Genomic DNA, 72,089 nt, shown 5'->3' with positions numbered 1-72,089 from the left:
TAGGTATAGATAACTAACAAGAACAAATTTGACAATTTGTACAGTTTTAGACTTTCAACTCTTTAAATACGACAGTTCTTAAAAAATGTTGCCTAATTGAATTTTTTTGTACACTTTCATGCCTTTAATTCTTTGTGAAAGTAGTGTGAAGTGTAATCACCGTCAATTCCTTTCCAAGTATTTTCTCCTTGCTTAGAAAATTCTGATACAATCTCCTTGAACCTCCTCTTCTTTTGAATTCACGTTTCAAGACAAAAGTAATTTTAAGATAAAAAAAAAATAAAAATAAACTTAGCACATAATAAAACAACTAAGAAATAAAATTCAAATTCAAATATACTCAAAACAATATTTTTGGATTTTTTTATTTTTCTGAAGAAGAAATAAAAACAGAAATAAACATATTTTTTGTATTTTTATATTTTTGATTTTTATGAAAATTTGTTTTTTTTTTTTTAATTCTCCCCCTAAATTTATACATAGAGGAAAAATATGAACAAATTTAACAAAATCAAAAATAAAATACAAAATGTACAAAACAAAAACGCTTGGGATCAAAACTTGTCAAACAATTTAATATCTTTTATCAGCACACACCTGCATGAGTAGCTCTGGTCAATCACCAATATTTTGGTTCATTTAAACACAAATGATATGTGCAAGTTGGACAGATTATAAGTGAGAAGACATTGCAACTTAATTCCTAAATAGACCATTTAGCTGACGAAGACCAAGGATATTGTTATCCACTTAAATTCAAGATCTACAATCAACCTTTAGTCATGAACCAATTTAATTTTAAGCGCATTAGAATCTGTTCCCCACTTCACAACATACCCTAGCAATCAAGGAATTCCAAAGAACTCTTTATTTTAGGTGAGTGTTCAATTATTTGAGAGAAGATTGATATAAATATGCATATGTTGTATACCAGGTTGGATCTCTTCCCATCACGCAGAGGGACAACATATGACTAACATAGATAGACGCTTAGAGAGATATAAATGTGCATATTTTGTTTCCCAGGTCGTATCTCTTCCAATCACGCAGAGGGGACAACATATGACTGACATATATGGATGGAGAGATGCATAGAAATAGAGATGCATCTGTTGGGTCCCAGTTCGAATCTTCCAATCATACACAGGGGGAAACATATGACTGACATAGATGATAAGAAAGAAAAACAATTTCACATAGACCTACTTTATTAGAACCCTCAGTCGCCCTATTAGCACCAAAATTAATGACATAAGTCCGTTCTTCAAAGAAGTGTTGAGGCACAGTTCTAGATGATAAGTAACTTTAATGTATCTCGCAAGCTCCCTTATTTATCACACTTCTCAATCTACCCAAGTGTCATATTATCATTCTAAATGTAACTATCTAAGTCCATGTGAGTTAACACTGTCAAGTCCTTTCATTGTCAACAGTGTCTAGTCCTTTCATTTAGAATCCTTCATGCCTACTAGCACATTGAGCACATAGTCTAAAAAATTTAGCTTCAGTGAATTATAGGTATTTCATTTTCCCTTTATCACTAACTCATATCACTTCTGAAGAGCACTTACAAAAGAAGACGTATTTTTAATTTTAATTTTATAATAATATATTTTTTATTTTTGCTTTCTCCCTCTTAATTTGTGCATGGGGAAGAAAGGAAATAAAATAAATGCACAAATTTAAACAAAACTAAATAAAAAGTTAGTCTTTGAAACAAATTATTTTAAGAAAAACTCAGGAGTATAGAGAAAATTCAAATCGTAATTTAATAGTTGAAGTTGCATCCAGATGACCTGAGAACAGCAGGCAGATGCAGCAGCGTATTCGACCTCGGATGTGTTTCAATTCCGGAACGAAGCTAATAATTTCAAGATTCAACACACCATTCAATACGATCCCCATTTGTGATCATTTATTTCTTCCTTCTCGAAAAGAACACATACCCTCACTTAAAGTTATGAATGTCGTGTAGTTGAGAGATGTCTCCTATAGTGTGTCTAGAATAGGCACTATAGACCTACCGAAGTATGATGATATTCCTCCATAGCTTCTCCAGCACATAGTGCGGGATTAGTTGGTCTTTGGAACCGAGTCCATTTTGAAGCGAGGTCTACCATTACTATCTACACAAGATAGTCTTTCCCATGACGTATTGTGTTTATTAGACACAGAAGATAATGAAATGTTAGAATTATTAGATGATTTAGGATTGTGAACTTTTCGTACCCATCTGTAGTCTGTTTGAACCCATTTCTTGTTTGATTGGGTGAATGCCTCAACACTCATTTTAGAACTTGAAACCGATCACCGAGATAACTTTGACCTAACTGATCTTTGTTTAATCGAACCATCTCTTGAATTTGGCCTTTTGTCCGACATTTCCTTCTTGTCCTTGGGAGTTTGATTCTTGGCCTTTTAGCATTCCAGTCACCATTGCATGAACGTGACCTTGAATGATTTCTTTTGGAAGTTTTCCCCCTTGATGCGTTCTACCTACCTTGTTTGTAGTAGGGAATGTACGAACGATGTGGGCAATTTCTAGCAATGTGCCTAGGTGTTCCACAGTGGAAAACGTTTTTTTCTTCACGTGAAAGTTGTAACTTCCTGTCCCTGGTTGCGTGCCCATGCCTTGTCTCAGATTGTTTCCACAAGCACACTTATAGCAAGCAGTCTATTTCACTTGTTTTGGTGGCGTATACTTACTAATAGCAGGTTCACTAGTAGAATTAACAGAATTAGAAGCACCAGATTCAGAGTTAACAAAACTAGAAGTGTCATTTTTGCCTTTAAGTTTCTGGTCTTCCACTACTGTTGTATCTGCACTCGAGGTAGAAACATCAGCATCGTTCACCCTATCATTGTTTACTAATTCGACTACAGTAGGTTTGCCATACTGTACAAGTGTCTCTATCTCTTCAGTTTCAAGAGGCGGAGTATAGTTATCATTGAAGGGAGGTGGAACACTATGGTACCCTAGACCCTTATTCTGATTATCCTTAAATTTTAACTGTTTTTCTATCATGGACACAACTACCTCACTTGACATGACAAATTTCTTAAATTTAAATTCAACATCTTTATATTAAGCTTTTAATGCATCAAGTTCAGCCGTTAATTTGGCAATTTCCTCATTGGCATAACAATGATGGACACATTTTGTGTTATATTCTTCCCTCATTCTAATTAAATATTTCTTTTGAGCATCTAATTTTTCTTTAAGAGGCTTGTTGACTTTCTTAATTTCATAAATTTTATTATGAAGGACAAAAACCTCTCTAACTAATAACTCATTATGCTCACGATATTTATTAACTTTATCTTTACAGGACTGAGAGCATGGAGTTTCACTTACCTTGTTGGTATTGTCGTAGGAACTCATTATTTAGCACCCAAAGAAATCTGATTGTGTAAATGAATTTTGACCAAAAACCTAGAAAATAAATGCCCTTTGACTGAAAACACCAATAGTTTGTTGAATTAATGCTGATTGAGAACCTTGGAACTGTATCGACCCAATTTTTACAAAGAAAATTTTCTTTTTTATCTAGTTAACCATTTTTCATAAAACATAAAGATTCCAATAATCGTTTTGAAAACCATCAACATTACAACATTATTATTTTAAAAACATCAGAGTGTCCCCTGCACCAGATCAGAAAGAGAGATAGAGTGCATGCCTCATCATCATGCCTTGCCTTTGCCCTTGGGCTCCGAACTACATGAAACAAATTCACAGACAGTAAGCTGAAAGCTTAGTGAGTCCCCCAGAGCATACTCCACACAAACCACATATCACATTAGCTATAAAGTTACCTCTACCACATATCACATGTTAATTAGTCATGAAGCTATCTCTACTATTAGCCACAAAGGCGATCTCTACCATCAGCCATAAAGGCTATCTCTACCATTAGCCCTAAGGCCATCTCTACCATTAGCCATAAGGCTATCTCTACCATTAGCCACAAAGGCTATCTCTACCACATATCATGCACACATACATATTACACCTATACGTAACAAGTAAACCAACTATCACAAGATGGGTAGACCTTGGTGCCTTAGACCCATTGGTATGGTGAGAAAACCCACCTCTCCAAGGCTGAACTCGCAAACTAGATTAAGATATGTCCTGTGCTGCTCTTCCCAAACTATATATAATCAATGAGTATATATCTCAACATAGTCCCATAAATACCCCCAGGGTCAACCCTGGTTAAAGTCAAAGTCTATAGTCAAGGTCAATAGTCCATATTGAACTTGACTCCCCGAGTACAATCATTCACTCGTCGGGTTCCCTGCTTAACTCATCGACTTGCCGAGTCATCCGAGGGTCTCGTTGAGTTCCTTGGTGTTTACGACCATAAACTACCAACCATACACCTTTGACTGTAAACCCTTGGATGTAAATGAGAAAACCCTCTCAACTCACCGAGTCACTTGAACGACTCGTCGAGTCCCCCAAAGTTCATCGTGATTACGGTCCTTTCCAGTGGGACTTAAGGTCCCAAACTGTCACACCCTAAAACTGAGAACCGTGGAAACGTATTGGGGCGGAGGACGTCATGTAATGTATCACAACAATGTAAAGTAGTAAACAAGCAACATCATCATCCATTGCATTAATAGTATACTTTTAATTACAAGTGTGTTCTTTCATAGTATAAGACAACATAATATATAATCAAAATAAAAGAGGAGTCTTGATTTCTATGTCTTCATAAAACCTGGTTGTCGTACCTGTCTATTTGTGACCTGAGAATACAAGTTATTGTGAAAGCGAGTATCAACAATAAAGTTGATGAATTCATAAGTATTAATGTGTCTTTGATTTGTAAATCTGGAAAGTAAGGACTTGTAAACATTTGGAGAAAATTTTGTATAAGTATGAAAATGTTTGTAAGAAGTTGAAAACGTTTGAAAACCCTAGAAAATCCATATGATTCCTACTAGTAAAAGAAGTAGACTTCTACCAAGACCTAACTGTTTTGAAAGTAGCCTTCTACCAAGACCAGACTGTACACCTATTATTATTATTTTATGCCTCATCGATTATGTGAATATGGCACATGGTAAAGGTATTAATAATATATTAACCGAATTTTTAATTCGTTTGCAATTGTCGTATGCAAAGTGTAAATACTATAGTATTTGTAATATGTGACTACTTTGTACTAATTTGCCTTAATTGAGGGTTAAGGCATAATGTGATGGCTAGAATGTAACATCCCGAAATAGCAAGAGTTGTGTGGAAGGACTAAAAGTGTAATTTGGGAAGGAGTGACTCGTCGAGTCCATGGATGGACTCGGCGAGTAGAGTCGCGACTTGGTCGCATGTTAAATAGCCGACTCAGCGAGTCATTGAGATGGTTTCAGCGAGTAGGCGCTGAGTGGAGAAAACCCTAATTTTCGGGGTTGAGCCCTATATAAAGAGCATTATGTTTCCTCCCCAACCTCTTTATCACCCTTTGAGTCCCTGAAACGCTAAAAATCATGGAGAAGCACCATTGTGAGTGAATTCGAGCTTGGAGAAGTAATTGTTGGAGAAAGTTTGGAAGTTTGACGGTGTGGAGCAAGGGGTTTTGCTTGGATTCGAGTTTTCTTGCAGTTTAGGGCACTCTTTGAAGGTAAAATCTCGTTCTTGAGCTGCTATTGTCTTGTCTCTACATTTTGGGGTTTGGGGGGAAACTTATCTTGGGTTATTTTGGAGTCTAAAGGTTGGATCTGAGGTCGCTACCTCAGATCTGGAATGGGGGAGGGTTAGAATGCAGGAAAGTCCCTGTGTTGAGTGTTGGATGAAGCTATCTTGTCCCAAACCTTAGCCCTAATGTGCAAAATGCATAGATCTCTTTCAATTCACGTAAAGATTGCCACTTTACGTGATGGATGAGTTGTAGGAGGCTAGATCTATGTTTTGGATCAATTGCTTGGTCTGGAACGCTTCTGTTTGGATTCAGACCGATGGTACTCGGCGAGTCACATGGGTGGACTCGACGAGTTGCTTGAAGATGAGCTGAGACTCGACGAGTTGGAAGAACAACTCGGCGAGTTGGATGAAGATGGCCTGGAACTCGACGAGTTGGATGAACAACTCGGCGAGTAGGTTGAAGATAGCCTTCGACTCGACGAGTCCATTTAGACTCGGCGAGTCTTGTCGAAGAGTCCCAATATTTTCTGGTTGAGTCGAAGAATCGGCGAGTCAAGGGATGACTCGGTGAGTTATGTGCGAATGGACTCAGAGTTGTTGGACTCGGCGAGTTAGGTCGCGGATTGAGTGAAGATTTGAGTTGGGAACTCGGCGAGTCATAGGGTTGTCAGTCAGGTGTTGACTTTGACCGAGTCTTTGACCAAGGGTTGACCAGAGGTTTCCAGGGGTATTTTGGTAATTGTTGGTTATGGTTTTGAGTTCAGTGCATTGGTGGCTGTCCAGTGGTGGAGATCGTATTAGGGATCGGAGCAGTTCGGGTTATCTGTTCAGTCGGCAGTTTCAAGGTGAGTTATCCTCACTATATCTATAAGGTTTAAGGCACCAAGGCCGACCCTTTTATCGGATGGAAATCCGGGTAATTGTCTGTTGTATGATATTGCGAGATATGGGTTGGAAGGCATTACATGCTGCGGGCCGGAAGGCAATGCGATGTGGACTGGAAGGTCATGGCCTGGAAAGGCGTATGTGCATAATTATTTTGTTGGCTGAGTCGTACGGTGATGTTATGCTAGTGATCTGCCAGGCTGGTATCTTGGTTAGGGTAATGATATGCTATGTGATCTGTTGATCGATTTGATAACTGTGAACTGCTATATGATTACATGTTATGTGTATGGTCGTCTGGTCTGGAGTGTAACCCGGTATGCACGGTTGTTCTATGTTCTGTCATGATATATATATATATATATATATATATATATATATATATATATATATATATATATATATATATATATATATATATATGCTTTTACGTTGTGGGCTGGAAGGCGATATGTTATGGGCCGGAAGGGATTATGTTATGGGCTGGAAGGCAATGTGTTATGGGCCGGAAGGCATTACGCAATGGGCCGGAAGGCGATATGTTTGGACCGGAAGGTTGTGGCCTGGAAGGGCGTATATGTGGTTGGTATTTTGGGGGTATCTCACTAAGCTTTCGGGCTTACGGTTGTGGTTTTTATGTTTTCAGGTTCTCAGGAGTCTGTTGCAAGGCAAAGGCGTGATCGTACCATTCCTCGCGTTGTTGTTTTATGAAATGGACCTGGGAAAATACACTGTTAAATAATGTATTGAAAACCTTTTTGTAACAACGTTATTAAAATGGATTGTTTTGAAAAGTTTTAATTGTTTCGAAATTTTGGTCGTTACAAGTTGGTATCAGAGCCTTGGTTTGAGCGAATTGGAGGAACACTCGTGTGACTCCAGTCTTAAATCGAGGAGGATTTTAAAAAGAGGAAATAAAATGGTTTTTAATAAAAGAGGATGCGGAGGTACGATCAGTCGGAGCCAGTAAGTAACCCCGAATTACCATTCATGACATTTGTTTTATTGAGCTTTGATAGAACAGCATGCTAGAGTTAGGCTAGGGATCTTCAGGAATTCATGTTAATGTTGCCTGATTGTGATGCCTGTAGCCTAGGGTTCCTTATGGGAGATTCTCAGTGTTCCCTTAGTGGTGAGGGTTGAGCGTTGTTATGCATGTTTCTCTAGGGTGTTGTGGTAGTACTTCATACAAATATGGGTAGGTGTGGAAGGTAGTATGGGCCCGTACTACTGAAAGCACAGGACCCATACGCGTATCAGGGAAACCATGACCTCTAGGGTTGGGTTGAGAGTTGGTTCCCGGGATAGTGGGAAGAGTCTGAGGTTTTCTAGTATATTTTCAGTATGGAGATTTTGAGGCATGCTGAAAGCGGATCCGGGTCAGGATCGGGTGCAGGAGGAGGAGTGGCGGACAGGTCAGTATCGCCCAAGATTATTGGTCAGATGAGCTCGCACGAGTTGGATGCGAGGATTCGTAAGAGCCTGCATGATGAGGTTGCTGCATTATTCCGGGCTGAGTTGCCGGAGTTGTTTGGGTCGATCAAGACCGCCATGGTTGAGTATTTTGATGAGCGCTATGCGGCTATCGCGGAGACGGCTGCCGCGGCGGCTACAGTGGCTGTAGCAGCAGTAGGGGGAGGAGCTGATAGGGATTTTCAGTATCGGGACTTCGATAATGCGGAGCCTCCCACTTTTGATGGAGTTCAGGATCCGATCGTTGCTATGAGATGGTTATCAGATGTGGAGGGATGTTTCTTCATGTGTTCATGCTCTGCTGATTTGAGGGTGAGGTGTGCTCTGAGCCTGTTGAGGCTCGGGGCAAAGGATTGGTGGAGGTTGACCACGGAGTCATATTCGGAGGTGCAGAGGGCTGCGATTTCATGGGATCAGTTCAGAGAGATGTTCAGTACTCGTTATGTTTCGCAGGTAGAGAGGGAGAGGTTGGCTCGGGAGTTCCTCGAGCTGAAGCAGGTTTCGGAGTCAGTGACGGAAATCACCAGAATGTTCACTGAAAGGCGATGTTCTGCCCTGAGTTCGCTTCGGAGCAGGCTCAGATGTCCCGATATCTGAGTATGCTAAAGAGAGAAATCAGACAGTTTGTGTCCGCACAGAGGTGCGGGACATTGTTGGAGTTGCAGGAGGCCGCCCGACGGCGTGAGTTAGAGATTGAGTTGCAGTTGCGTGAGCTGAGGTAAGCTCCGGTTCAGTCGGAGCCGACAACAAAACGGTCTAAGACCGTTGATTCCAGGATGGGGGATCGGAGCAGCCGCACTTGTGGAAAGTGTGGGAGGAGTCGCACCGGAATTTGCAGGTCCGGTGGTGCATGCCGCAAGTGCGGAAAGGAGGGACACTATGCGAGGGATTGTCGGCGGTCAGCGCCGGTTCGGGATTTGAGGATTTGCTATCATTGTCGTCAGATTGGACGTATGAGGGTCAACTGTCCACAGTTTTCCGCGGGGCTGGTGCAGGCTCTAGCACCGGCCACTTTGAGGATTTCAGGAGAAGGTCAGGGTGGAGTGGAGCCCCCAAGGGCTCAGGGTCGTGCTTATTAGCTTGCGGCAGAGGAGGTCAGAGCAGTGCCGGATGCAGCTGCGGGTATGTTTCTTTATGCATATCATGTTATCTTGCGATTATTGTGGTGTATTGCTTGTGCTGGTATCTTTGTGTGGTTTTTGATGCGGTATTCGTCGTTTTGCGGGTTGAGGTTCTGGTTATGGATTTGTGATTCGGGTTTTCGTCTTGGTATCGGTTGTTCCTTGAGGGTTTGGCATGGGTATGGATTTGTGATTCGGGTTTTCGTCTTGGTATCTGTTGATCCTTGAGGGTTTGGCATGGTTATGGGATTGTGTTTCAGGTTTTCATCTTGGTATCCGTTGTTCCCTGAGGTTTGGGTATGGTTATAGTTGGTGTTTTGTGCTTTCGTTGGTTATCATTCATGAGGGTTATTAGTGGATATGCGACATTGGGTTGAAGGTCGGGTAGCATCGGCTTTCCGAGGAGTGGTTAGATACAGTTTGAGTTTCTTTCGAGCGGGTTAATCAGTGTTGATGTAAGATCTCGTTAAGGTTGTTTATGCTTATGGGAAGCAGTCCGCGGGTAAGTGTTTCTTTGTACAGGGTTGTTCTGGAAGGTCGGTGATGGCGACCGGTGGTTGTTAATCAGTTCTATAAGTGGGGGAGAGTTGGAGAACTCTCTGGGAGATCGATAAGTATTTTAGAGTGCTTAGTTGTTGGGATTCAACAGTGTTCTGTCAGCCCAGAGTATAGGATGATAGGAGCGAGTGTCGGGCATGCGGGGCGGGACACCGACCTAGGGCATTTGATTGTGGAGGCCTGGGAGCAGGCCGGGATCGAGTATGTATGATGGAATTAGAGTTCGGAAACCCCTAGAGGGCTAGAACGGTATGTATGGGAGGATTTCCGGGGGCGATAGCTCGGAATGATGAATGCTTGTTGAGCGGTCCAGAATGGACTGAAGGCCTGGTAAGACGGTCTAGTCATGCTGAACACTCTGCAGGTATTGTTGGATCAGTTTGAGGATATGGATTGGGTATGTCGCAGTGTGTTTGCATTAGAAGGTCTGGCCCCGGGTAGTGATCTTTGTGAGTTGAGATAGTGCATGGGCTTGAGAGTCCCTGCGATGAGAGTCAGAGTATGTGTGTTGGATGGATAGCGGATACGCTATGAAAGGGTGGTGTAGCGTTGGGCGAGCACCGTGGCACTTATCGAAGTGACATTGTGGTCGAGTGGCTTCCTTGGTAAAGGAAGAGAGAGTGAGGTGTAACTTCGAGAGGGGGTGCAAGTTCACGGAAGTGAAAGCGGCAGAGCAGAGTTGTGATTAGAGTGATTCGAATATGGTTTTTGAGCCGCATGTTTGTGGCAGTGGAATCGGAGCTCATCCGGTTTGGGATGCCTGCTGAGGTTGCGAAGGAAATTCCGCAGGTGTAGAGCCAAGAGGCTCAGAAAGGATGCAGGGAGAGAGTCTTGAACTCTCAGTGTGATTTTGATTAGGGTATGGGGTATGTATTAGTGGCTTATCCCGGGGGATGTTTGAGGATATTATCAGTGTATCAGGTTTTCCCAACCTGAGGGTGTTAGGACTAGTTCTGCATGTGTATGCGGTTGCAAGTGGAGAACTCATGGGAGTTGTTCTGAGATTGAGAATGGGTCTCTCAGTCGTCCCGGATTGGATAAAGTGGGATTCGGATCGGGGATCCGACGGTTCAAAGTTTTCTAACTCTTATGGGTCGAGTGATTATTGAGTTTGGGGTAGTAATGCATCTTGGGTAATTTTCGGGTATTGAGTGTGATTATCAGAGGGTACAGTCAGTGCCCGGCTCGAGACGGTGGTCAGGACACCGTAAAGGAAGGGAAAGTGTGTTCAAGTTTTGACGGGTATGCCTTGCGGGACCTGGTCCGGTTAAGGCCAGATGGCGTGTTGTGGGAACATCTTTGGAGTTGTATTGCTGTAGGCATCGGGGGTGTAGCCTAATTTAAGTGGGGGAGAATTGTAACATCCCGAAATAGCAAGAGTTGTGTGGAAGGACTAAAAGTGTAATTTGGGAAGGAGTGACTCGTCGAGTCCATGGATGGACTCGGCGAGTAGAGTCGCGACTTGGTCGCGTGTTAAATAGCCAACTCGGCGAGTCATTGAGATGGTTTCAGCAAGTAGGCGCTGAGTGGAGAAAACCCTAATTTTCGGGGTTGAGCCCTATATAAAGAGCATTATGTTTCCTCCCCAGCCTCTTTATCACCCTTTGAGTCCCTGAAACCCTAAAAATCGTGGAGAAGCACCATTGTGAGTGGGTTGGAGCTTGGAGAAGTAATTGTTGGAGAAAGTTTGGAAGTTTGACGGTGTGGAGCAAGGGTATTTGCTTGGATTCGAGTTTCCTTGCAGTTTAGGGCACTCTTTGAAGGTAAAATCTCGTTCTTGAGCTGCTATTATCTTGTCTCTACATTTTGGGGTTTGGGGGGAAACTTATCTTGGGTTATTTTGGAGTCTAAAGGTTGGATCTGAGGTCGCTACCTCAGATCTGGAATGGGGGAGGGTTAGAATGCAGGAAAGTCCCTGTGTTGAGTGTTGGATGAAGCTATCTTGTCCCAAACCTTAGCCCTAATGTGCAAAATGCATAGATCTCTTTCGATCCACGTAAAGATTGCCACTTTACGTGATGGATGAGTTGTAGGAGGCTAGATCTATGTTTTGGATCAATTGCATGGTCTGGAACACTTCTGTTTGGATTCAGACCGGTGGTACTCGGCGAGTCACATGGGTGGACTCGACGAGTTGCTTGAAGATGAGCTGAGACTCGACGAGTTGGAAGAACAACTCGGCGAGTTGGATGAAGATGGCCTGGAACTCGACGAGTTGGATGAACAACTCGGCGAGTAGGTTGAAGATAGCCTTGGACTCGACGAGTCCATTTGGACTCGACGAGTCTTGTCGAAGAGTCCCAATATTTTCTGGTTGAGTCAAAGAATCGGCGAGTCAAGGGATGACTCGGTGAGTTATGTGCGAATGGACTCAGAGTTGTTGGACTCGGCGAGTCTCGGGGTGACTCGGCGAGTTAGGTCGCGGATTGAGTGAAGATTTGAGTTGGGAACTCGGCGAGTCATAGGGTTGACTCGGCGAGTAGGGTCAGTCAGGGGTTGACTTTGACCGAGTCTTTGACCAAGGGTTGACCAGTGGTTTCCAGGGGTATTTTGGTAATTGGTTGTTATGGTTTTGAGTTCAGTGCATTGGTGGCTGTCCAGTGGTGGAGATCGTATCAGGGATCGGAGCAGTTCGGGTTATCTGTTCAGTCGGCAGTTTCAAGGTGAGTTATCCTCACTATATCTATAGGGTTTAAGGCACCAAGGCTGACCCTTTTATCGGATGGAAATCCGGGTAATTGTCTGTTGTATGATATTGCGGGATATGGGCTGGAAGGCATTACATGCTGTGGGCCGGAAGGCAATGCGATGTGGACCGGAAGGTCATGGCCTGGAAAGGCGTATGTGCATAATTATTTGGTTGGCTGAGTCGTAGGGTGATGTTATGCTAGTGATCGGCTAGGCTGGTATCTTGGTTAGGGTAATGATATGCTATGTGACCTGTTGATCGATTTGCTAACTGTGAACTACTATATGATTACATGTTATGTGTATGGTCGTCTGGTTTGGAGTGTAACCCGGTATGCACGGTTGTTCTATGTTCTATCATGATATATATATATATATATATATATATATATATATATATATATATATATATATATATATATATATATATATATATATATATATATATATATATATATATGCTTTTACCTTGTGGGCCGAAAGGCGATATGTTATGGGCCGGAAGGCATTATGTTATGGGCCGGAAGGCATTACGCAATGGGCCGGAAGGCGATATGTTTGGACCGGAAGGTTGTGGCCTGGAAGGGCGTATATGTGGTTGGTATTTTGGGGGTATCTCACTAAGCTTTCGGGCTTACGGTTGTGGTTTTTATGTTTTCAGGTTCTCAGGAGTCTGTGGCAAGGCAAAGGCGTGATCGTACCATTCCTCGCGTTGGTGTTTTATGAAATGGACCTGGGAAAATACTCTGTTAAATAATGTATTGAAAACATTTTTGTAACAACGTTATTAAAATGGATTGTTTTGAAAAGTTTTAATTGTTTCGAAATTTTGGATGTTACATAGAACCAATACTATACGCTCTCTATCATCAGATTTTGTGAACCAAACACGAACCTGCATTTCTAAAAGTCATGAACATCCACATTACTATGATCATGTATAACCAATATAATAATCACAATGCAGTAGTGATTCATTGGTATAGTTAGATCCTGAACTTGTTCCATGCTATAGCACCTTGTTATGTTAGTTCTTTTATCTTATTGTAAGCGTATTCGTGTAAGCGTATCTATGTAAGCGTATCTATGTAAACGTATTCATGTAAGCATATCTATGTAAACGTATTCATGTAAGCGTATCTATGTAAACATATTCATGTAAGCGTATTTTATGTAAACGTATTCATGTAAGCGTATCTATGTAAACGTATTTATATAACATGTAATGTATTAGTATAGACTCATGAATGAACTGATTCTTGTGTGATTCCTTGTACTTGGAATGGTAAGTAATATCTCCTAACTACACCAGTTATAGTTACTAGTGACGAATGAGTATAATCGAAAGTATACCTTTGCTACCCAAAGGTACTGAATTGACTAAGGGAACCTTTATACCTATATATGTATACATGATATATAATTAATATTTAGACGACATTCGGATGAGCAACCGATGCCCTAAGGCCACATCCCAACGAGGAAAAGGAAATAAAGTGAGCTAGCCGTCCTAAGTCCTTTAAACATTATTTATATAACTATACATATCTAGGCATGCATTTTACAATATAAAAGAATAAAAGAAGTTTTGTAACACCTTTGAAAAGTTTAATACTAAGAAACGATGACTTGATGTTAGTTTATAAAACAATTTGAAAGTATTTTGTTTGATAAGACAGTTTAAGTACAAGGAAAATCTATATTTGAAAACATATTTGTAACAGAGTTTGAAAGGAAACTTACAGTATGTAAGATAGTTTGATAAAGAGTTTTAAACATGTAAAAACATTTAAGAAAGTCACTTGAAGAAATCTGTTTGGTAAAACAGTTAACGTATAGTAAATCCATTTGCATGCTAGTTATTAATCACATGTGGTTGATATAATAACTAAACATGATTTAACTTGTTTTCCCCCCATGAAGCATTTATAAACATTTAAAAACATTTAAAAGGTTAATTAAGGGGTATGAACTCACCTACAGTGAGCGGATCAGATGGAAGTGCCGGACAAGTGCTTGGTGTCAAGTGAAGACTTAGACACACACAATCATCCTAATAACATAGGAAGACATATGTATATATATATATATATATATATATATATATATATATATATATATATATATAATTAGTGATTATAACACTAATTAAACATGTATAAACATCCTAATGTGAGGAAAACACTTTGGTCAAAGTGTTAGAAGGCTATCGGGTTGCAACAAAGGAGTGCAAGGCCTTATACGGGAGTTTATGGTCAATGGACCATGTTTGTTGGAGTTTACGGCCTAGGGGAGTTTACTCTTGGCCGTAAACTCTCAATTGGGTCACACAATGAGGCTTTAAACTATTATAACTTAAGTGGTTAAGTGTTTCAAGGCTTAAACAAGAGGTTGGGTGGGTTTAAGGTCCAAGAATGACCTTGTATGGTGTTTACGGTCTGGGGACCACTTCCCCATGAGTTTACAGCCACAAAATCATGGTACCAAGCACCATTTCGTGTATTGAAGTCCTTAGTTCCATGGTGTAAAGTTCTATGCTAATATCCAACGCTTACTAAGATGTTAGGGTGTCATTTGCACCCTTAAAAGGGGTTTACGGCTCAAGAACATGTCTTGGCCATAAAATCCTTGAATCATGTGTTTCCTTATGTTTTCGAATCCCTAAACATGTTAAACCTAGTGTACAATAAGTTGGAACAAGAGTAATTACGATCTAGGAGCTTGAATGGTCGGTTTTGCCAAGAACACTAGTGTGTGTTGTTGGTGAAACTTGAAGATCTACAAAATGGAATGATTTCATGGATGAAATCATGTAAGATTACTATTTCATGCAAGATATCAACTAGTTAAGACAATAAACTTACAAGATTTGAAAATCGGGGACGAAGATCGGGATGATAGTTGAGAGGATTTGGGACAAAGGGAAGGGAGGAATGAACAAATGACCAACATATCATCTTATAAGCAAGAGTTTACGGCCCACATGGAGTTTACGGCCGTCAACTCCCATGTGTTGGCCGTGAACTCCTTACAGGGGTGTTTAAGGTCATTTCTTTGAGCTATAACTTCAGTCAATAAACCCCGACACTTATTCCTTAAGTGTACAAGGCTCAGAACGCTCAAATAAACTCCTAATTGTGCTAAAAGATAACAAAAATGAGTTTGACTTTTAATGAAGTGTTTGGTTGAACTGGATCAAAAATTTCGGGTTGTCACACAAACTATAGATCCATCATCTCCTATTGTATATTTAACGTAAAGTTACAATCTTTACGTGCATGCATCCCTTTCATAACCGTAAACACCAAAGCTAATCCTCCAATAAGGTTTTCATTAATTGTGAGGAAATAAGCTTATAAAACATGCAACTTTATGATATTTGGGACCTAGTGAGGTTTAGATCTGGAACCATACCCTTGTGATAGGTCCAGATATAGGCTTGCTTCCATCTCCTAATATAGTTATTTGATCCACATGCTAGATTTAGGGCTAAGGATCTGAGAGGATGCCTTATGTTCATTTTATATACGCTTATTGAACTATATGCTAGCATTGGTTGGACAGTGGTAGGATAGCCTGTTTAGGTTATGCTTGATTATGTGAGCTTATATTGCATGCTCGTACAGATTCTTGTACTTTAGAACTACTTAATTATGTTATGGTTAAATTTCCCTTTGGTATGAATGTTGCTTGCTTTGTGCTTCATGGGATTCTGAGTGATGGGAATTAGCTATTAGATGAATATGTTAAGTCACATGTGATCAGGGTTGAATAATCTCAGAGTTCTGGATTTGACCCTACTACGCAGCTCTCGTTTGAGTCTAACCATTGTAGGGACGAGTCCTTTACTTGAAGGATTATCTGAGCCTCGTCACATGTGATGGTATTCAAGTAATGGCTGATTGGAGTTACGAGGAAACCTTTAGCAACTGAGGACTGGTTGGATCGAAGGTTTCCCTAAGATAGGCCTAGGATGAGTTTAGTGGTGGGAGCTGTGGTAGTCGTGCAAGGGACTTGTTGGAGTCGAGGAAACTCTTAAGGAAATTACGGATAGATGTGCAAGGTAGTGTGGGCCCGTACTACTGAAAGCAGAAGACCCGTACTCGATTCAAGAGGGGTCGAGACAAAACCAGGGAACTTGCAGTGTGTATGTGAGGTCCCTCAGCAGTGATATGTATTTTGGTGATTGTTCTGGCATGTTTTCAGCATGATGAAATTGCAAGATGGACCAGTGGATGGATCAGGTATCAGAGAGGGGTCAGGCTCAGGTTCAGGGATCGAGCAACTCGAGGAGCGGATGAGAGAGTTTGTATCAGCTAATATTATGCACTGTCTTCTTGACCAGACTCCTATGATCTTTGGTACGGTCAAGGAGGGAATCCTGGATATTTTTGATGAGAGGCTTGGAGCCTTTCGCACAGAGCTGATGGCTATGTTAGGAGCGCGTACTTTGACTTTTCAGGAGTTCAGGTCTTGTGGAGCTCCAGATTATCATGGGTCTAGGGACCCCATTGCTAGTGGCATATGGTTGGCTTATGTCGCAAACGTTTTTTGTTCTAGCTGGTGTCCCGAGGAGGACAAGGTTTGACTCGCATCCTGTCTTCTGAAGGATAGGGCACGGGATTGGTGGGAGGAGGTTGGTCATGCTATCGGGAATGATTTCACGTTGGACGCGATGACATGGAGTGATTTCTCGGCCAGGTTCAAGGCCGAGTTTGCACCGATTATTGAGGTGCAACAGTTAGCCCGGGAGTTTTAGGATCTACAGAAGACGACCGAGACGGTGGTGGAGATCACCACAAAGTTCAGGGAGAGGGCTCTTCTTGTTCCGTAGTATGTCGCGGATAAAGACATGAAGAAGGCTCGATATCATGATATGCTGAGAGATGACATCAGATAGTTTGTGAGTCGGTCTAGCTGCAAGACGCTGGAGGATATGATTGCTCGGGCTAGGGAATAGGAGATCGATCTGGAACACCTCGGAAAGAGGAAGCCGGAGGAGGTTCAGGTATCTACGGGATCGGGTAGGAGGCCCAAGACATCAGACTCTAGATCGAGAGGTCCTCAGGACCGGGGCCGCTGTGGCAAGTGCAGCAGGACGCACGAGGGTGCATGTAGGAGTGGCAGTGGTGGTGATTCTGGTTGCTTCAAGTGTGGTCAGATTGGTCATTTCAGCAGAGATTGTACTGCTACCACCACACAGTGATCAGAATTGTTATCTTTCCATTATAGTCAGAGGGGCCATAAGAAGACCCAATGTTCGAGTTTGCATTCAGCAGGACAGGTGATGGCACTTACCCCTACAACCATGAGGATCACCGATAGCCGTCAAGGTCGGGCAGAGATGCCTGCAGCGATGAGCAAGGCGTATCAGTTGGTTTCAGATGAGGTGTGAGCAGCCCGATGTGTCATGTACATATCTTCTTTCATTTCTCTATCAACTTATGATATGGTCTTATTATTATGGTTTTGCATCAGTATTGATAATGATACTTCAGGATTTTGCGGTCTGCTGGCGATTGATTTATATGCCATCTGCATACCTTGGATGCTAGAATGATAGTTGGAGGTTGTCTCCTTTAGAGTGGGTTACTTAGGATGCATTATCTGTAGCATGCCTATGAGGGGCTTGGTAGTGCCTCACTAGTTCGGGAAGGTGTCAATTGGAAATGGATCGGTTAGATCTCCAATTGTGGTAAGTCGGGTTTTCAGCAAAGTGACCAGGGGATGGTAGGAAAAATTGGAAATTCTTCTAAGCTGTGAGTTGTGACGAGCTAGTCAAGTCGAAGTGGGGGAGAGCCATCTGTGTGGCCAAGGATAGAAGTAAGTACAAGACTGGGGTAGTTTTGCAGTATTGATAAGGAAGGAAGCAGCTCAAGTGGCTGTTTGGATGGAGGATTAGGTTAGTTAGGAGTTGGAGAAACTTTCCAACCTTGAGTTTGTGTACTCATCTCTAGCGGGTGACTGGTTCAACCAAGTCGCAGAGCCTTCGCTAGGTGCGAGTTTAGGCGGGATATAAGACTGTGGGGTAGCCGCAGCATCCCAGCAGCAAGTTGTGAGGAAAGTGTCGTAAGACTACGGGTAAGTCGTAGCATTCATTAGCAGTTTAGTTTGCGGAGTGTGGCCAGAGGCCCATATCTCCTAGTTCACGGAGTGTGGGCGGAGGCCAATATCTCCTAGACAGCATGATGGGGATATGGAAAGGCTAAGTCGTTGAAGTTTAGTATGGAGTTGGCCTGCATAGCCCTGGTTAGGTGAGGCCACTTGAGTATTGAAACGTCCCAAAATACGAACCAAAAATTTTTGTTTAAATAATACTAAAACCATAATATCGAATACCATAAAATAAAAATCATACATCAATAGCTCAAACCATAATAAAGTGTCGTGATAAAAACTATATCAAATTGTGTCAAGTCGTATCTAAGAAAAACTAAACCAACACCCAGGATAAATTGAAGCTTTGGTGTGTGCGATGCCATCATCCCGAGCTCTTCCCCTTACTTGCGGAAGTACCTGAAACCAAAACTGAAACTGTAAGCACAAAGCTTAGTGAGCTCCCACAAACTACCACATACCATACAATCATATAAAGCATATTGGGTCTTGCCCAATCCATCGGACCAAAGTCTGGAACTAACCAGGGCCTTGCCTTCTGCATCGGACCAAAGTCCGGAAACTGCATCGGACCAAAGTCTGGAACTGTCTGGGACCGTATCCCCTACATCAGACCGAAGTCCGGAACTAACTACATCGGATTAAAATTCGGAACTAACTGGGACCTTGTCCCCTACATTGGACCGAAGCCCAGAAACTGACTGAGCATAACATAGCATAGCATAAACACATATACTGCATACTGCATCGGACCGATGTCCGGAACACATAACACAAAACATGCTTGAATCACAAAGACATCAAGCACACTGAACTACTACATCGGACCAAAGTCCGGAACTACTGCTAACTAGACACGTCAGCATTGTGGCCGTAGACCCGTTCCTACTGAAAGGAGACTCACCTTGTAGTGTTGGCTACTATGATGCTAACTCTAAAAGTGGTCGATCGCTGCTCCGGAACTATCCGGATATAATTTCCAAAAATACTAGATCAGTTACTGGTAAATGCTCTTGGGGTCAAATGACTATATTACCCCTGGTTAAAGTCAACTTCCAGTTGACCGGACTCGCTGAGTCAGGGCGCAGACTCACCGAGTCCCTCCTTTAGTAACTCTGACTTTAACTCACTAAGCCCCTTTCTCACTCACTGATTCACGCTGAACTCACAACTCGAAGGGAAAACGGGGACTCGCGACTCGACTCGTCGAGTCCGAAGAACAGCTCGCCGAGTCCTAATGTAACTTTCATGCAAACGAATTCTAATCCGTTCCAGGACCTCTAACTCGTAGATCTGAACCCTTGGGACCATCTGAAAACGTAAAGTTGTTGACCTTACGTGTAAATACGAGGGAATGAAGTCATTTGACTCAAACACTACTTTTCTTCAGGAAAACTCATCTAACTCGCCGAGTTGTAGAACAACCCGTCGAGCCTAAGGAAATCTTCCTCGGACTCGCCGAGTTGCTCATCCAACTCGTCAAGTCCAAGGCTATCTTCATATGACTCGCCGAGTCATGCTTGTGACTCGTCGAGTCTATTTAGTCCCTTTTCCACACAATCCTGATTTGAGCCATGCAGCGGCTCTAAGTCACAGATCCATGCTTCTAGGGCATGCTTATCACGTAAAGTTGCAAACTTTACGTGCATGCATGGATTTAAATGCTTCAATTGCCAACCCTAAACTCTTAATGGGTTTCCAAGCTCAAGAGGAACTTCAATCACGACCTTAACTGAAACTTTATACTTCTAGAATGCAATAAGAGTCCATATCTGAAGTTTTCATCCAAGGAGAGTCCATATCTCAAGTTTTGAATCATTAAAGGCTCCAAAGAAGGCATAAAAAGCATAAAGGAAGTTATAATGGAGGAATGCACAAGGTCATAACTTCATTACCTGAATGAAGAACAGATGTAAGCTAACTCCTAGATCTTCCTTCCCTCCAATGGACCTTCTTTCCTTCCTAAAGCTTCCAAGCTATCACAAACACACTCAAACTCAACAATGGGGCTAGGGTTTATAGGGGAAATGTTTTAAGAGTGATAGAGGTGAGGTTGGGGCACATAAGTGTGTTTAAATAAGATGCAAACCCTTAAAATTACGGCTCCATCCAGACAGGCGGACTCGCCGAGTCCAGCGTATGGACTCATTGAGCAGCCAGCTCAAAACGCGTGATCGTCCCATCTCTACTTGAGAGTCGGGCTACAGACTCATCAAGTACCCCTTCAGAAAAGAAAATACTTATTTGAATTGCATACCAGAAATGGGGCGTTACAAGTATGCAGTTGGGTGAGACCCATGGGCAAGGCCCGTATGTTAGCAACAGTATAAGTGAGACCTGGGAGCAGGGTTGCTCAGTAGTATGGGTTGGGTGAGACCCTTGGGAGAGGCCCGTGCAATAGTAGCTTGGCAGGTGAGACTAAAGGGGAGGACCGCTCTAGGATATAGTCGGGTGAGACCCATGGGCAAGGCCCGTGAGATTATAGTAGCACAGGTGGGACCTGGTAGGGACCTTAAGGTCAAGATAGGGGATCGAGGATCCCAAGACTTGTAGTCCCAGAGTGACAGGATAGATAGAGTAGTTTAGATAGCCGAGGTTTCTTCAGAAGTTGCTGGGAGAAACTAAGAGATTGTGCTAGTTGTAGTGGCCGGTGGGTATCCGGTAACCCAGTTATCAACATAATCTTTAGAGGGACCTGGGTGGTCTCAGTCCATTGGGAAGGTGAATGAGAAGTGGTAGGACTTAAAGGCAGGGAATTGAAAATAGAGAAGTGTGGTGCGGGACAGCTAGTTGACCGGGGAGTGCTACACCTCTCGCAGCAGGGTTGCATAATCTTAGAGGGAAGGGTTTGACCCTGTTGTGCAGCTCTTTTATGAGTCTAACAATTGAAAGAATGAATCTTTTACTTGAAGGATTATCTAATCCAATCGTTGGGATGGGTACTCAGCACTAGGTTATAGTGGTAAGAAGTATTTAGTATGTATCATCAGTAGTGACCAGCATCGGGAGTGATTGGAGTAATGGGTACCGTGAAGGATGTGTCCTTCACAATGATGGAGGAAGTGATTACTTATGGAACGTTTCCTTGGGAAGGCCAGTAAATGCATAAGGAATAAGGGGGTGAACCCCTAGGGTGTCCAACATAAGTACTCGGGGAGTACCAGAAGGATTGTCAGTTGAGTGAGTTGTGCACTTAGGGTTGGCGGGATTAGAGTGCACTTGAGGATTACTATCTACAAGGACTAGTTTTATTCTAAGTTACCAGACGGAAGGTCCATGGGATTGGTTGGCTGGAGTTATTTTCATAAGTCATGGGTGATGCGAGCGGATTGAAGATAAGATGGTTGTAGCGGACTTCGAGGAGAAAGTCTACTTTAACTGGGGGAGAGTTGTAACACCCAGAATCAGAAAGACCAAGAAAAGAAAGGAAAAACTCTAAGTCAAGAGTCAACTCATCGAGTCCAGGGAGGAACTCGACAAGTCGGAGCGGGATCTGGGGCATAGAGTAAGTGACCGACTCGGCGAGTCGGCTATTGGACTTGGCGAGTCTGGTCTGGACGAGAAAAACCCTAATCCCCGGGGTTGTGCCCTATTTAAAGAACATTACATCCCTTACCCAGCCTCTTTACCACCCTTTTGAGTTCCAGAAACCCTAAATCGTGAGTGAGAGTCCTTGGAAGCAATTTGGAGCTTAGATAAGTGGTTTTTGTGAAGAGATCTTGAGGATCAAGAAGCTTGGAGCAAGGGGCTTTGTAGAGAGTTGGATTATTCTTCAGTGGGAAGTCATCCTTGAGGTAATTAGTTGTTGCTTTGGCTTTATTGCAATTAGATTTATTCTTGAATGAGATTTTGGGGCTATTTTGGTAAGATTGAGATATGTTTCGGGTTTGGGGCTTAGATCTGAGATTGCTACTTCAGATCTAGGGTTGTGATGGTCCAGAATGTCTTAAAGCAACAGTCAATGAGTTAGTGGTGAAGCCCCTTTATCTTAAACTCTAACCCTAGAGTGTTTTGGGCCTTTAGCTCTTTGGTTTCACATAAAGTTTGCAACTTTACATGGGGGTTAGACTTTAGAAGAGTGGATCTATGGGTTGGACCCATGCATGGCTCGAAAAGCCACTGTATAGATTGAGAGCTGAATAGACACGGCGAGTCACATGGGTGTACTCGGCGAGTTGTATGGACATGAGCATGGACTCAGTGAGTTGAAGTACAACTCAGCGAGTCTGTTGAAGATCGCCTTGGACTCAGTGAGTCTATTCTTGGACTCGGTGAGTCTGGTCGCAGAACATCAACCTTTACTAGTTAAGACGCAGATCAGTGAGTTGAGTCGTGACTCAGTGAGATGGTTAGGATGGGACTCAGAGATCGTTGAACTCGACGAGTCTTGGGGTGACTCGGCAAGTTGAGTCGTATTTTGAGAGTTTATGAGTTTAATAAATCGGCGAGTCTATGCGTTGACTCAGCGAGTCAAGTCAACTGGAAGGTTGACTTTGACTTTGACCAGAGTTGACTTAGTTTGACTTCTAGAGTTCAGTTTGGAGCTAAGTGTTATATTGATATTAGTAGCTTGGGGAGCTAGTGGAGCAGCGGTTCAGAGAGTTGTCGGACAACAGCCAGAGGGTTATCAGCAAAGTTCAGCAGTGCAAGTGAGTTTCCCTTTGTGTGTATGGGTCTACGGCCACAATCCCGACCCATGTAGTTATGAGTAGGAAGACCCGAGGGTTAGCCCTAGGCACAGTATGCTAGTATGACATTCAAGACTAAGGTCCAATATTAGCGGGCAGGTGCCCAAGGAATGGTTTGTATGATAGTTATACTTGTTGTCATTGTGGTACATGTATGTGCCTGGTAGGGAGGTAAGTGTGGGTAAGGTCCCATATCTCACCAATAGCAGAGTGTGGATGGTGTTCCATACCTCATTAGCAGTAGAGCAGGGGCGAGGCCCAAGTAAGGAAAAGAGTGAGTGTGGGATGGGTCGTATCTCATTGTTAGTAGGAGCGTAGATAGGGTTCCATGATTCATCAGTAGTAGGACAGGGGTAAGGCCCAAGATAGGCGAGGCCTTAGTACAGTAATCCAGTAGAGCATGTTAGTTATGTGTTGTGATATGATTATATGCTAGTATATGTTAGCGGGCGGGTCCCGAAGACAGGCGGGGCCTAAGGAAAACATATTTGTACGCCGAGCGGGACTCGAAGCCAGGTGGGGCCTGGTGGCCGACGGGGGTCCGATAGCAGGCGAGGCTCAATGTAGCTAGCGGGAGCCCAGTATGTGGTTATGTGCTTAGTATTATGTAAATCTTGTTTGGATCAATAGATATGTATGGTATGCAGTAGGTTGGGGAACTCACTAAGCTCCGTACTTACGATTTTCAGTTTTCGTTTCAGGTATTCAGTTTTCAGAAGAGGAGCTCGGGAGGGTTGCAGTGCACAGACCAAGGCAAGTTAGACTGGGATGTTTACTCTGATAATTAAACAAATGTTTTGGAATTGAAACTATGATTTGTTATATAAACCCTTTCTGTATGTTTGAATGAATTAACGCTATGAATTAGTAATGTTTTTTAAAAGAAAATTTTGGACTCGAAATTTGGGATGTTACAGAAAAAGAAAAAAATATCAGTCGGGAAATTTTTCTCAAGAGAAAATTAAATGTGCTTACAAGAAATACTTGAATGATTCGATGTGTGGAAGTACTTCATCTCAAGAATCTACTCCTGCAGTGTGAAAGCGGAAAGAAATTCCAAAGATGAAAGTTGATGGATTTCAGAAAAATGATGAAGGAGTGAAGGTCAATGTTGAACCTTTCCCATTGAATGATTACATTTCTATTCCCAAAGCCAATGAAATTGAATTAATTAACAGTTTCAAGCCAAAAGTTCGTAGTTGGGTTATTGGTTCTTCATTACATAATGTGTTCTAAGCTAATGTCCAAGGACCCAATATTCTTTTAACTGATTGTAGGTACTATGTGACGAGCAATACAATGAGAATTGATATATTGATAGTGGATGATCGCGTCACATGAGTGTAAGGAAGGAGAATTTGAGAGATTTTCGAGAGGTGGATAATGTTAGAGTTTTAAAGTTTGGCAATAATAACAATGTAAATTCAAAGGTTACAACAAAGTAACGAATGGGAAATTCATAGTGAATCGTGTTGCGTATCTCCAAGGACTAAAGCATAATCTGATTAGTGTTTCACAACTTGTTGTGGGCATTGGAAATCATGTTCTTTTTGATGATTAAGGTAGCATTATCTCTAACAAGAAAACAAAAGATATTATTGTAAAGCCAAAACAAAAAGAAGATATGTTCTCTCTTGACATCAAACCTATTCTTCGAGTTCCCTCCATGTGTTTGTTGTCGAAAGCTTCCTCAGACCTCAGTTGGTTATGGCATAGATATATTTCCCATCTTAACTTCAAAAATCTTAACAAAATTGTGTTAAATGATCTTCTTTGAGGTTTACCTATTTTAAAATTTTATAACCATTCGTTGTGTTCAACATGTGAACAGGGAAAACAACATCAACAAGGTCATCCAATTGTCATAGATTCAAAAATCATTGAACCGTTGGAACTTCTTCACATTGACTTATGTGGACCATCGACTGTTGAAAGTCTCAAGAAGAAGTAAATATTAGTCATTGTTAATGAGTTTTCAAGGTTTACTTGGGTTTTATTTCTTCAACAGAAGTCTGAAATTGCTCAAGTGATGATTGATTTTATCAAGAACATCGAGTTGAGTTTAAAGAAGAAATTTTGAAGGATTAAGAGTGATAATGGATTAGAAATCAAGAATCGAATTATTGATTCATTATTGAATGATTTGGGAATATCACAAAAATTTTCATCTCCTTACACACCGCAACAAAATGGTGTTGTCGAAAGGAGGAATTGCTGGTTATGTGAAGCTACTCGATCAATGCTTACTTATGTGAACAGGCTTCAATCTCTTTAGGCAGAGGCTGTTTCGACTGCTTCTTTCACACAAAATGGTTCTTACATTCATCATTGTTTCAATATTACACCTTATGAAATAATAAACAATAGGAAACCTAATGTCAAATTCTTTCATGTTTTTGGGTGTAGATGTTTCATCGTGAATCTTAAGGACAATCTTTCTAAATTTCAATTGAAAGCTGATGAAGGAATCTTCTTGGGATATCCACACAACTTTATTGCCTACAAGGTGTAAAACAAATGAAAGAGAAAGATCTAAGAAACTTTCAATATTACATTCGACGACTATTATGTTAAAAGAATCGAATAGTATTTTGTTCAAAAGACTATAATTGCTAAAACAAATGATGAATCTTAAATCATAAATTAATATGATATTGATTTTGATTTCATTTTTGGAATTCTAGATAGGCACGTTGATTTTCAAAATCATGCTGATGATAATCATATTCATAAAGCATCGAAACACTTGATGATTCAACTAATACAAGGGAAGAAAATGACACATATTCTTCATCAACTTCAAGGGTGAGTGTCAAAAGAGTATCAGTCTCGACTAGTGATCAACTGGAGGGGGAGCACTTGAGTTCGACATTACAAGATAACAATCATGATTCGACTATTGAAGGGGAGCATATGCCAATTGCAGCTCAAGTCGAGGGGGAGCATGTGGTGAACCATGTTAATGATGAGGGAGAGCATCACTTCACAAATCCATTGGTCAAGGGGGATCAAATTGGATCGAATCTTGGTGATAAAAATGTTCAAACTAATGATTTTCATGATAAAACTGATAACATATTGATTGCAGAAGAAATTTCAGAAGCAAATGATATTTTTGAAGATGCGCCTTTAGATTTTGATCATGCATATCCAACGATGTATAAGTGGAAAAAAGATCATCCAAAGGAACAAGTTCTCGGTTGTAACATCCCAGAATAGCAAGGATAGAGTTGAAGGGCTAAGAGTGTGAATCTTGAAGGGCGACTCGCCGAGTCCATGGATGGACTCGGCGAGTAGAGTCGCGACTGTGGTCGTGTGTCAAGCGACCTACTCGGCGAGTCCAAAGATGGACTCGGCGAGTAGGTGCTGGGCGAAGAAAACCCTAAATCCGAGGAATGAGCCCTATATAAAGACCATTATGTTTCCTCCACATCCTCCTTGATCCCCCTTGAGTCCCAGAAACCCTAATTTCATGGAGGAACCCCATTGTTGAGCAAATTGGAGCTTGGAGAGGTGCTTGTTGAAGAAATCTTGAAGGAGAAGAGGCTTGGATCAAAGGGATTTTCTTGGATTCGAGTTTCATTGTTGTTGGGGCATTCTTTGGAGGTAATACTTTTGTTCTTGGGCTGTGTTCTCCTAGATTCTCATTTTGGGGTTGTGTGGGAAGCTTAGTTGTGTGACATCTTGAGTTTGAAGGATGGATCTGAGGTTGCTACCACAGATCTGGAGTGGAGAAGATCTTAAGAGCATTAAAGCCCCTGTTCTTGTGTTGTTAATGGAGTTATCATGTCCCAAACCTTAGTTCTAAGGTGAATAAGGCCTAGATCTTTTTAGATTCACGTAAAGTTTGCCACTTTACGTGATGGATGGATTGTAGGAGGTTGGATCTATGTTTTGGATCAATTGCATGGTCTGGAGTGCTTCTGAATTGATTCAGATCGGGTTGACTCGACGAGTCACATGGGTGGACTCGACGAGTTGCTTGAAGATGGCCTAGAACTCGGCGAGTTGGAAGAACAACTCGGCGAGTCGGTTGAAGATAGCCTTAGACTCGGCGAGTCTTGTCGAAGAGTCCCAATATTTCCTGGTTGAGTCGAGAATCGGTGAGTCAAGGGATGACTCGGTGAGTTGGGTGCGAGTGGACTCAGAGTTGTTGGACTCGACGAGTCTTGGGGTGACTCGTCGATTTGGGTCGCTGATTGAGAGAAGTTCTGAGCATAGGGACTCGGCGAGTCATCGGGTTGACTCGGCGAGTAGGGTTAGTCAGGGGTTGACTTTGACTTTGTCCAAGGTTGACCAGTTGTCTTCCAGGGATATTTTGGTAATTAAGGGTATTTATTGACTTGAATGTTTCGGTGTTCAGTGGAGGAGTTCGTGTCAGAGTTGGAGCAACGGGATCTTATCCTTTCAGCCAGCAGTTTCGAGGTGAGTTATCCTCACTATATCAACAAGGTCTAAGGCACCAAGGCCGGCCCTTATCGGATTGAACCCCGGGTAGTTGTTATTATTTTGTTGATGTGATATGCTTGCATCCTGAGAGTTAGGACGGTATATGTTAGAGACCTGATCGATATCAGTATCCTGAGAGATAGGGAGATGCTATGCTAATGACCTGTTAGGTTGGTATCCTGCTTAGAGTATGTTATGCTATGTGATCTGCTAGATCGGCTTGTTTGAATGTGAACTGTTATATGATTATATGTTTATGTGTACATGGTTGCTTCGACTGGAGATGGGTTGAGGTGGTCCTGCTTTGTGCTGTAGGCCAAGATACTCAGGGCGGACCGGTTGTTCTGAAGGCCCAATGAGCGGTCCGGATATGCTGTAGGCCCCACGCGGGCGGACCAGACATGCCGAGGCTCGAAGAGTGGACCAGGCCGACTGAAGGCCCGATGCGGGTGGACGAGTCATACTGTAGACTCAGAGAGTGGACCAGGTGAGTTGAAGGCCCAGTGCGGGCGGACCAACCACACTGTAGACTCGAAGGACATGACTAGACTCGGAGGATGGATCTGGTGGACTGAAGGTCGATACGACGGACCAGTCACACAGTAGACCCGATATGCATGGCTGTTCTATGTTCTGTTCTTTTATGTATGTTTCATATGTTTTGGACCGGAAGGTCGTAGCCTGGAAGGGCGTATATGTGGTTGGTATTTTGGGGGTAACTCACTAAGCTTTCGGGCTTACAGTTGTGGTTTAATGTTTTTCAGGTTCTTCAGGAGACTGTGGCAAGGCGAAGGCGTGATCGTACCGCTCCTCATGATTTTGTAGCAATGTGATTCTGGGAATACTCTGAATGATTTGTATTGAAAACCTTTTTGTAAACAATTTAATGAAATCGGGTTGGTTTTGAAAAATTTAAATTGGTTGTATTTTTCGGTCGTTACAAGTTGGTATCAGAGCCTTGGTTTGAGTGAATTGGAGGAACACTTGTGTGACTTCAGTCTCAAATTGAGGAGGGTTTTCAAAAGAGAATTTAAAATGGTTTTCAAAATAAGTAAAGGAGGACGCGGAGGTACGATCAGCCGGAGCCAGTAAGTAACCCCAAATTACCATACATGATATTTGTTTTATTGAGCTCTGATAGAACAGCATGCTAGAGTTAGGCTAGGGATCTTCAGGATTTCTTGATGTGTTGCTTGATTTATGATGCCTGCTAGCCTAGGGTTTCCTTGTGAGAGATTTCTAGTGTTCTCTAGGGTGTTGTGGGAGTACTTCATACAAATATGGGTAGGTGTGGAAGGTAGTATGGGCCCGTACTACTGAAAACACATGACCCATACGCGTATCAGGGAAACCATGACCTCTAGGGTTGGGTTGGGAGTTGGTTCCGGGGAAAGTGGGAGGTGTCTGAGATTTTTGGTGGTTTATTTTCAGTATGGAGATTTCAGGGCACGCTGGGAGTGGATCCTAGTCAGGATCAGGAGCAGGAGAGGGAGTTTCGGGTGGGTCTGTATAGCCCGAGGTTGTCAGTCAGATGAGTACGCACGAGTTGGATGCGAGGATTCGTGAGATCCTGCATGATGAGGTTGCTGCATTGTTTCGGGCTGAGCTGCCGGAGTTGTTTGGGTCGATCAAAACTGCCATGGTGGAGTATTTTGATGAGCGATATGCGGCTCTCACGGAGACGGCTGCCGCGGCGGCTACAGCAGCTGTAGCAGCAGCAGGGGGAGGAGCTAGTAGAGGTTTTCAGTATCGGCACTTCGATAATACGAAGCCTCCCACCTTTGATGGAGTTCAGGATCCGATCGTTGCTATGAGATGGTTATCGGGTGTGGAGGGATGTTTCTTCACATGTTCATGCCCTGCTGATCAGAGGGTGAGGTGCGCTCTGAACCTGTTAAGGCTCGGGGCTAAGGATTGTTGGAGATTGACCACGGGGTCATACACGGATGCGTAGAGGGCTGCGATTTCATGGGATCAGTTCAGAGGGATGTTCAGTACTGGTTATGTTCCACAGGTCGAGAGGGAGAGGTTGGCTCAGGAGTTCCTCGAGCTGAAGCAGGATTCGGAGTCGGTGACGGAAATCACCAGGATGTTTACTGAGAGGGCGATGTTTTGCCCTGAGTTCGCTTTGGAGCAGGCTCAGATGTCCCGATATCTGAGTATGCTAAAGAGAGACATCAAGCAGTTTGTGTCTGCGCAGAGGTGCGAAACCTTGTTAGAGTTGCTGGAGGCCACCAAGCGGCATGAGTTAGAGATTGAGTTGCAGATGCGTGAGCTGAGGCAAGCTCCAGTTCAGTCGCAGCCGGCGACGAAACGGTCTAAGACCGTTGATTCCAGGATGGGAGATCAAGGTAGCCACGTCTGTGGAAAGTGTGGAAGGGGTCATGCCGGGGTTTGTCGGTCCGGTGGAGCATGCCGCAAGTGCGGAAAGGAGGGACATTATGCGAGGGATTGTCGGCAGTCAGTGCCGGTTCAGGATTTGAGGATATGTTATTATTGTCATCAGGTTGGACATTTGAGGGTCAACTGTCCCCAGCTTGCTGCAGGACCGGTGCAGGCTCCAGCACCGGCCACGTTGAGGATCACAGGTGGAGGTCAGCCCCCAAGGGCTTAGGGTCGTGCCTTTCAGCTTGCTGCTACGGGTATGTTTCTTTCCTATTGTCTTAATTATTTATGATTATTGTGGAGTATCGCCTATTTGCTAGTCTCATTGGATGGTTATAAAATCGCGTTTCGGGTTTCGTGTGGCATCTGTTGTTCCTTAGGGGTTGGTGAGTGGTGTTCGGGATTTTGTTTTGGTATCCTTTGTTCCTTGAAGGATCGATATGGTTAGGGATCAGTGCTTAGAGCTATTGTTGATTATCTTTGTGAGGATTAGTGGCGGATGCGGCGTTGGTTGAAGGCCGGGTAGCTTCTGCAGTCTGAGGAATGGAAAGTTAAAGATTGAGTTCCTTTCGAGCGGGTTGTTCAGTGTGGAAATATGTTTTTATGAAAGTTGTTAGTGCTGGTGAGGAACTAAGTGCGTGTAAGTGTTGTTTTTCTCTGCATTGTTGTTTTGGGAGATCGGTGATGGCGACCGGTGGTTAGTTGTCAGTGTTTTAAGTGGGGGAGAATTGGAAATTCTCCTGATGGTCGTTAGGCTTGAGAGGTTGGTTAACTGCTTGGGAATTCAGCGGTGTTTCGATTAGTCGAGAGCAGGCTCGTATGGGTGAGTAGTGGGCGTGCGGGGCGGAATACAGACCTAGGGCATTTGATTATGGAAGGCCTGGGAGCAGGCCGGGATCAAGTATGTATGATGGAGTTAGAGTTCGGAACCCTTAGAGGGCTAGAACGGTATGCACGAGAGGACTCCCCGAAGAGATAGCTCGGAATGATGAATTCTAGTTGAGCGGTCCGGATAGACTGAAGGCCGGTAGGCGTACCAATCAGGCCGAAGGCTCGGAGGACGGTCCAGCCAGACTGAAGGCACTGAGATCGGTCCAGATTGGCTGAAGGTTCTGAGAGTGGTCCAGATTGGCTAAAGGCCTGGTGAGGCGGTCCAGTCATGCTGAAGACTCTGTGAGTACTGTTGGATCGGTTCGAGGTTATGGGTTGCGTATGTTGCAGTGTGATTACATTGGGAGGTCTGGCCCCGGGTAGCGATCTTGAGCAGTGAAGGTAGTGCATGGGCTTGAGAGTCCCCACGATGATAGTCAGTGTAGTGGTGATGTATGGATGTCGGGTACGCTTTAAAGAGGTAGTGTAGCGTGGGGTGAGCACCATAGTACCTGTCATGGTGACAGGGTGGACGAGTGGTTTCCTTGGTAAGGAAAGAGGGAGGAATGAAATTCCGAAAGGGAGTGCGAATTCACGAAAGTGAAAGTAGCAGTGTAGAGTTATGATTGGAGTGGTCCGTCGATGGTTTTTGAGTAGCGTGTTCGCGGCAGTGGAATAAAAGCTCTTCCGACTTGAGATGTCTGCTCAGGGCACGGAGGGAACTCTGCAGGTGTAGAGCCAAGGGGGGAGGTTCGGAAGGGATGCAGGGAGAGGGTCTTGGACTCTCAGTGAGATTCTGATCAGGGTTTTGAGTAAGAATTAGTGGTGCTAGAGCTAGTTCAGCATGCGGTGTGATTGCAAGAGGAGAACTCGTGGGAGTTGCTCCAAGATTAAAGGATGGGACTTTCTGTCGTCATGGAGTGGATAGAGTGGGATTCGGATCGTGGATCCGATGGTTCATGATTTTCTAGCCATATGAGTCAAGTGAATGATGAGAATTGGAGCATTAAGGCATCATGGGTAATTCTCGGTTGTGAGTGCGACTATCAGAGGGTACAGCCGGTGCCCGGTTTGAGACGGTGGTCAGGACACCGTAAGGAAAGAGAGAATGAGTTGAGTTTCATGGGGTATGCCTTGAGGGACCTGGTCCGGTTAAAGCCAGGTGGCGCGTCGTGGGAGTATTTTGGAGTTGAGTTGCCGTAAGCTTCGAGGATGAAGCCTAATTTAAGTGGGGGAGAATTGTAACATCCCGGAATAGCAAGGATAGAGTTGAAGGGCTAAGAGTGTGAATCTTGAAGGGCGACTCGGCGAGTCCATGGATGGACTCGCCGAGTAGAGTCGCGACTGTGGTCGTGTGTCAAGCGACCTACTCGGCGAGTCCAAAGATGGACTCGGCGAGTAGGTGCTGGGCGAAGAAAACCCTAAATCCGGGGAATGAGCCCTATATAAAGACCATTATGTTTCCTCCACAGCCTCCTTGATCCCCCTTGAGTCCCAGAAACCCTAACTTCGTGGAGGAACCCCATTGTTGAGCAAATTGGAGCTTGGAGAGGTGCTTGTTGAAGAAATCTTGAAGGAGAAGAGGCTTGGATCAAAGGGCTTTGCTTAAATTCGAGTTTCATTGTTGTTGGGGCATTCTTTGGAGGTAATACTTTCATTCTTGGGCTGTGTTCTCCTATATTCTCATTTTGGGGTTGTGTGGGAAGCTTAGTTGTGTGACATCTTGAGTTTGAAGGATGGATCTGAGGTTGCTACCTCAGATCTGGAGTGGAGAAGATCTTAAGAGCATTAAAGCCCTTGTTCTTGTGTTGTTAATGGAGCTATCATGTCCCAAACCTTAGTTCTAAGGTGAATAAGGCCTAGATCTCTTTAGATTCACGTAAAGTTTGCCACTTTACGTGATGGATGGATTGCAGGAGGTTGGATCTATGTTTTGGATCAATTGCATGGTCTGGAGTGCTTCTGAATTGAATCAGATCGGGTTGACTCGGTGAGTCACATGGGTGGACTCGACGAGTTGCTTGAAGATGGCCTGGAACTCAGCGAGTTGGAAGAACAACTCGGCGAGTAGGTTGAAGATAGCCTTAGACTCGGCAAGTCTGTTCTTGGACTCGGCGAGTCTTGTCGAAGAGTCCCAATATTTCCTGGTTGAGTCGAGAATCGGTGAGTCAAGGGATGACTCAGTGAGTTGGGTGCGAGTGGACTCAGAGTTGTTGGACGCGACGAGTCTTGGGGTGACTCGACGAGTTGGGTCGCTGATTGAGGGAAGTTCTGAGCATAGGGACTCGGCGAGTCATCGGGTTGACTCGGCGAGTAGGGTCAGTCAGGGGTTGACTTTGACTTTGTCCAAGGTTGACCAGTTGTCTTCCAGGGATATTTTGGTAATTAAGGGTATTTATTGAATTGAATGTTTCGATGTTCAGTGGAGGAGTTCGTGTCAGAGTTGGAGCAGCGGGATCTTATCCTTTCAGCCGGCAGTTTCGAGGTGAGTTATCCTCACTATATCAACAGGGTCTAAGGCACCAAGGCCGGCCCTTATCGGATTGAAATCCGGGTAGTTGTTATTATTTTGTTGATGTGATATGCTTGCATCCTGAGAGTTAGGACGGTATATGTTAGAGACCTGATCGATATCGGTATCCTGAGAGATAGGGAGATGCTATGCTAATGACCTGTTAGGTCGGTATCCTGCTTAGAGTATGTTATGCTATGTGATCTGCTAGATCGGCTTGTTTGAATGTGAACTGTTATATGATTATATGTTTATGTGTACATGGTTGCTTGGACTGGAGATGGGTTGAGGCGGTCCTGCTTTGTGCTGTAGGCCAAGATACTCAGGGCGGACCGGTTGTTCTGAAGGCCCAATGGGCGGTCCGGATATGCTATAGGCCCCACGCGGGCGGACCAGACGTGCCGAGGCTCGGAGAGTGGACCAGGCCGACTGAAGGCCCGATGCGGGTGGACGAGTCATACTGTATACTCAAAGAGTGGACCAGGTGAGTTGAATGCCCAGTGCGGGCGGACCAACCACACTGTAGACTCGAAGGACACGACTAGAGTCAGAGGATGGATCTGGTGGACTGAAGGCCGATACGGCAGACCAGTCACACAGTAGACCCGATATGCATGGGTGTTCTATGTTCTGTTATGTTATGTATGTTTCATATGTTTTGGACCGGAAGGTCGTAGCCTGGAAGGGCGTATATGTGGTTGGTATTTTGGGGGTAACTCACTAAGCTTTCGGGCTTACAGTTGTGGTTTAATGTTTTTCAGGTTCTTCAGGAGACTGTGGCAAGGCGAAGGCATGATCGTACCGCTCCTCATGATTTTGTAGCAATGTGATTCTGGGAATACTCTAAATGATTTGTATTGAAAACCTTTTTGTAAACAATTTTATGAAATCGGGTTGTTTTTGAAAAATTTAAATTGGTTGTATTTTTCGGTCGTTACATCGGTGATCCAAATTCTGGCTTCTTGACACAATCCCATATTCGATCCACAAATGAAGTGTTGAATGTTCATCAGGAATATTGTGTGTTTAATGTGTTCATTTCAAAACTAGAAGCAAAAACAGTAAAGGTTTCATTAGAACACTCTGATTAGGTTGTTGCAATGCAATATGAACTTGTTGAATTCGAACGAAATAAAGTTTGGAGGTTAGTTCCTAAACCAAAAGATTTTTGGTTACTTGGTCTAAAATGGATTTTTAAATATAAAATTAATAAAAAAGACAATGTTGTTCGAAATAAAGCAAGACTGGTCGTAAAAGGTTATTATCAACAAGATGGTATATATTATGAGGAAACCTTTATCCCTGTTGCAAGACTCGAGGCGGTACAAAATTTTCTTGCTTATGCAGCTCATAAAGATTTTGATATATATCAAATGGATGTCAAATGTGAATTCCTCAATGGAGTTCTAGAGGAAACGTTATATGTCGAACAGCCACCTAGTTTCGTTAATGATAAGTATCTTGATCATTGTTACATTCTAGATAAGGCAGTCAATGGGTTGAAACAAGCACCTCGAGCCTGGTATGCAACTCTTACCAATTGTCTGAAAATAAATAAATTTAAACAAGGATCAGTTGATCCTATTTTATTTTGAAAGAAAGTAGGGGATCACCTGATGATTGTTCAAATTTATGTCGATGACATTATTTTTGGTTCGAATGACCCTTTGTTATCTAAGGAATTTAAGGAACTCATGAGAAGTCAACTCGAAATGAGTATGATGGGGAAAATTAATAACTTTTTAGGTTTGCATATTCATCAAAGCAAGAAGGCATTTCTATTAATCAAGAAAAATATACGTGCAATCTGCTTGAAAGTTTTGGCATGATGAATAATACTAAAGTTAAAGTACCTATGGTTGTGGGAAAATGCTTGAATCCTTCGTTGGATAAGCCAGCTGTGAACTTAACGACGTATGAAAGCATGATTAGATTGCTTTTTTATATAAATGCAAGTCGACTTGATATTATGTTTGTTGTATGTAATTGTGCCAGGTATCAATCGAACCCAAGACAACCTCATCTCAATGCTGTTAAGAATATATTACCCTACCTCAAAGGAGCAGTTTCGTTGGGAGTATGGTATCCATCTAAGAGATGATTCTTTATCCAAGCACTCTCAGATACGGATCTAGGTGGATGTCAACTTGATTGAAAGATCACAACTGGCGGATTTCAATTACTGGATGGAAAAATTGTGAGCTAGTAATCAAAAAATCAAACTTGTGTTTTGATTTCGACTGCATAAGCAGAGTATGTGGTTGCTGCTATATACACATCAAAAGTAATTTGGATCAAATCCAAATGAGAGACTGTGCAATCAATATGAAGAAAATTACTATGTATTATGATTCACAAAGTGTCTTCACATCTACCACAATCCAGTCCAAGATTCGAAAACAAAACACATTGTTCTTCGATATCACTTCATAAAGGACCATGTAGAATACAAGAACATTGAGGTCTATTTGTCAAAACAAAGGATCAACTTGCATACATTTTCACAAAACCTTTCAGTGACAAGTCATTCTTAAGGATTTTGAATGGATTGGGAATGATAGAAGCAAGTTTTGTTCCCTTCTCTTCTTAATCGAATTGTTGTCGATTTGTTGGTGATTTTCTGAACTGTTTAGAAGTTATTGTTCATGTTCAGCGTTCGACTGCATTCGCATTTGAATATCGTTGTGAACTTAATTCACTTTTGATAATAGTTGTTCGATGTGCAACATATCTTGGTAACATTTTAAAGTTCATTTTTTTGTTCTTTTTCTAATATCAAAAATCCAAAAAGATTTTCTTATTTTTGTATTTGATTTCTAAAAATTACAAATCCAAAAAGATTTTCTTATTTTTGTATTTGATTTCTAAAAACAAAAAATTCAAAAAGATTTTCTTATTTTTATACTTGATGTTTTTGTCTAATGATTCATGCTCAAAGAACATATCCATCAAAGGGACAGGTACTCATTCGAACCAATGTAGTAGTTAATTGTCCCTAGAAGCAAGTTGTTGCATGTTGTCCTTAAGCCTCATAGACTCTATCTGTTCGAAGCCTTAATGGAGCTCTCACTATGAAAGTTTCTTCCCAATTAGGTTATATTCACATTAGTTGATGGGATACCTTTCTCATCTCATATTAAGTAAAGAGATTTATGTAATCTCCATATATTTCGCAGAGGTACAAGGATTTCTAGTATCCAATCATTTTCATCAAAATTTCTTTCATGATCACACACTTCACTGCATATCCTCAACATATCTGGTCGAAACCAACCATAATGTAGATATGACAACAAAAGGTGTTTATCATCCTGCATCATTCTTCCATAATGATGGTGAAACCTAGTGAACCCAACTATCAAGAATTGACGGTGAACATTTTTTTTCTGGATTTTAACGAAACCCTTGTTTCAGTACCTTTTTGATATTCAAAATCATATTCCATTCGAATTGTGCGATCATGATGAAATGTTCTACAACGAATACATTTTTTCCCAACAAGATCCAGTACTTCAATTTTTTTAGGAGTGTGATTTTCATCTAAATATCTTTCTGACTTCTTGTCATCTAAAATCATATCTAACCATACTTGTTCTTGACTAGACTTGTCATCCAAGTAACTTTGATCACTTGAATCACACTTATGTTAAGTTGTGGTGTTGAGCAAAATTGAACCTATCTTTCGAAACCAACGAAAAAGAAGCCCTTCGATGCTCATCAATGAGTATTCAATTGTAAATCACGGGATACCATACAAGCAATTCGTCATCACTCTTGATGTCGAATGAAGAGATCTTTTCCTAGGATCGTTCTGCTTTCGTATCAAAAATACTTTGATATCACAATCTCCACATTTTTTTGAACTTGCTTCTCTCTTGTTCTTTGGCACACAAATGCACTAAAATCATTGAGGTTTTCGGTACTACTAATTCGAAATTTAGATTTTACAAAGACTGGCATATGACTTCGCTTTCAAATCCCAAAAGGGAATGAGCCTTGCCTCCAAGCCAAAGTAATGATGTTCTCTTGGTGCCGAAACAACAAAATGTACGTGGTTCCGGTTCAAAAAATGTGACAGTTCTTATCCAGTTAGGAACAGTGAAAGTTTTGATAGACATGATGGTTCATGATTTTTACAAGATACAAGGAAAACATGATGATCATTTTAATGACATGGAGCTTTTTACGGAGCCAGTTAAGTAATCAACACAATACGTGGTAGAGTATTATTTGTTATCAGTTCAAATTAAAAAATGTCGTCGATCATAAATGGAAATTACTGATGTCATTCTCAAACTTTATGCTCTCAGATCAAATTTTCCCAAAGACCGCAAATTATTCATTATCTTCAAACAATTCTACAATCTCTGCAATGGCTGCTCCTCAAACAACTGTTGATCCAACTACAACAACTAATGAAGAAGAAGTTTCAGAACCCATGATGAAGATTCAAAATACTAATCTTCTTTTGGTTCCAGTAACTGATCAACATTCGAATCCATTACTGATGCTTGTTCAAACCATAAACAACTATGTATTATCAACTACATTGTCTTCTTCATTCGGAGTTCCAATGATGGTGATTTCTCTTGCTGGTTCCACTACTGTTTTTAACATAACAATTAAGGTCACCATGTTTCAATTGAAAAATTAAAAGACAAGGAAGCTTACAAGGAAGCGTTTTGCCAAAATCCCAAAGTTGCCTGTATCAGGTACCTTTTATGAAGTTTCTACTAATCAAATACTTCATATGTTCAATTAAATGGGGCATCAAATAGTTTTGACCAGAATAAATCATTTTAAGAAGTCAAGTCTTCCTTGCATATGGAATTTTCTCTTTGGAATCATGTTAAGGTGCTTAACAAGGCAAAGCTCAGTGCTAGATAAAGCTATCCTGGAGATTTATTCAGTTATCGATGGGTTGTATTATGGTTTGGATGTGGACTATGCCACACACTTGTGGGATGAGTTTGGAACTGTAATAACACACACCAATCTTGCTAATGGTGCTTTGTGTGCTAGATATTGGAGTCTGATTTTGAAAGAGGTTTATCAACAAGAGGGAATTTTGGTTCCTTCTAATGTCGAAGCTGTTAAGTTTCTGACTATGGCTGCCCCCAAGGATATTTTTGGATGGTTAAGATATGTTTCCATCAGTTGATCGAATTCCGTATGCAATGCTAAAATTGGTTGATCCTCAAAATCGACACTATTTGGCTTCTATTGATTCTACTATATCGACTGGTTTTCTTCCATCAAAAGAGCATGAGGGTCTTCAAAATATTCTAAAGTTCCAAAGAAGAAGAAGCAACCTGAGAAACCACCAACCATGGATGAGGATGTTACGAAAGAACTTCTTCCTTCAAAGTCAAGAATCCTTGAGCATGCAAAGAAACCATCAAAGAAACCCAGTGATTCCCCAATCAAGCAATTTGTTCAAGAACTAGAAGTTGAAACTATTGAGCAAACGCATGTTGATTCTTCACGCACTTATTCTTATTAGAAGGGTATCAAGAAGATTCGAAAGCCTCAGTTCAGCAGGAAAAGAGTTGTGTTTAGAGAAGTATTAGTTCCTATCTCATCTGCATCGAAAAAGCGTTAAGCCTTGGATATGGCTTATAAGCTACAACAGAAGAAATGAAAGCACTAGGATCCACTTGATCAAGTCGCAATCGAAACTAATCACGACAGTGATTGTGATATTCACAAAGAAGATTCTATGTGTCACACCCCCAAACCGAAATGATGGAATCGTTCGAGGGTGGAGGATGTCATGTAATGTATCACAACAATTGCATTATAGTAATCAAAGTAAACACAACCATTACATTAAGATATGAATATTTACATTTGTTTGATTCATTGTTTGTAACATCAAAAATGGCAAAAATATAAAGACGAGACTCTGAACGCTCCGTCTTCTGGAAGTTGGTGAGAGCAATTGTCTACCGATTTCCTGAGAATACAAGTAATTTTGAAAGAGTATCAACATAAAGATGGTGAGTTCATAAGATGTTTTAGTAAAAATCTTGTCAATGAATCTCAAAAGTTGTATGTATGTTACGCAAGAAAATCCAATATTTTCTAATGTGTAAGTTATGTTTGAAAACCCTGGCTACCACCAGTATGTATTGTATGTTCTATATGAAAACCCTGGCTACCACCAGTATGTTCTATTTGTAAACCCTGGCTACCACCAGTATGTATAGTATGTTCTGTTTGAAAACCCTAGCTACCACCAGTATGTAGTGTATGCTATGTTTGAAAACCCCTAGCTACCACCATCATGTATTGTATGTTCTGTTTAAAAACTTCTGGCTACCACCAGCATGTATTGTATGTTCTGTTTCAAAACCCCTAGATAACACCAGCATGTATTGTAGTTTTATTAATTAAAATAAAACCGAGTAATGTATCCCTGGAATCCTCCAGTGTAATGTATGGTAGTTTTATTAATTAAAATAAAACTAATGAAGAATGAAATCTCATAACGAAATGTTAGTTTATACTATTGTGAGTTTGTAAAACCATGCTTGATATGACTAGTGACCTCAGCGACGTTTCTTCAGGTGTCGCACAGTATGATATTTGTCACCTCAGGCATGCCTGCCTAACTGTAGCTAGCAATTTAGGTGTGGGAATGTCAGTCCTGAATAGATCTTTTCACTAATCTCACGCTCTCCCTCCAGGAGACTCTGGTTATACTAAATGTTGAGGATTTTACGAGTACCCCGAAGGGTACAAATGAAGAGTTGTATCATAATCCTCTATTAACTAGTTTACGTGTAGTTCTGTATCGTGCTGTCATAATTGAAATTGTTTGTATACTTGGTAGAGTATTAATAATTACACTTCAATAATTATTTAGTGATATACTCTTGTTATCCGAATGTAGTAATGAATATCATAAACTAAATCTTTCAAAGTTTATTTGTTGTCCATGTATGCAGTTTGTATAGGTAAAACTGGTAATAAATTTCCCAAACTATACCTATTATAGTTTAACTGAAATGTTATGTTTGTGAATTGTTCTGAAAACTATACAATTATGCTTAGAAAGCTTCCCTTATGCTCTGCATAATACAAAAGGGATAAAATATCTATATATTTTATGAAAATCGTTGGACTATACCAATTGCATAAGTTTTAATCTTGTTGAAATCCTTTTTGTTTTAGTTCACAAAATCATTTGTGTTTGGCTTGTATTCCCCCCTGAAAACGTTTAAAAAACCATAAAAGCGTAGGGGTATGAACACAATGTTTGTTTTGTGCAAGCGTTGAACTGGAACGAAGACCCTCGAGTTGTTGTATATGGCACTTAACGGAATCCTAATAACAGGTAAATACATATATGTATCTAAATTAGCGATTTCGTTAGATAAAGTGTTAGAAAAACACTTATTTTCGGTTAAGGAATGTTATCACGACTTGATTGAATCGAGGAAAACGGTTTTTCACCACTTTGGAAGTGTTTACGGCCGTGAAAAGGGGTTTACGGCCATGAAGAGGGGTTTACGGCCGTGAAAGGGGTTGACGGTCGTGAACTCCTCTTGAAGGGTTTACGACCCTTTACGGATTTGAAGGGTGTACGGCCATACACTCAAGAACAAGGGTACCGGGTTTGATGAGAAACGTGTTCCAAATGCTCCAAAATCAACCCCCAATGATGATTCGCGATGATTTTCGGAAGAATATGAGTGTTTTTAGTGTTTACGGTCAGTAGTTGAGAGAGAGAAAGAGAGTTTTCGGCCAAGAAAGTTCAAATGAAGGTGGGGGTCCCGTATATATAATATATATATATATATATATATATATATATATATATATATATATATATATATATATATATATATATATATATAAGTTAGGGGTATGGTCGGTGGTGGGGTCCACCTGGCACCAACCGCAAACGGGTTTACGATAGTAAACTCGCCCTGGCCGCACACTAGTTGTTTTTTCGAAAAAGTTTGAGTTTTTCGCGCGATTTTTGGTTCGGACTAGTATATCATTTTAATTATATAAAACTAGTTGATTTTCTAAACCAATAAGTTTAACGGAAATTAAATAAATTCAAATTTTATTAACGGAAATCGATTAAATACAACGGAAAAAGTTTGGGGTTGTCACATTATGCTTTGATCACCTCGAACGGATGTTCCTCTGAAGTTGAATTTCAAAGCGATGGGGGATCCTAATGTCACTATAAGCATATCGAATATATATACAAACATCAAGTCGAACGATCATACAACAACATCCATCCTTAAGAAGACTATGGTTATACCACCCGGAGTTTCGCATACCAAGCCCAATATAGAGGAGGTTTGAACTCCAGCCATCCCTATAAACTTATCTGATAAGGAGACAAAAGTCAAAATGGGTGAAGGGGTGCATAACAACGAATCCTTTGTTACTTTTACCTTTGAAACTTCAACCATCCATACTTCAACCATCATCCCATCGACAATCAAAACTTATATAACTGAAACCTCCATTGCTTTAACACATATGGCATCACCTTTAACAACTTCAATTCAAGTTTCAACCATCTCACCAACATATTCCATAATCATGCATGATCCGATCACCACTGTATTCTTTTCTCATCCTATTGAGGCTGAGAGAATGATTCCTGATGAAGAACCAGTTGATGATGAGATCACGGTGTCCTTTGTTAATCTTCAATTTGATCCTGAGGAAGAAAATGATCCTGATGACTTGATTATGCCAGGTAAACAGTTCAAAATCCTCAACTCCAAAATAAATTTTCTTCTTCAACTACAAGCAGATACTGGGGGAAAGAATTTTATGACCGTGGTCGAGATGAAGTCTTTGTTGAAAAAACAAGAGAATCACATTCAAAGTTTGGTTGAAAGCATTGAGCAGAAATAAGTTGAAAGGTTATCAGTTCATTCCAAAAGCTTTGATTACGAGATTTAGCATCTTCGTGACATAAAAAAGGAATGTCATGGCATTTTTGTTGAACAAGTAACAAAAATGAAGGAATCTATGGATATCAAAGTTTTTGAACTCAAATCGGAGTAGTCCAAAGAAGTTCAAAATATGGAGCAAAATTACACTTTGTTGCATACCAAAGTCGATGTCATTGCGACTGGTATCACAAAGTTGGTTGAGTTCAACACTAAGTACTCAAAAAAGCTTTAAGCGAAGTCCAAAAAGGATTCTCAGGTGTTTAAAAAGCTGGAAGAGTTTTATCTAGTATCAAGGAGTCTATTTCGGAAGATGCTCTTTCAAACCAATCATCAGTTTCTAAAGAGTCAACTTCTCAATTGGTTTCGACTATTGAGACCAATATCAAGTCAGAACTGGCTCCAATCCTTCAGTTAGTTCTTTAATTTTCAACTAATGCTCCATTTGAGGTGTAATTGTCACAAGGGGAGAGAAGGATGTAGAGGAGTTGGCTCCTCAAAAGATTCTAAAAAAGGGGTTGTTGTTGGGAAGTTGAGTTTGACTCAAATTCTAATTTCATTTCCCATATCATTGACCACGAATTCTACAACAACAACTACAAGACCAATAACAAAAGGGATCTCAATAAACGTAGACATAGAAGGATCGAGTTCAAGTTCAATTCCACCAACTTCGAATGATGATCCAAGTAATAAAGGAAAAGTTATTTTTGTGGTTATATCTGAAGAAGAAAAGAAAAAGCAACAAGCACTTGAAATTGAGAAGCAAATGCAAATCAACAGTATCATGAGGCGAAGACAAAATGACCCACCTGGCTTGAATAAGGGTGATCCCAGCAAGCAACAGTGTTACAAAACGATTAAGGATATTGTTTCGGTTGGGTTGAATGACTACTTTCGAAAGTATCCTAAGAAGAGCTTGTTGGGTTTTGAGCATACTAACACTCCTAAGTGTACATGCAACCCTAAATACCTTGGATCTATGTTTTCTATATTATACATGCAATTATGAACATCCAAGGTATTATCCTAATCTAGCATACAAAATAATGAATATAACAAGATAGAATACATACCTCTTTGATGTAAAATGGCTTCATGAAGCTTGAGTGCCTAGTGCCTCAAGTGTAACACCTCAAATGGTTCACACAGCACCAAATACACTTAGAATAACTAGAGAGAAACTTGAACACTCCTAAAATAAGCTATCCCTTTCTTATCATTCATAGTGGCCGATTTTTTTCCAAAGAATATGATCTTATATAGTTATTACAATTAGGGTAAGCCCTAATTGTCATGACCTTCCATTTCCTTGGATCCATGGGTTCAACTATACCATGGACCATCCATGCACCATCCTATGGGTTTTAGCCCAACTTGATTATCCATGGAGTATTAGCCCACTATACAAGTATGGATGATTTACACAATCAACCCATATATTTAATTAGTCTTCTTTTGATCGCTTAATTAATTCTAGATTAATTCTTGATCAATACTAATTAAATAATTCTATCAATATATTAGAACTTATAATATATTAATCAACCTTAAGTGTTATTTCTCTCATTATAGTCTATCCAACTGCATGATGCCATGCAACCCAAATGGATCATGTCGGGTCGGGTCAAGTATTACCAATCATTCTCTTTTTCCATCTGTTGTTTCCCGATTTCTGATTCATGATGAATGACTGATTGAACAAATCAAATAAGTCTTGGCTTGGCCAAGCACTCACATGTGTCATCACTAAATCATCGAAGGGCCCATAGATATCGCTTTTATCCCGAAGGTAAAAGGAATGGATAAACTTTGACTCATATGGCTTGTTCTTCTACTTGTTGAATCATACACAAAGGCACGTTTTATAACATCGAGTTACCAATGCGTTTTTGTGCAATCAATGTATAACCAACTCATTGTAACAAGTCATATCTCTAGGTTTGAAGAATATAAGATATTATCGCCTCATGATCACTCGTGATAAAAATCCATGAAGTGATTCCAATTAGCGCGGGTTGAATCCAATACTCAGAACATATGAGCACTCATGAGTGTTGTAGCACAACTTTGTCCACCAACTTGGACCTCTACAAGCCAACCCATGACAGTCTTGATTCATAAGTACTTCCAACATATGACCGATTGTGGATGGTTTGAATAACTTAGTCATTACAGAAGAATAACCTAGTTATTATGGAAGTCAAAACATGCAAAGTGAAACACAAGAATAGATTAATCTAATATGGTCTTAGTGTTGGATTAATGTCTAAGTCCATAACTATAATTGGTAAGACTTGACCCGACCCGGCATGGTCCATTTGGGTTGCATGGCATCATGCACTTGGATAGACTAAAATGAGAGAAATAACACTTAAGGTTTGTTAATATATTATAAGTTCTAATATATTAATAAGGTTATTTAATTAGTATTGATCAAGAATTAATCTAGGATTAATTAAGTGGTCAAAAGAAGACTAATTAAATATATGGGTTGATTGTGTAAATCATTCATTCTTATATATGTGGGCTTGTGATCCAAGATTCCTTATGTTGGACTATGTCCATGGGGTGACCCATGGATACTCCATGGAGCTTAAAATCCATGGACCATAAGGAATGGGTAAAGTCATGGGTTACATGGTGTAACCCTAATAGCCACCATATAAAAGAAACCCATGGCTAAAGAAATCCTGACTAACACTATGTGTATGTATGAGGGCTACACGATTTCATGAAGTGTTCTAATTTCTCTCTAAGTTATTCCAAGTGCTTATGGTGTTGTGTGAACCATTTGAGGTGTCACACTTGGGGCACTAAGCACTCAAGCTTCATGAAGACAAGCACTATCAAAGAGGTATGTATTCTATCTTGTTATATCCATTATTTTGTATGCTAGATTAGGATAATACCTTGGATGTTCATATTTGTATGTATAATAGAGAAAACTGTTGGATAAGGTGTCTAAGTCCATAACTATTTCTGGTATGTACTTGACCCGACCCGGCATGGTCCATTTGGGTTGCATGGCACCATGCAATTGGATAAACTAAATGAGAGAAATAACGCTTGGAGATTATTAATATATTATAAGTTCTAATATATTAATAATATTATTTGATTAGTTTGATCAAGAATTAATTTATAATTAATTAAGTGATCAAAAGATAACTAATTAAATATATGGGTTGATTAAGTAAATCATCCATATCTTGTATAGTGGGCTAAAAGGCTCCATGGATCATCAAGTTGGGTTCCACCCATAGGATGCTCCATGGATGCTCCATGGGAGTTACAAACCCATGGGTCATGGAAATGAAGAGTCATGACACATTAGGGTTTAACCCTAGATGTGTCAACACTATATAAGGAATATGATCTCCTCCCAAATCGGTTACACTAAGTAATAAGAGGGCTTGGCCGATTTTGAAGAGTGTGTATTCTCTCATAAGTTCTTCCAAGAGCATTTGGTGTTGTGTGAAGCATTTGAGGCATCACTACTTGAGGTGCTAGGCTCACAAGGTTTCAAGGAACACAAGCAACAACAAGGTAAGTTATTCTATCTATACTTTATGTTAAAATTGTTCCCCATGTATGCTAGATAGGAATATAACCTTGGAATTCAACTTTGCATGACAAATTAGACAAACATAGATCCAAGGTTATTAGGGTTGCATGTACACTTAGGAAGTGTTAGAATGCTCAAAACCCATCAGTGGTATCAGAGCCTAGGCTTGTTTGTTCTTATTTGTTCTTAAAAGTTGAAAACAGAATCGAAAATTTGCTGTCTGCGATCGGACTCGTCGAGTCCATAGGGGGGACTCGCCGAGTCCATGTGTATCTTCAACCAACTCGGCGAGTCATGTTCATGCACTCGGCGAGTAGGGTCGAATGAGTGCAGAATTTCGATTCAGTTGCTGGAAAATGAATTAGAAACATTACCCTAAACTGTTTTGGTAATTGTAAACTTGTTTTTGTGGTGTAATGTTTTGCTAATTCATTGACAACAACTAGTTATCAAAATTACAAAGTTTTATGTAATTTTTGATTATGTTCATATTCATGTTCTTGTTCTTATGATGTTTTAGATGATCATAGGAATTATTTGTAACCTATTTGGTAGTTTAATTCTTGATCATAATGTGTTTTAATGGAGTTCATAACTTATCCTTAAGTTATGGAAAACCAAGAGTCACACTTGAGTTAAAACCATTAAGAAAACACAAGAGTTATAAAAAATGAAGAGTCTTCATTTTATGACTCTATTAAACTCATAAGTTACAAGAAATGAAAAGTTTTGAAAGTTACAAAACTTGCCCTCAAGTTTTGGAACAAGTAAAGTTAAGTTAAAACTTTAGTTCCAACCCCTAGAATTTTAAAAGTTAAAATTCAACCCTTATACTTATATTATGATGATTTAATAATTATATATATATATATATGTATAAGAACAAGTCGTCTTACCGCTAGTACGCCTCATTCACGAAGTCGGTCTATAAGGTGGGTATAAGGTTGTTGCCTATAAAATGGTGACTTAATGGGTGTATATTCTCACCCACCGCTTGCTTGACTGGTGGAGGGTCGTTAGCCGAACGGGTAAGACAAGGACTTATAAATTCTCATTCAAAGTATGATGAATATATAAAGTAACTAAACGTTTTATTAAATTCCCAATCTTAGTTACTTTAGGAAAAATGTGAATAAGGTGCTAATCCATGAAATTACACTTTACACTTTGTCTGAGTCGTTGGTGGAGCGTGTGTGGTTAACCGGCACACTAACTTGGACTTAACAAGGTAGGTAAAGGGTGACTTAAGGTATATTATAGTATCGGTGGAGCGTGTGTGGTTTACCGGCACATCGATTGAGTGATAAACTTTAAGGGTACCAAGTGATTTGCATGGTTACTTCACACCTCGTTTTGTGATCCTCGGCATCCCAGTCACAAAACCTGGAGGGCACTCTCGAGATTGAAACATGCCTTTGAAAAGTTCATTGGATCTCAAAGAATCTAGGAATTTCTAAAACCAATAAAAACTAAATATTTAATATTTCGGTTTTCATGGTGGAAATTGGTGAATCGTCATTCACCTACCTTTCAAATATGGTATAGCTTAGATTACGGCATACCTCTTCTAAGTTATACTATATTGTGATTGGATCCTAGCCTTAATATTACATTTGGGTGTTTTATTAAGGACTCTCTTAAATCTAAACTAAACTTGTTCTTCTTTTTCAGATGTCTTCAACTAATGCTTCTGGCTCGAATCCTAATGGCTCCTTTACTCTTATGAGTCTGTGTGGGAAAGTCACCTTTGATGGATCCAACTTCAATAAGTGGATCAAAAACATCAGGATGATTACTCGCTACGAGGACAAAGAATATGTCCTTGACAAGGAGCTTAAGGAAATTGACGAGTCCACTGCAACTCCCCAGGAGATCGCTGACTTTCATACTCATGAAAGAGATGCAACCAAGGTGTCTTGCATCATGTTAGCCACCATGACAGCTGAACTCCAAAAGTCTTATGAAGACTTCTACCCTTATGAAATGCACCAAGATTTGATGGAAAGATACCATCAAAGTGCACGACAAGAGAGGTACGAAGTCATCTGCTCCATGATAACAACCATGATGAAGGACGGAGAGTCCGTCACGAGCCACATGCAGAAAATGCAAAGGTATGTGGATCGGTTGCTGAAGCTCAATGTGAACTTCCCTGAGGAGCTTGCAATAGATATCATTTTGCACTCCTTACCATCGTGCTATGATCAATTCCGCATGACATATCACATGAACAAGGAAGAAGTCACTCTCAGCAAACTTCAGGGACTTCTCAAGACCGCAGAAACAGGTCTTAAGGGGAAGTCGGTTGCTATCACTCCTACTCCAGAAACAAATCCGGTCTTGGCAATCGGGCAGAGTCGAGGGAGGAAGAGAAAGAGATCTTCAAAGGGTACCAAGGCTCGGACCCTTGATGGCTCTTCTTCAAGTGGAACCAAGAAAGGTTTCATTACTCCTTCTTCTGACCCAAAAGAGGCTGAATGCTTCTATTGCCACGAAAAAGCTCATTGGAAGCAGAACTGCCCAATGTACCAGCAAGATGTAAAGGATGGGAAAGTCAAACCCAACCATGCAGGTATTTACACTATCATTTCTAATAACTCACCCCATTCGAAATCTTGGGTCCTTGATACAGGTTGCGGAATTCATATTTGCTGTGACTTGCAGGGACTAGGAAGAAGTGAGAATGTGGAGCAAGGAAGAATAAACTTAATCATGGGGAATAGGAAAGTTACACCTGTCACCAAGATTGGAGTTTATACTTTATCGCTAAGTAGTGGGTTAAATTTAGATTTGAATAAGTGTTGTTATTCGCCAGAAATGGCAAGAAATATTATTTCCTTTCATGCATTGTACAAACAAGGTTTCACCTTTTCGTTTGATAATGAAGTTGGTTCGATTAATGCTTTCTTCAATAATGTACTTTATTTTAAAGCATTACCTTGTGATGGTGTGTATGAAGCTGTATCTATTGTAGATAACTTAGGAAATAATGTTTTGTGTATTGATTCTACTACTAATAATAACTTGGATAAAGCATCATTATGGCATTGTCGTCTTGGACATATGAGCAAGAAACGCATAGGACAACTCCAAAAGGATGGAGTCTTGGAGTCGTTTGACCTAAAGTCAAATGATAGTTGCGAATCATGCTTACTTGGAAAAATGACAAAGTCACCCTTCACAGGCTCGTGTGAAAGGGGTGAAGGTTTGTTGGACCTTATACACACGGATGTGTGTGGACCATTCAAACATGCCACAAGAGATGCTAATCGTTATTATTTGACTTTTACCGATGATTACAGTAGATATGGATATGTCTACTTAATCAAGCATAAGTCAGAGACTTTCGAGAAGTTTAAGGAATTTAAACAGGAAGTCGAGAATCAATTGGGCAGGAACATTAAGATGCTTCGATCCGATCGAGGTGGTGAGTATCTTAGTTCAGAGTTCCTCGACTATCTAAAGGAATGTGGGATTGTCTCACAATTGACACCTCCTAGGACACCGCAGTTGAATGGTGTGGCTGAGAGGCGTAATCGAACCTTGTTGGACATGGTTCATTCCATGATGAGTCGAGCTTCGCTACCAATATCATTCTGGGGGTATGCCTTAGAGACTGCCGCCCATATCCTTAATCTAGTCCCTACAAAGAAAGTTGCCAAAACTCCTCACGAGATGTGGACTGGTAAAGTACCTAAACTAGACCACATCAAGATTTGGGGCTGCGAGGCTTTCGTGAGACGCGAGACTCATGATAAGCTCGAACCCCGAAGCGAGAGGTGTATTTTCATCGGCTACCCACAGCAATCCTTTGGTTACCTCTTCTACAGACCTAGTGACAATGTGGTCTTTGTAGCAAGAAGAGGAGTCTTTCGAGAAAGAGAGTTTATAAGCCAAGGAGACAGTGGGAGGCAAGTTGATCTTGAAGAAATTCAAGAGTCAAGTGGTGAAGAAACTTCAAACTCTAGCCCTCAACTTGAGGAGGAAACTCCTGTTGAGCCAATTGACGAATCTGTACCTCTAAGGCGTTCCACGAGAGTTAGGAGTGCACCTGAGCATTACTATGGATTCCATATTACTGCAGAAGGTGAGACACTTATTAGTGATGAGACACTAGTAAGTCATGATGACCCTAACAGCTACGAGGAAGCCATGGCGGGCCCCGAGTCTGCCAAATGGAAAGAGGCTATGGATAGCGAGATACAATCCATGTATGACAACCAAGTTTGGAACTTGGTTGAGAATGTACCAGGTCGAAAGACTGTAGGGTGCAAATGGGTCTTCAAGAAGAAGACCGACATGGATGGTAAAGTACACACTTATAAGGCTAGACTGGTTGCAAAGGGCTTCTCTCAAATTCCTGGAGTGGATTATGATGAGACCTTTTCTCTGGTAGCCAAGATTAAGTCTATTCGGGTTCTGTTAGCCATAGCCGCATTTCATGACTATGAAATTTGGCAAATGGATGTCAAAACCGCTTTCCTTAATGGAAAGTTGGCTGAAGATGTTTACATGAGTCAGCCAGAGGGTTTTGTCAGTAACGAGTACCCTAATAGAGTGTGTAAGCTTGAGAAATCCATTTATGGATTAAAGCAAGCACCTCGCAGATGGAATCTTTGCTTTGATGAAAAGGTCAAGGAATTTGGCTTTTCTAGGAGTGAAGATGAATCTTGTGTATATGTCAAGGCTAGTGGGAGTATAGTTAGCTTTTTGGTATTGTATGTGGATGACATACTACTCATAGGAAACGACATTCCAACCTTGCAGGAAGTAAAGTCCTGGCTTGGAAAGTGTTTCGCTATGAAGGACCTTGGTGAAGCTGCCTATATTTTGGGGATAAGGATCTTGAGAGATCGGAGTAAAAGACTAATTGGACTTAGTCAAAGTACCTACTTGGAGAAGATTCTGAAGAGATTCAGAATGCAAAACTCCAAGAAAGGAGAGTTGCCCATCCAGAGTAGCGCCAAGCTGAGTAAGACACAAAGCCCTAGCACTGAGGCTGAGATAGCAGAAATGAGTCGATTACCTTATGCTTCGGCTGTAGGTTCGATCATGTATGCTATGACGTGTACTCGACCTGATGTAGCCTTTGCCTTGAGCATGGTTAGCAGGTTTCAGGGGAACCCTGGCAAGGCACACTGGATTGCGGTAAAGAATATTCTCAAGTACCTACGAAGGACTAAGGACTGGGTTCTTACCCTTGGTGGGAGTGATGACTTGAGAGTTGTAGGGTATAGTGATGCTAGCTTCCAGACTGATAGAGATAACTTCCGCTCTCAGTCGGGCTGGGTCTTTACCCTAAATGGAGGAGCAATTTCTTGGAAGAGTTCCAAGCAAGAGACAGTGGCAGATTCTACTTGTGAATCAGAATATATTGCAGCTAGCGAAGCGGCAAAGGAGGCGTTATGGCTGAGAAACTTCATTGGAGACCTTGGAGTTGTACCAGCTATTAAAGAGCCGATGGAAATTTTCTGTGATAGTGAAAGTGCTGTTGCCTTAGCCAAGGAACCAAGGGATCACGGGAGATCCAGACACATCGACAGAAAATACCATTTCATCAGACATCGGATCGAAGAAGGACTCCTCGTGGCAAAGAGGGTATCATCGGATGAGAACCCAGCAGATCCCCTCACGAAGGGACTGACTCGGGTTAAGCATCTCCAGCATGCTCGGAGCATAGGGCTGAAGGATGATATTAGATTTAGTAGTTAGATAATCTCGAAATTTGTAAAGTGTAATTGACATTTGATGATGAATAAAAGTGTTTTATTTATGAGTAAAGTGTTGCTATCTCTTGTCGATCGTTTACTATATTTCTTTTGCATGTTTTGACTTCCAGAATAATTTTGTTTGGTATAACATATTATTCAAACCTCCACAGTCGTTCATATGTCGGAAGTAGGTATGAATCAAGACTGTCATGTTTGATTGTAGAGGTCTGGGACAAGGCTACAACAATCATGAGTGCTCATAAGTTCTGAGCATTGGACTCAACCCACGCTCACTGGAATCACTTCATGGAATTCTATCTCGTGTGATCGTGAGACGGTAATATCATATAAGTCTTTAAACCTAGAGATATGATTTGTTACTTACGAGTTGGTTATGCATTGATTGTACGAAAAACGCATTGGTAACTCGATGTTATAAAATCGTGCTCTTATGTGTAATTCAATAAGTAGTAGAACAAACATATGAGTCGAAGTTTATCTGTTCCTTCTTGGATTAGAAGCTGATATCTGGGCCCCTCGATGATTTTGTTTTGACCTATGTACCGGGCCCGGTCAGAACTAGATTGATGTGTTCAATAAAGTTCTTTGTCAAACAAATCGGAAATCGGGAAACAAATGTTGGACAATAAGTAAGACATTGTTCCATGTATTTGTCCGACTGATATCTAGAACAGAGGATTATATGATCACTTATCTTAAATGGCGTACCATCATCTTCTCAAGTTTCGAGAAACCTTGTAAAGAGCTACGATTGCCGATCGGTTCCTGAAGTCATACTTGCAGTAATAGTTACTAGACTTATCCAAGTGGGAGACTGTTGCATAAGGTGTCTAAGTCCATAACTATTTCTGGTATGTACTTGACCCGACCCGGCATGGTCCATTTGGGTTGCATGGCACCATGCAATTGGATAAACTAAATGAGAGAAATAACGCTTGGAGATTATTAATATATTATAAGTTCTAATATATTAATAATATTATTTGATTAGTTTGATCAAGAATTAATTTATAATTAATTAAGTGATCAAAAGATAACTAATTAAATATATGGGTTGATTAAGTAAATCATCCATATCTTGTATAGTGGGCTAAAAGGCTCCATGGATCATCAAGTTGGGTTCCACCCATAGGATGCTCCATGGATGCTCCATGGGAGTTACAAACCCATGGGTCATGGAAATGAAGAGTCATGACACATTAGGGTTTAACCCTAGATGTGTCAACACTATATAAGGAATATGATCTCCTCCCAAATCGGTTACACTAAGTAATAAGAGGGCTTGGCCGATTTTGAAGAGTGTGTATTCTCTCATAAGTTCTTCCAAGAGCATTTGGTGTTGTGTGAAGCATTTGAGGCATCACCACTTGAGGTGCTAGGCTCACAAGGTTTCAAGGAACACAAGCAACAACAAGGTAAGTTATTCTATCTATACTTTATGTTAAAATTGTTCCCCATATATGCTAGATAGGAATATAACCTTGGAATTCAACTTTGCATGACAAATTAGACAAACATAGATCCAAGGTTATTAGGGTTGCATGTACACTTAGGAAGTGTTAGAATGCTCCAAACCCATCAAAAACATAGATCCAAGGTATTTAGGGTTGCATGTACACTTAGGAGTGTTAGAATGCTCATAACCCAACAGTGGTATCAGAGCCTAGGCTTGTTTTCTTGTTATACCTGCAATAGAAGCTGAAAAATCGAGTTTTGATGCTGTCAGCCCAGCTGACTTGCCGAGTCCATGAAGGGACTCGACGAGTCCAAGGCAAAATGCATCCAACTCGTCGAGTTGTGTTCATGCACTCGACGAGTTGGACCCCAGACAGCATATCTTCGAGGTTTTTGGCTAGAAATGGACTAGGAACATTACCCTAAGTTGTTTTGAACTTATAAACTTGTTTTTAAATGTGGTAATGTTCATGCTAATCCATTTTCAAGATAATGGTCAATAGATTCAGGTTTTGTATTAGTTTAAAGGTTAAACTAATTACATGAAAAAGTTTGATTTGAATTTTCTTGTTCTTATGAGTTGCTTAGATTAATAGAAAAGTTGAGTGAAAAAGTTCTTTTCAATCCAAATTAATCTAAGAGTTGAGTATAAAATGTGTTTGTGTAACTTATCCTTAAGTTACATGAAGAGTCACATTAAAGACTCATAAAACTCATAAAGTTGGCAAAGGTTACAAAAAAGATGAAGAGTCTTGTCCTTAAGTTATGGAGGTTCAAGAGTCACTTCATTAATAGATAAATAAATAAAATATGTAACCTTAATTAATTCCATAAGTTATAAAATAAAGAAAAGATTAATTCTTTATTAGTTTAAAGTCTTCCATAATTTGTCCACAAGTTATGGAACTTGAAGAGTTTTTGGATTAAAACTACTTTAAATACATAAGTTATGGAATTAATTAGTTTAGAATAGTTTCAAAAACTTGCCCTCAAGTTTTGGAATTTGTAAAGTTTTCTCTTATGAATACTTTAATTCCAAGTTAGCCCTTAGAATTTTAAAAGTTAAAATTCAACCCCTATACTTTATAATATTATAAGTTAATAATATTTATATGTATAAGAGTAAAGTCGGTCTTACCGCTAGTACGCCTCATTTACGAAGCCGGTCTATAAGGTGGGTATAAGGTTGTTGCCTATAAAATGGCAACTTAATGGGTGTCCACTCTCACCCACCGCTTGCTTGACCGGTGGAGGGTCGTTAGCCGAACGGGTTTGACATGACTATAATTCTCCCTTCATTAAAAGTATTAATGATAAATACTAAGTAACTAAACTCTTAATAATTCCCAATCTTAGTTACTTAGAAAAATGTGAATAAGGTGCTAATCCACGAAATTACACTTTGCACTTTGTTTGAGTCGGTTAGTGGAGCGCGTGTGGTTAACCGGCACACTAACTCGTATTTAACAAGGTAGGCAAAGGGTAACTTAATGTTTATCATAGTATCGATGGAGCGTGTGTGGTTAACCAGCACATCGATTGAGGGATAAACACTTAAGGGTACCCAGTAATTTGCATGGTTACTTCACACCTTGTTTTGTGATCCTCGGCATCCCAGTCACAAAACTTGAAGGGCACACTCGAGATTGAAACATGCCATTGAACAGTTCAATGAATCTCAAAAGATCTAGGAGTTTCAAATCCAATTAAAACCTAATAATACATTTCGTTTATCTTGGTGGAAATTGGTGAATCGCCATTCACCTACCTTTAAATTGTTTTATAGCTTGGATTACGGCATACCTCTTCTAAGTTATAAAATATTCTGTTGGGTCCTAGCCTTAATATTTCATATTGGGTGTCATATTAAGGACTTTAAAATCAACTATCTTGAATATCTCCCAAAAAGATGTCTGGTTTAGACATTTATGATCTTCCCAAATATCTTGAAACAAGCTTTCCTAAATGAAGATGATGTCCCATGGATATCATACTTCTTTCTCCTCCTCCGATTATTCTCCCTAACCCACAAGTTCTTGAAAAGTTTAAAGTCACTCAAGCCCTATTGGCAAGGCAAGGTCTTGGTGTGGTCACATCTTGGAGATGTAGTCACATATTGACAAGCCGGGAGAGTTGGGTGTCAAAGTCTTGAGAAAGTTGGTGGTTCAATCACTTTCTAAGTCACATAGTGAGTTCTTTTGGGACACCTATGAAATAAACTATGACAAGACCCTTAATGATCTTATCTATTGTTAAGATCAACTTCCTAAAACTTTATGGACATTGACAATGGTGACACTGGAAATACAGAAAAAGCATTCTCTTCCCAATGGAAAGGGATCGGCCATAGTCAACTTGGTTGAACAAATGGTAAAGAGAAAAACTAAGCCTGTGATAGTCCTGTGTACCATTATCAAATGGTCCATATGTTTATATTGCCAAAAGGAAGTGTCATTAGTTGCGAAGCTGCCTAATTTACCTAAGGATGTTAAAGTCAATAAGGTTGACTCTGCTTCAGGTAAAGTCCACTAATCTAACTCTGTTAAGTTTCTATTCTTAGATTCCTGATACATGATGTGACTGGGTCACATGGTAATGTTTTAAGAATCAAAGAAAAGTAAAGGAACTTAAAGAATATGCTGAATCTGATCGCATAGATGGATTTCTATCGCGTAGTTTGAAAAAACGGATTCTTGAGCTACTTCTTAGGAGTTATGAGATATTGCTAAGGAATAGATAACAACAAGTTTTCATATGGATTGTAAGGATAAGTTTTTCCGCATAGTTTTAAAATAAAGGAAAATTTTGATTTTATTTATTTTAAAAAAAATATCCTTACAATGGCATTTGAGAAAAAATTGTTGCTTATATGATTCCATTAATAGCAAGAGTGGAAATATGAAATTGATTCCTTCATTTGTGGTAATGTCTAAATTTACCAAATAAGGAAAGATTCTCATCACCCAAGTCTCAATTGGACCGAAACTTGGAATCATGCAAGTTGTATATCATGATGAATGAGAACTTTCAAGTATTGGAAAATTAAGACTAATTACTTATTCACATGGATGTGTGAGTCAAGTAATGGACTAAGGGATCGAGTACATAGTCATGTGCACTGATTAAGTCCACCACAAAAGATTAATAAGACTATTCGTCATAGTTTACTAAAGCTCAGTAAATATGATTATACTTACAAGCTTAAGTGTAACTCTGAGACATTGGAAAAGGTTCCAATGTAAGGCAGAGCGAATAAGAAGAATCAAATTAGGCAGAAGGATAAAAGTTTCTCAAATCTGAAAAGATGGGAGAGTACTTTAGTATCAGTTTTGTGATCATCTTAATGATTAAGAAACCATATCAAAATTGGTTCTCTAAGGAAGTCTTAGTGCATTCTTATGACTAAGAAGAAGGGATCTTGAATTGTTGAAATGGTTAAATCAAGAAGATGAGTCATACTTCGTTCCAATACAAGTCTTAGAGTCATACTCCAAGATTGTAACTTGAGTGACATGTATTTAAGAAGGTTTAAAACACTTATCAAATGTAAGAGTAAAAGTTTTCTACTCTTGTACATTTGAAATTGGTAAGTTGTGATGTTTTAGATAAAACAAATACCAACTAAGGCCAATTGTGTGAAGTGTTTGTCTTGATTAGAATCCGCACTATCTCTTGGATGTTTGACAAGGGAGTCTTATAGGTCAAGAGGACAGTGGGAGTCTTAAAGGTCTTGAAATTCTCAAGAACTAATCAAGAATGAAACCTGAAGTTCTTCACTAGCACACGACTTGAGGTTTATAACCTATCGTGTTGACATATTCTGTGCCCATTCTAGTTAAAGTTGGCTTTGCATATGAGTTCTTAGAGTTCTCAATGTGTTGCACAACAACTTGGAAGCAATGGCAGGCCCTTGAGCTGCCAGGTGGCAAGAAATTAAGATTGAGTTCAATCCATATGGTTTTGGATTTGTCATTATCCTTGTCTTGTGATTATGGTTTTGACAAATTCATATGGGTAGGAACTCATACACCATTAAATCTAAGTGTCATAAGGTTTCTCTCCGATTCATGAAAATGATGGTGAGGAAACACTTCCACTAAGTAGATTTTAGTTAGATAGCAATTGTGATATTTGCATTCTCAAAGTCGTTAATGGAGCGTGTGTGGTTTACCGGCACACTAACTTGGACTTGTGAGAAATGGCAAAGGTCAAAACGATCAAGACTATGATTACGGCATCCCTTTTCATAGTTCTTAAAATTGTTTTGACACACCCATGAGCTATCTAAGGGAAGGTGTATGTTTTTTGATAAAGTCTTATCAAAACAATCTAGTATCAGAAATCTGAACTTTGGTAAGAAAGTCAATAAAGTATTGATTTCTAGAAGTCCAGTGATTTCTGAGTACATGTCAAAGCTAGTGGGAGCATAAGTGTTATGCTAATAATCATCATGTTAGTGGGAGCATGATAATTACGATAAGTATTGCAAGCTAGCAATGTTAATTATAGAAAACAAAATGTTTCAATTGGGAAAAGTTGTTTTGCTATAATTAAGGGAGAGGAAATTATACTTCATCTCAAATCTATAAGCTTAGATCGTGAGGTTTTAATCATTTAGTCAAGGATATATATGAATTTCATGTTGGAATGGCTCAACATAAGGAAATTCTGTATATGGGTCCATTATTTGCGTTCTTAAATTCGATTATGATTACGGCATCCCTTTTCATAATCTGAATTATGAGAACTTGGCAAATTGAAATGGAAATGTTATAGCAAAAGACTGGTTTAGTCTTTATGTGAGACATCATGAATCGTGTCCCATATACTTCGGATATAGGATCGATTACATGTGTTATATTCATCCTTTCTAAAATTTCCAAATGCCTGGGGCATTAAGAAGGGAAAAGGTTTAGAACTGGATATGACTAAAAGGATTAAACAATTGTCAAGGACAATCTAAGGTTTACCAAAGATTGGTTGCTCAAGGACAGTTGGAAGTATAGTGATAATTCTGGAAGGACCATATTGACATAATCTGTAAGGAGGCAACTCTTGTTCAGAAGTGATAGTCGAAATGGAATCTGGAAATGTTTCAAAGTTAGAATTTTCAATCTGTGTAAGATTAAGGAAACTTAATGCAAGAAGGATGGTTCCAAGGAGTTGATCTCCTTTGGAATGCTCTGTAATGATTGTTGTTAAGTCTTTTTTGACTTTGTGCATAATCATTACAAGAGGATCGATGCATATCAGTTTAGAATCTAACAGATTTCAGTAAATGACATGAATTTGCAATTCTTGCATTTGCAGTAAGGATTTGGGAGTGTGAAAAGAGAATCATTGAAGTTATGTTCAATTGATCTAGTTCACAAGGTAAATATCATAGACAAACATAGTATGCATACTTGGTGTATGGCATGACTATTGTTTAGAAAAACATAGTGTGCATGCTTGGAGCATGGGACAACTATTGTTTCAAATTCAAGAATAATGTTGATAGCTGAAACAATATACAATGAATAATGTGTAATCATATGGTGATAAATAAAAGGAGTTTTATTTATATTCATAAGTTCTGAGACCATATTGGATTCAATTATTATTGTGTTTCACTTTGCATGTTTTGACTTCCTGAATAAACTAGGTTATTCTTCCGGAATGACTAAGTTATTCAAACCATCCACAGTCGGTCATATGTTGGAAGTAGATATGAATTAAGACTGTCATGGGTTGGCTTGTAGAGGTCTAAGTTGTTGGACAAATGGCTACAACACTCATGAGTGCTCATAAGTTCTGAGTATTGGATTCAACCCGCGCTCATTGGAATCACTTCATGGATTTTATCACGAGTGATCATGAGACGATAATATCTTATATTCTTCAAACCTAGAGATATGAGTTGTTACTATGAGTTGGTTGTACATTGATTGCCCGAAACTGCATTTGGTAACTCAGTGCTATAAAACGTGTCTTTGTGTATGATTCAACAAGTAGTAGAACAAGCCATATGAGTCGAAGTTTATCTATTCCTTTTATCTTCGGGATGAAAGCGATATCTGTGGGCCCCTCGATGATTTGATGATGACAAATGGAAGTGCTCGGCCAGGCCAGGACTGATTTGATTTGTTCAATTAGTCAGTCGTCATAAATCGGAAATCGGGAAACAACTAATGGACAGAGAGAATGATTATAATCCATGTCTCAGTCCATATGATATCTAGAATGGAGGAATATATGATCCCTTATCTAATGGACAAGTCATTGACAAAGATCAGAGTTCATCTACAAGGTCAGAGTTCGACAGAAGCTTTTGAGAGCTACGATTGCCAGTTGGTTCCTGAAGTCATACGCAATAATAGTTTTAGACTTATCCAAGTGGGAGACTGTTGGATTAATGTCTAAGTCCATAACTATAATTGGTAAAACTTGACCCGACCCGGCATGGTCCATTTGGGTTGCATGGCATCATGCACTTGGATAGACTAAAATGAGAGAAATAACACTTAAGGTTTGTTAATATATTATAAGTTCTAATATATTAATAAGGTTATTTAATTAGTATTGATCAAGAATTAATCTAGGATTAATTAAGTGGTCAAAAGAAGACTAATTAAATATATGGGTTGATTGTGTAAATCATTCATTCTTATATATGTGGGCTTGTGATCCAAGATTCCTTATGTTGGACTAAGTCCATGGGGTGACCCATGGATACTCCATGGAGGTTAAAATCCATGGACCATAAGGAATGGGTAAAGTCATGGGTTACATGGTGTAACCCTAATAGCCACCATATAAAAGAAACCCATGGCTAAAGAAATCGTGACTAACACTATGTGTATGTATGAGGGCTACACGATTTCATGAAGTGTTCTAATTTCTCTCTAAGTTATTCCAAGTGCTTATGGTGTTGTGTGAACCATTTGAGGTGTCACACTTGGGGCACTAAGCACTCAAGCTTCATGAAGACAAGCACTATCAAAGAGGTATGTATTCTATCTTGTTATATCCATTATTTTGTATGCTAGATTAGGATAATACCTTGGATGTTCATATTTGTATGTATAATAGAGAAAACATAGATCCAAGGTATTTAGGGTTGCATGTACACTTAGGAGTGTTAGAATGCTCATAACCCAACACTTAGAACTTATGAATATAAATAAAACACCTTTTATTTATCACCATATGATTGCACATTATTCATTGTATACCTTTTCAGCTATCAACTTTATACTTGAATTAAAAAACACTAGTTGTCCCATGCTCCAAGCATGTACACTATGTTTTTTCTAAACATTAGCTTTGCCATACACCAAGTATGCACTCTATGTTTGTCTATGATCCTTACTTTGTGAAATAAACCAATTGACCAAACTTCCAATGATTCTAATTTCACACTCCCGAATTCTTATAGCAAACGCAGGAATTCCAAACTCATGCCATTTTACCGAAATCTGTTAGATTCTAAACTTATATGCAATGATTCTCTTGTAATGACTATGCACAAAGTCATAAAGACTTGAAAACAAACATTACAGAGCATTCCAAAGGATATCAAATCCTTGGAAACATCCTTCTTGCATTAGGTTTCCTAATCTTACACAGATTTATTGAACAACTTCCACCAATTGGATCATTTCCAGATTCCCCTTTTGACTATCACTTCTGAACAAGAGTTGCCTCTTTTCAGAATATGTCAATATGGTCCTTCCAAAAATTAACACTATACTTCCAACTGTCCTTGAGCAACCAATCTTTGGTAAACCTTAGATTATTCTCTATAATTGCTTAATTATTTTAGTGATATCCAGTTCTAGACCTTTTCCCTTATTAATGCCCCAGGCATCTGGAAAATTTTAGACATGATGAATATAACACATGTAATCGATCCTACATCTGAAGCATATGGGACACAATTCATGATGTCTCACATAAAGACTAAACCAGTCTTTTGCTATATATATTTTCATTTCTATTTACCAAGTTCTCATAATTCAGATTATGAAAAGGGATGTCGTCATCATAATCGAATTATAAAACGCAAATAATGAACCCATATATAGAGTTTCCTTATGTTGAGCCATTCCAACATGAAATTCATATATATTCTTGACTAAATTTGATTAAAATCTCAATCTATGCTTTTAGAATTGAAATGAAGTATAATTTCCTCTCCCTTAATTATAGCAAAACAACTTTTTCAACCACTGCAGCCTCACGAATTGAAACTTTTGTTTTCTATAATTAACATTTCTAACTTGCAATACTTATCATAATTTCATGCTCTCACTAACATGATGATTATTAGCATAACACTTATGCTCCCACTAGCTTTGATATGTACTCAGAAATCAGCTGGACTTTTAGAAATCAATACTTTATTAACTTTCTTACCAAAGTTCAGATTTCTGATACTAGATTGCTTTGATAAGACTTTATCAAAATCATACACCTTTCATTAGATAGCTCACAAGTGTGTCTAAACAATTTAAGAACTATGAAAAAGGATGTCGTAATCATAGTCTCAATTGTTTAGACCTTTGCCACTTCTCACAAGTCCAAGTTAGTGTGTCGGTTAATCACACACGCTCCACTAACGACTTTGAGAATGTAAATATCACAATTGCTATCTAGTTAAAATCTACTTAGTGAAAGTGTTTCCTCACCATCATTTTCATGAATCGGAGAGAAACCTTATGACACTTAGATTTAACGGTGTATGTGTTCTTATCCATGTGAATTGTCAAAACCATAGTCACAAGACAAGGACAATGACAAATTCAAACTCATATGGAATGAACTCAATCTTAATTTTTTGCCATCTGGCAGCTCAAGGGCCTACCATTGCTTCCAAGTTGTTGTGCAACCAATTGAGAACTCTAAGAACTCATATGCAAATCCAACTTTAATTGGAATGGGCACAAAATATATCAACACGATAGGTTATAAACCTGAAGTCATATGCTAGTGAAGAACTTCATGTTTTATTCTTGATTAGTTCTTGAGACTTTCAAGACCTTTAAGACTCCCACTATCCTCTTGACACATAAGACTTTCTTGTCAGATATTCAAGAGATAGTTCGGATTCTAATCAAGACAAACACTTCACACAATTGGCCTTAGTTGGTCTTTGTTTTGTCCAAAACATCACAACTTACCAATTTCAAATGTACAAGAGTAGAAAACTTTTATTCTTACATTTGACAAGTGTTTTAAACCTTCTTCAAGACATGTCAGTCAAGTTACAATCTTAGAGTATAACTCTAAGAATTGTTTTTTTTTTTGGAACGAAGTATGAATCATCTTCTTGATTTCACCACTTCAACAATTTATAGCTCCTCTCCTTGACTATCAGAGTGTACTTAGAGGATGAATTGTGATAAGGTCTCTTAATCATTAAGATGATTATATAACATGATACTAAAGTACTCTCCTATCGTTTCCGATTTGAGAGACTTTTATCTTTCTGCCTAAGTTGATTCTTCTTATTCGCTCTGCCATACATTGGAACTTTCCAACGTTTTAGAATTATACTTTAGCCTGTAAGTATAACCATATTTACTAAGCTTTAGTAAATTATGATGAATAGTCTTATCGGTCTTTTGTGGTGGACTTTACTAGTGCACAAGAATGTGTACTCGATCCCTTAGTCCTTTACTTGACTCACACATCGATGTGCACAAGTAGTTAGTCTTAATTTTTTCCAATGCTTGAAAGTTCTCATCCATCATGCTTTACAACTTGCATGATTTCAATTTTTAGTCCAATTGAAACTTGGGTGATGAGAATCATTCCTTATTTGGTAAATTTAGACACTACCACAAATGAAAGAATCAAATTCACATTTCCACTCTTGCTATTAATGGAATCTTATAAGCAACAAAACTTTTCACAAAAGCCACTGTAAGGATATTTTAAAATAAATAAAATCAAAATTTTTCCTTATATTTAAAAAAACTTTGCGGAAAAACTATCCTTACAGTGCAATAGCACACAAAAACTTTGTTGTTATCTATTCCTAAGCAATATATCATAACTCCTAAGAAGTAGCTCAAGAATTCGATCTTCAACCTATGCGATAGAAATCCATCTATGCGATCAGATTCAGCATATTCTTTCTTTAACTTTCCTTCATTTTCCCTTTGATTCTTAAAACATCAACATGTGACCCAGTGACATCATGTAATAAGAACATTAAAATAGAAACTTAATAGAGTTTGATAGTGGACTTTACCTGAAGTAGAGTCAAACTTATTGACTTTACCAGCCTTATGATATTTCAGGTAAATTTGGCAGCTTTGCAATCAATTCCCCTTCCTTTGACAATTTATCATATGGACTCTTTGATAATGGTACATGAGCCAATCTCAGACTTGGCCTTTCTCTTTACCATTTGGTCAACCGAGTTGGCTATGGCTATTCCCTTTCAATTGGGAAGAGAAAGCTTTTACTGGGTATCCCATGCAACCATTGTCAATGTCCATTGATCTAATAATCAAATCTTCTTTACCAAAGCTCCAAATCATTGTTGATTCAGCAATACCAAGCAAATAGATAAGATCATTTAGGGTCATGTCATAGTCTATTTTCATAGTAGTCCCAAAGGTAACTCACTATGTGACTTAGAAAGTTATTAAACATCCAACTTTCTTAAGACTTTGACACCCAACTCTCCCAGCTTGTCAATATGTGACTTCATCTCCAAGATGTGATCACACCTAGACCTTGCCTTGCCAATACGGCTTGAGTGACCTTGAACTTGTGGGTTAGGGAGAATAATTGGAGGGGGTGGAGGAAGTGAAGTTCCAAGAGATTTGGGAAGATCATAAATGTCTAAACCAGACATCTTTTGGAAGATATTCAAGATAGTTGATCTAAATTCCTTAATATGACACCCAATATGAAATATTAACGCTAGGACCAAACAAACTATTTTATAACTTAGAAGAGGGATGGCGTAATCCAAGCTATAAAATATTTGAAGGTAGGTGAATGATGATTCACCAATTTCCACCAAGATAAACGAAATGTATTATTAGGTTTTAATTGGATTTTAAACTCCTAGATCTTTTGAGATTCATTGAATTGTTCAATGGCATGTTTCAATCTCGAGTTTGCCCTTTAGGTTTTGTGATTGGGATGTCGAGGATCACAAAACAAGGTGTGAATTAACCATGCAAATTACTTGGTACCCTTAAGTGTTTACCCCTCAATCGATGTGCCGGTTAACCACACACGCTCCATCGATACTATGATAAACATTAAGTTACCCTTTTCCTACCTTGTTAAATACGAGTTAGTGTGCCGGTTAACCACACACGCTCCACTAACCGACTTAAACCAAGTGCAAAGTGTAACTTTCATGGATTAGCACCTTATTCACATTTTCCTAAGTAACTAAGATTGGGTATTTATAAATGGTTTAGTTACTTAGTATTTATCATTAATACTTTTAGTGAAGGAAGAATTCTAGTCCTTGTCCTACCCGTTCGGCTAACGACCCTCCACTGGTCAAGGAAGCGGTGGGTGAGAGTGGACACCCATTAAACTACCATTTTATAGACAGTAACCTTATACCCCCCTTATAGACCAGCTTCGTGAATGAGGCCTACTAACGGTAAGACTGACTTTACTCTTGTACATATATATAAATATTATTAACTTATAATATTATAAAGTATAAGGGTTGAATTTTAACTCTTTAAAATTCTAAGGGCTTAACTTGGAATTAAAGTATTCATAAGAGAAAACTTTTTCAAATTCCAAAATTTGAGGGAAAGTTTTGAAACTATTCAAAACTAATTAATTCCATAACTTATGAATTTAAAGTAGTTTTAATTAAAAACTCTTCAAGTTCCATAACTTAAGGACAAGTTATGGAAGACTTTAAACTAATTGATAAAAAAAATAACTTTTTTTTTATTGTAACTTATGGAACTAATTAAGGTTACACTTTTTTATTTATTTATTATTTAATGAAGAGACTCTTGAACCTCCATAACTTGAGGATAAGTTATGGAGTCATAAAACCATTTAATTAGAACTAGACTCTTCATTTTGTAACCTTTGCCAACTTTTATGAGTTTTATGATTCTTAAATGTGACTTTTCATATAACTTGAGGACAAGTTACACAAACACATTTTGGAATCAACTCTTAGATTAAAATGGATTGAAATCAACTATTTCACACAACTTTTCTATTAATCTAGGAACAAGATAATTCAAATCATCAATCTTCAAGAAATTAGCATGAACATACAAACAAATACAAATCTTAAAATTACGACAATTATCTTAGAAATTGGATTAGCATGAACTTTACCACATCAAAAACAAGTTTATAAGTCCAAAACCATCTTAGGGTAATGTTCCTAGTCCAATTCCAGCCAAAACAATCGAATATATGTTGTCAGGGGCTCCAACTCGTCGAGTGCATGAACCAACTCAGCGAGTTGGATGCATTTTGCCTTGGACTCGACAAGTCCATTCATGGAATCGGCGAGTCTACTATGCAGACAGCATCAAAACTCGATTTTTTCAGCTACTTTTGCAAGTATAACAAGAAAACAAGCCTAGGCTTTGATACCACTGTTGGGTTTTGAGCATTCAAACACTCCTAAGTGTAAATGCAACCCTAAATACCTTGGATCTATGTTTTCTCTATTTTACATGCAATTATGAACATCCAAGGTATTATCCTAATCTAGCATACAAAATAATTAATATAACAAGATAGAATACATACCTCTTTGATGTAAAATGTCTTCATTAAGCTTGAGTGCCTAGTGCCTCAAGTGTGAAACCTCAAATGGTTCACACAACACCAAATACACTTGGAATAACTTAGAGAGAAACTTGAACACTCCTAAAATCGGCTAGCCCTTTCTTATTATTCATAGTGGCTGATTTTTTTTCCAAAGAATATTATCTTATATAGTTGTTACAATTAGGGTAAGCCCTAATTGTCATGACCTTCCGTTTCCTTGGATCCATGGGTTCAAATATACCATGGAGCATCCATGGACCAACCTATGGGTTTTAGCCCAACTTGATTATCCATGGAGCATTAGCCCAATATACAAGTATGGATGATTTACACAATCAACCCATATATTTAATTAGTCTTCTTTTGATCACTTAATTAATTCTAGATTAATTCTTGATCAATACTAATTAAATAATCCTATCAATATATTAGAACCTATAATATATTAATCAACCTTAAGTGTTATTTCTCTCATTATAACCTATCCAAGTGCATGATGCCATGCAACCCAAATGGACCATGTCGGGTCGGGTCAAGTCTTACCAATTATAGTTATGGACTTAGACATTAATCCAACAGAGCTATGATATTGAGAACTTTGATTTCAGTAAGCATGACTTCATAATCAACCACATGTTATTCACATCTTTTTAGAACAAGATTTTTGAAATATTTAATGATAAAGATGAGTTCAAAAGACTGAAGATTCGATTCCATGCAGTGTTCGGGAAAAGAGAAGAAGTTTGGTCACCTTTGATGATAGTGAAGGTGATGACTATAATATGTGACAACATGTTTGAAGGTCTTCTGTAAATTTTTGCTATGTGGTCTTAAGAGCGAACAATTTTGTTTTTGAGCTCTCTATTGCAGACTTCCTACTGATGAATTTAAATGAATTGATCACGGTCACAAGAATTTTGAGTATTGTGGATGTTTCGAAGTTAACTGAAACCAACAAGGATGATTTCATCATTGGTTTTTCTCATATAAAGGTTTTCATAGATAATTACTATGATCATTTGGCAATCACAAATATTGAGCTTGCCTTAGCTGTCAAAAAGACTTCGAAAGTCCCGCAATCTTTACTGAAACGAAAGATTAATATTGATAAATATGAAGATGGTGAAATAATTCATCAACCCTTTGGGGTAGTGTTTCGAGGGAAGAACATGAATGGGAAGATGATAAATTTTTTGTTTCAAGTAAGTAATTTAGAGAGGTATATGAATTCTCAATATACCAGTCTCCTTGTTCGAATTATCAACTACAAGAAGAATGAAGTTAAAGATAGGGCAGTGATTCGAAAGACTATTTTTTTAACATCCAAAACCCTTATGTACCAAATTTATTCAATTATTGCTTTCTAAGGGTCCTTGCAAGGTGAGATCTTAGGGGTTACGTCGTGAGTGGCCATTGACCCACTAACCCGTGTTTTGGAGCCTCACGACGTGAGACATAATGTCTAACGACATGAGCATGGCTTAATGAACAAAACCTAATTTCTGAGTATTTAAGGGAATGAGAGGATAGGGTTTCCCATCTTCAACCTCTTTTACCCTCTAAGCCTCTGGAAACCCTAGTTTTCATATCACCTTGAGTTCTTGAGCATTTTCCTTCTAAAAAGAAAGGATGAATACGTATATTGGGAAGGAAGGTGCATGGGATCATCAACATCATCAACCTTCATCTTGTTTGGACCATTGTAAGTATCAAGACTCAAACTTTATTTCATTTAATGGCTAGATCTAGGCTTTTGGTCCATTTTCTTATGATTTGGATTGGTTAGAGTGGAGTAAATGCATAAAGTTAGCAACTTTATGGATTTAAATGGCCTTTTGAGTCTTAAATCCTTTAGATTTGGGTTTTGGTAGTGTAATAGAGTTTGTATGAGAACATGAGGCCATACTTGCACTTTTTGACCCTAAATGGTGAAGCGACATACATGGTGCATACATCTCCATAAAGCAAGCAATTTTATGGAGCATTAGAGTCCTCTTTAGCTTCTAAAGGGGTGGGGTTAATAGTTGAATGTGTAGCACCTGGTTCTTGGTACGTATTTCATTTTATTTTTATCTAAGTATTTTGCATTTTTGACCTTGGACTTGGCGAGTTGAAGGACCAACTCGCCGAGTAGAAGCACGATGGGACGCGGGGTTTAAGCATTGGACTCAACGAGTCAGGTCCCGGAGTCGACGAGTAGATGTTTTCTGGAAAAAAAACCCTAATCCAAGGGTTTTCAACCTATTTAAACAATGTTATGTCGACCATAACGTCTCTTATGCTCCTAGAACACCTCTCATTGAAACCCTAGCCGTTATTTAAGCAATCTAAGCCTTGTTGGTGGATTTTGGTGCTTGTGGTCTTAAGAAGGAAGGAGAAAAGTTTAAGGAAGCAAGTAGAAACCAAAGGAACCCGAGTTTGTTCACCTTTTACAGTTCATTGAAGGTAAAAAGATGTAACCTTGCTCACTCATTTGTTAGATCCCTCTTTGGGGAGATTTAGGGCTTTTATAAGCCATTTTTGGTGGCTAGCCATGTTTGCAAACATGGTTGGGGGTTAAAGCTTCTGAATCACATCATTAAAGGGGTCACTAGGCGGATTTGGGTTGCTTTTGCACCCATGAAAGGTCCCATGCATCATAGGAGCTTGTTTTATGCCTTTTTGAGCTCAAAGTCCCATGCAAGCACGTAAAGTTTGTAACTTTACATGCTAGATCGATTGTAGAATCTTGGATCTATCTTTTGATCAAAGGTTGTACATCAGAAATCGAGGATTTAGAGTGTGGAGGTTACCGACCCAGCGAGTCCGTTCTTGGACTCGACGAGCCCAAGGCTTTGAGTCCCCAAATCTGTTGAGGGTCAAAGGAACCCAGTTGAGTGTTAGAAGGGTTGTAACCAGACAGAAAGAGTTACCCAATGCATTGGACGTGATTTTAGACCTGGAGTTCATGGGACTCGATGAGTGCTAGAACAGACTCGGCGAGTCCAAGGCAATCTCCTTAAGATCGGAGATGAGCTCGACAAGTTGTTCATTAACTCGGCGAGTCGAGGACAGGACTTGTTCATCAGATGAAGGTGGACTCCACGAGTTGTTCATCAACTCGGCGAGTCGGATGAGTTTCATGCGATTTTCATATGAGAGAGGAACTCGTCGAGTCAATGCCAAACTCAATGAGTCGAGTCATGGATAAGGACGAGTAAAGGGGTAGGGACTCAACGAGTTGACGGCCCAACTCAACGAGTTGGGTCAACTTGAAGTTGACTTTGACTAACTTGGGCTGACCCTGTTTAGGGTTGTACGTGTTGTGTGTTGACTTGAAGGTTGTTGTGCAGGGATCGAGGAGTCATAGGGATTCGACTTGTGCGCCGAGGATAATTCAAACACTGCACGACATTAAGGTGAGTTACCTTCCAGTAGGGGTGGGTCTAAGGCCACAATGCCGACCCACCAAAAAGCGGTATTTAGAAGATAATGGTCTTTATGACAATTATCTTGGTCTGGTTTTGTGTTGGTTATGAGATTTATCTGGATGATATGTTATGTGTATAGTAGGGATTGGTTTCCCAAACAGTGGTCCTTAGGACCCAAGGGTAGGTCAGTACCCGGATATGCCTGACTATATGTTTATATCTGTTGATTGTATGCTAGTGGTAGGGGGTGAAATAGTCCCCAGTTACCGGTCAAAAGATACCGATGTTGATTACCGGTTGAAAGATACCGGTGATGGTTATCGGTTGAAAGATACCGATGAAGGTTACCGGTTGAAAGATACCGATGAGGGTTACCAGTTGAAAGATACCGACGATATTGTATGGTATGTGGTATGATTGGGGAACTTACTAAGCTTTGTGCTTACAGTTTTGGTTTCAGGTACCTCTTCGTCGAAGGGGAAGCAGTCGGCGGTGTAGCAACGCATCACACACACACACTCATGGTTTCCGCAAGGAGTTATTAGGATTTTACTCTGATTTTCATTACTTTTGACGTTATGGTTTGGGACACAACAATATGATTTTGTGATGTGTTTTTTATTTGACAATATTTTGGTAAAAATGTTTATGGAATTGTTAATTCAAAAATGAAATTTTCGGGCTTGAATTTTGGGATGTTACAAGTTGGTATCAGAGCCCTGGTTTGAGGTATTCGGACACACCCTCGGGGATGTCTGGACTCAAACTGAGGGACTAAAAGATTTTTACAAGAAAATGGTTTTCGAAAATCTGAATGGAAGGATTTTAAGAAAGACAAAGTGTGTGATGCTTATTAAGCCACTAGTTTATGTCTTTGGGTCTTACCATGTTTGGGCCCACTTGGAGCCTTATGTGTCATTCGGGAAATTAGGCTTTTAGGGTTAGGCCCATGATGGGTTTCAGGCGCATTTAGGAAGATTGTTCGCTAGTGGGCTTTTGTGTTAATTGATAGGGCCTTAGTTTTGGAACAAGTGAGGAAGAGGGTAAAAGGGTATTTTACCCTAAGCATTAGGCCAATAACTTAGATTCTTGATTGTAGGTTGATATCTAATTATTAATTGGATATTTATTTGATGATGTCGGCGCAGGGATTTTCTAGACCAACAGTATGAGATTTTTATTTGTGTGATTCTACAGATAAGGTGAGTTTCCTCACTGTGTTTAGTAGGTCGAAGGCACCAATGTCGTCCCATGGTTTATTATGTTAGGATGTTAGATGTCTGCGTGACTCTTGCATATGTATGCGTTTGTCACACCCCGAAACCGATGGCGGAAACGTTCTGGGGCGGAGGACGTCATTTAGAATATCACAACCATTGTACATAGTAAGCATAGCAAACACAAAACATTACATTACGTAGAATCATTACATTCAGTTGAAATAGAAAAGCAAAGTAATACATGTTTTATAGATACATAAGTTTAAACAAAAGTAAGATGTGACTTCCATACGCTCCGTCTTCTGCAAAAGAACGCGAGATACAAGTCTAAGGAGAACATGAGAATACAAGTAGTTTAAAAATCAGCATAAAGCTGGTGAGTTCATAAGTAGTTTGTTCGCTAAAAATGAACAAGTTTCCTTTCGTTTCTGAAAAAGTGGTTATCCATGAAAATCCCATATTTTCTTATAAGTAAGTTTATTTACCCATTTGTTACACAGTTTGTTATCTGGTTACTACATGATCTAGTTAAAAACAGGTTCTGTTATTTTAGGAAAAAACCTTATTTTCCTTAAAAGTTTATGGATGGTTTCTGGTTCTGAATGTAATGTACAAGTATCTACCATACTTAAAGTGTTGTGTGATGTTTCCTGAAAGCTTGGTTATCCTTGAAATGTATGTTGGTTTTTAACACATATATAAAACTATTATGTGGGAAGTAAACTAATTCTTAAAGTTATTAGCCTACTAATTTCATTATTACCAATATGTAAATCTATGTTATCTAAATTGCGAGTTCCATAACCATATATATGGCAATAAGTAGTCCATCATCAATTTATGACTTTCGTCACCCTTGAACCTTTTGGTTCGACTGTAGCTAGCAGCCAGGTGCAGGGTTGTCAATCCCGTATAGATCTATACACTCAATTCGCGCTCTCCTTCCAAGAGATTCTGGTTACGGGGGAGGTCCTCCACTTGCGTATCTTTGTGAAGTGTTTCTGAGGATGTGTCTCTAATTATTAAGATTAACAAATTTACAAGTAATAATGTGTAAAAATCCTGTTTGTGATTCTAGTTACGACGGGGGATCCTTTACTCGCGTATCTCTGTGGAGTGTTATGGAGGATGTGTTCTAATGTGCTATGTTAATGATTTGAACATAATTGAAGTGGAAAATCATTGGTAAAATATACGATATAACACTATATAATAAGGTTTGCAATTAGTATGAAAACTAACTTTGCAAGTCAAACAGTTGGTGAATAAGATTTCCAGTGTCAAAATAATAAGGCGTTACTAGGCTTTCATCAGTTAGGTGCTTCCTAAGATTGGAGACGTAGAATACAGGATGGATGATGCAAAGTCTTGAAGGTAGTCGGAGTTTATAGGCTACAGGACCAATCCTAGCGAGGATCTTGAAAAGTTGTATGTATCTCGGGTGAAGTTTTCCGTGCTATCCAAAGCGTATAATGTCTTCCAGAGTGAGACCTTCAACAGGACACGGTCTCCAACCTGGAATTCTGAGGGTTTTCGTAGTTTATCGGCGTACACTTCTGTCTGTCTCGTGAAACTTTCAGTCGTTCTCGGATCTGGATGATTTTCTC

Source organism: Lactuca saligna, chromosome 9 (genome assembly GCF_052625555.1).
Source record: "Lactuca saligna cultivar CGN05327 chromosome 9, ASM5262555v1, whole genome shotgun sequence".
Lineage (NCBI taxonomy): Eukaryota > Viridiplantae > Streptophyta > Magnoliopsida > Asterales > Asteraceae > Lactuca > Lactuca saligna.
Note: the sequence above shows the minus strand (reverse complement) of the source record.